The sequence below is a fragment of the Heptranchias perlo genome, chromosome 20, assembly GCF_035084215.1.
Source record: "Heptranchias perlo isolate sHepPer1 chromosome 20, sHepPer1.hap1, whole genome shotgun sequence".
In the NCBI taxonomy this organism is placed as follows: domain Eukaryota; kingdom Metazoa; phylum Chordata; class Chondrichthyes; order Hexanchiformes; family Hexanchidae; genus Heptranchias; species Heptranchias perlo.
In genome coordinates this window covers 25,075,775-25,147,863 of record NC_090344.1, presented here as the reverse complement: position 1 = coordinate 25,147,863, position 72,089 = coordinate 25,075,775, and the positions used below count along the sequence as shown (strand labels likewise).

Below are 72,089 nucleotides of genomic sequence, written 5' to 3'. Positions count from 1 at the left end.
ACACTAACTATTTCCTCCGTTCTCTTTCGCAAACATATCACTGAACAAAACTTCACAAGTCACTCAGGAAAATAATTCAGTTCAAAATCATTAGCTTCCGAAGGACCTGCGAGGACAGACTGAACAAACCTGCGTTCAGTCGTGAAGCTTGTGGTTGTGTTGTGATCCTAAGGGACAGAGACAGGCCCGCGACACAGAGCGAAGGCAGGAACTCAGAAATGTGGCCATAAATGGGCAGACAGTCAGTCACAGTCATTGATTCTGACACACGGCCCGGTAGTTGTTCAGTCAGTCGGGGAGCGAGGCCTGCAGCCAGCAAACAAAAAGCCTGGCCTGAGAATAAGGCAGAGACCCAATCAGACGGATAAACAGACAGACAGATAGACAGACAGACATCTGACTCAACGTCAAAACGCAGCGTGATCGAATCACGTTGCGGTGATATTGCTTTCTCAGTCGCTCAGTGTCCTGCCCACAGTTTTTATAGCGGGGCAGTGTTTTATGGATGGGCTGTTCATTGTTCGTAAAATAATATTGATCGCAATTTAATTTGTTACATTAAAGTGCCCTTTGTTTGTTAATTTTGATCTGCATCCTCGACAATGTGTACAGAAACAAGTAACAATGTTTAAGGGATGTGGTTTATTCAATATTCGTTCAAAAACCCTGTCAGCCGGTGTAAAAATAAGGACACACTACCCAACTCGTGGGTTCGCCCATGAAGCTAGGCTGTATGCATGGTCGGTTAGTTTAGTTGCTCAGAGCATGATGCTCATAACGCCAAGGTCGCGGGTTCGAGCCCCGTGCATGCCATAAGGTTCCTATTGAAATATTTTGGTAGCTTTTAAAAGTTTGGCAGACTTCAGAAACAAGCGAATCCACACAAAATGTCATGAGGTCAATTTTTTGGAGTAACATCCGTTCATATGTTTTCTGATCTATCTTTTTGAGGTCCAAAATGGACGGCCTCACACTTCTTTACGTTGAAATCCATTTGCCGCAGTTTTGCCCATTCACTTAATCTCGTAATATCTCTCTGTGATCTCATTCTTCCATCCACACTGCTTATAATTCTGTCTCTCTTTGTGTCATCGGCAAACTTGGATATGTGGTTCTCGATCCCGTCATCTAATATCAATGAGACCGCCGAAATTGGGGTAAATTCACATTCAGCTTCAATCTCCACATCATCTTGAGACATTTTATTTACTCCGTGTGTGTTGCGCCTTGGAAACTTCTGCACTTTGTCCTCTGGAGCTCAAATATAATTCAATTCGAACAACTGCAAAGATGTCAGAATCCAATTGGTGACTTTTCACTAAAAAGTAGTGAGATCACAGGGCTCGTCCGGGATTTTTCGCATATTCCATTAGTAAAACGCCCAAAGCGAGAATCATACCCCTCGACCAACGAGCCGCTTGTTAGAAAGCCCTTCAGCCGGTTTAAAATTTCACCATAGTCTTCAGCCGATCGGCTATCCTTTCCAACCGCTTCTGTCAACCCAATCTCGTTTTCTGTTCCTATATACAGCAATATCAAGTTGTACACGACCTATTTCCAGTCACCAATATTAGCCTCTCTTTACTAAATTCGTTTGCAATGTACGACTTGTTTTTTCAAATAATACTTTTCAGAATTAGTTGATCTGAAGCTGCATTGGCATTTGTCTCGGAGTCGTCAGAGTCTGCTGTGAGGGCGAAGAGACATAAATGTGGGGACATTAGCTCCGAATTTATCAGCTGGATTGCACCTTTATTTTTCCGACCGTCTCAGTCTTTTTTTCCTTTATGTTTCCCTGCTGGTGTTGCGGGTTCGATCAGCCTTCACCGTTCCAGGAAGCCTGAGAAGTCCATCAGGGGCCAACACAAAGAGACAAGAGACAGGGAGAGATAGAGAGATACATGTAAATAAAGTAGAGTATAAATGGGTGGTTCTGCAAAGTAGCAGAATTTTAGTTGCAGATTGTGAGAGATTCTTCCTCGTGTATTTGAATTTTGCAAGAGTACATTGGGCACCCAATTAAAAGCGCCGGCCACGCTCGAGTATCTCTCATGCTCTGAGAGAGTTAAATGAAGTGAATTAGATCCAGTTCATTCATTTGAGCATTGAATGGATCTTTAAACAATAATTCAGCGGGCAGAATTCGAACCTACGAAGCAAAACTCCATTTAATTTTGAATTTAACGCTTCAATCCCTCGGTGATCTCAGCGGCACGTGGCAGTTCTTGCATGGCTGTCGATCAGACTGCGTTGGGTTTTCACCGGAGCTCTGTCAGACTGCATTTTCTTTCAGGTCGGATTCCAAATGGACACATGTATTCACTGATCACAACACAACTGGTATTGGTGGTGCAGGGGTCGAATTCTCGTTGATCACTTGAAATACACAGGTTCGATTTACGACCAATGCGGGATATTTTTGCCTTCCAACAGCATCCACCAAAAACCGGACGAAGTGAAACTTTCTTTGCGCCTCTTTGGGCAAATCAGGTTCAGTAAATTACAGTTTCTTAGCGGGAAGCCGAGCCGGTCTGAGGCGCTTCTTTCAAGTCTCCACCTCCCCTGGAGGCGTGGGTTGGATTCTGAATTCTGGCACTTAATCGTTTACAAATATTTGTTTTCTATTTTTTGTTCCTTTGGCTGGAGGTGATTTTTCTTCGCGGTTGATTTGATTCGTCCAGAAAATCAACCCGTTTGTATTTAAGTAAACCAGCAAGAAATATAAGAACGGATTGTCCTTCACAGTCGCTGCTTCGCACTCGCTTCCAAGCAGCTCCACGACCAGCAGAGAAATCTTGGCTTCCGTTGGCCCGCTCTCTGAATACATTAATTACTTTGCTTCAATCCTCGGTATCGAGCAACAGCAAGTGAACAACAGCAGAACGGGAAACCACAGTAATCATGAATGATGCTGAGAAGAGCCCGAGCCTGTGGAAGACAGACCAGGTCATCAGAAAGGACCAGTCGCCCCGAGCTGGAGGGAACAGCGAGAGTCTGTCTGACTGACTGGGAGAAGATTTTTTTGCCTGAAAGTGAATGCGGTTTGAAGTGTTGCAGCTCGAAGGTACTCCCTGCTGGCGAGGAGAGGCAAATGCTCCAGCAAAACAGGCGTGTTCGAGCAGACACAGAAAGCCTTCAGGTTTGAGAAAGGGAAAGAGGCGTCCTGTGGCACAGCGCCAAAATGTTCAGCTGTAAACTTACGAGAGCGGCTTTGAGCTAATTGCTGCTTGATCGCTCCTTTGAGATAGAATTGAACCAACGATCTGAAGATTGATTCTTTTGAAGTGCACTGTTCGACCAGCAAAGCTATCGGAGACCGGAGAAAAATTTACCTCTCTTTGGTAATTGTTTCGTGAGAGCCTTTTGATGTTCCCAGACTCGTGGAGTCTCGTGCTCATGACCGAGGCTGACTCGGCACATGTTCATACCGCAGCGCTGTGGGAGTGTGAGCTGCTGCAAATTCTCCGCAATCTGAGCTAATAAATAGCGCATCTCCTGATGGGTCAGAATATTCCAGATTCGACCTCAATCTGGTTTAAAGGCTTCTTTCGTTTTTGTATTAGTTTGTGGCTTTCGATAGTTTGTAAAGTGATCAAATTTCATCACATGCAAAGCACAACAATCTTATTAAAGTTTTGACTGTCTCTCGGTAACCACGTCAATATCTCCTGCAGTCTGAAATAGAAAGTTAGCTGTTGATTAACGCAATGATTCAACGACAAACTGCGATTAATTTGCTTCATGCAGTTAATTTAATAGGATCTTCACTCTTGTTAGAGTTAATTCCCTGACCGCGAATCGAACCAAGCGGTGGTGTGAGCAGCGCAATCGTAAACCACCAGTCCATCGGGGAGCTTCCAAGATTGCGCACCAGACACCGTAGAACTGATAACATTTATTTCTTTTTCACTCTTTCGTGATTCATTCAGCCCTGTGTTTATTCTCAGGCCGCTTATCTCTCCCTTCCTTTCAGATTCTGACTGCGGATATTCTTGTGGTTCAATATGAATAAGATACCATATCTCACAGCCCCGGTATATTTGCCGTTTCTCTCTGCAGTTCTGTACAAAATCAAACTGTCCGCAGATACCGACAGTGTCTCTCTCTCACTCCCCACAGAAGCAGCAGGAGATGCCACTTTAAACTGCCAGTTGCTTCAAACGATGCCCGAACGAGCTGGGTTGCCTTGCAGCTTTCCCAGCAGCTGCATTGATTCGGTGCGTGAATTTTGGGAAATTGAATGATTTGCACCGGCAGCTTGTGGTAGTAATTTATCTCACTTTCTATTTCATGTACATGCCTACTTGCACTTGGTGCTGTCGTTTCCTGAACATCATCTCCTGTCGCGATAGTCGTTCGAACAGAAAGTGCCATTTTGTGCGAGCAGCTTGTCTGGCCCGAAAATGATCTGAATTACAAAGGGTCAAGTAGGAAAGGCCGCGTTGCTCTGCTTGTTCGCAGCAAAGAATTTTCAGCGTTTCCTTGTGGTCTGGTGTTTAGGATTCGGCGTTTTCATCACCATTGCAACGGTTCGATTGTTGTCTGTCTCAACATCCGCATCTTATACACTCTACCATAAGTGTACTGTAATCAATTTGCTGATTTTTTTACTGTGAGGGCGAAGAGATATAAATATGGAGGCATTAGTTCTGAATTCATCAGCTCGGTTACACCTTTGCTTCTCCTACCGTCTCAGTCTTTCTATCTTTACAGTTCTCTGCAGGTTCGATCATCCTTGGCCGTTTAATAAAGCCTGAGAAGTCCATGAGGGGAAACCACAGAGTCAAGAGACAGATTAAAGTATAGAAACAAATGTCAAGTTCTGCGAACGAGCAGAATTTAACATGGAGCTTTGGAGAGATTCCTTCAAATGTCTTGTAAGAGACCATTGAGCTCCGAATTCAACACGTCTGCGGCGCTGACATCTCTTTGAGTGAGAGAAATGCGGCTGGTTAACAGCAGTTTATATTTATTTGAGCATTGAACAAAACTATGGGAAACGGCGCTGTGAGCAGGATTATGAATCTACGGGGGAAAACCCTCTTGGATTTTAAGTCCAACGCCTTGAGCACTCGGCCATCGCAGCTGCAAGCAATTGAAATGCACAGCTGTAAATCAGAATGCGTCGGATTATCACAAAACATCTGTGACATGATGTGCTTTCAGGCAGGTTTCCAACTATACACTTGCAGACCCTTACCGTGCGGACATTGCTGTTTTAGTGATAGAATTCTCGTCTGCCAAGAAGGAAGCCTGGGTTCGACCTCTCGTCCAATTCAGGACAATTGGCATTCAACTTTCATGAGATCGCGTGAAATGTGATGCATTCGCACTCAGCTTCAATCTGCGTACCATTTTGAGACATTTTCCTTTCTCCATGTGTGTTGCGTCGAAAAACCACATTGCAAGTCCAACGCCTTAATCATTGGGTCATCGCAGCTGCGAACCACAAATCCGACACGGCTGTGGATCAAAATGCTGAATGTTGAAACAGGCGATCTGTGAGACTGTATGTTCTTGGCTTCCAGCTGAACACATGCAACCGGCTGTTGTGCGGACGTTGCTGTTTCAGCAGTAGAATTCTCGCCTGCTACTCGGGAGGCTCGAGTTCGGTTACTGATTAATGTCGGAGTATTTTTATTCTGCGTTCATGTGAATTGGGAAATATTTATATTTCTATTCATGTTCAGCATCAACCTGCACACCATCTTTAGACATTTCTTTTCTCCACGTGTGTTGCTTCGACAGAACCTTTACATTCTGTCCTCTCGGGCTCCAACATGCTCATTCCTGCCTTCCACACACTGTCAAGACGTGAAAAACCAATTACTGAACTTGCACTTAAAATGGCAACGCAGGGCTCTTCCGGGATTTGAATGCAAAACCAATCATCAAATCCCCAAATCGAGCATCATACCCCTAACCCAAAGAGCCAGCGCTATCACACAACTGCAGCCACTGCAGAATTCGGTGCTTCCTTTTACCGATCGGCCATCCTTTGAGAACTCTTCTATCCATCCAATCACGTTTTCTATTCCGATGTGCGGTAATCTCAAGTTGTACACTAACTATTTCATATCAACAATATTAGCCTCTCTTTACCACATTCGCTTTGAATGTGTGACTTGTATTATCAAGTGAGACTCTGCGGAGTTAATTGCTCTAAAGGTACATTGTTATCCATCTTAGCATCCGCAGATTATCCACTCTACCACAAGTATAACAGTGACTGCACTTCAAAAATACCTCATTGGCTGTAAAGCGCTTTGGGACGTCATGAGGTGCTGAAAAGCGTTTTATAAATACAATAATTTCTTTCTTTTATAGTGGGATAAAATTATTGACTTTTCACTGTGAGGAAAACGAGACATGAATGAATTAAGCAGAATTTCGCATAAAAAGTGTCATTAATGGGAGTAGTGGGACTGAGAAATGCTTAAACAGCCGTCAGTCACCAGCCCCGTAGGATTGGAGGTTTATGGCCAGAAACTCTGCTGTTTCCACCCTTACTTCCCTTTGCAACCAAGGATGCATCGCATCCAGACCGGGTGACATATCCACTTTAATTACAGCCAGCCTTTCTAATACCAGCTCTTTATCAATTTTTATCCCATTCAGTATCCCAACCAACCCCTGTTTTCCTGTTTTCCTGTCTTTGGCAGCATCTTCTTCCTTGGTAAAGAGAGATGCAAAGTACTCATTTAGTATCTCAGCCTTGCCCTCTGTCTCCGTGCATACATCTCCTTTTTGGTCCTTAATCTCACTTTCTGTTCCGATGTGCGGTAATCTCAAGTTGTGCACTAACTATTTCAAGTCAAAAATATTCGCCTCTCTTCATCAATTTCCTTTATGGTGCATTTTCTTGCAGTGAAAACACGCTTTGAAATCCCGGACATTGTACCCTCTTTGAGTGGTCTCCAACCACCAACTTTTCGGTTAATGCGCTAAATAATTACTGTAAACAATTTTACAACACCAAGTTATAGTCCAACAAATTTATTTTAAATTAAATTCCACAAGCTTTCGGAGGCTTCCTCCTTCGTCAGGTGGATGGTGTGGAAATGATATTTTCGAATCCTTCGCATTTGAAAAACACAGAACAATGCCTGGTGATTACTGCCCGTTGCCAAGGCAATCACAGTGAGCAGACAGAAAGGTGTCACCTAAAAGGCCACTGAATATACAAACCCCCCAAAAAAAAGAGAGAGAGAGAAGGAAGGCAGTCAATGACCCGTTATATTAAAAACAGATAATATTTGTTCGCTGGTGGGGTTACGTGTAGTGTGACATGAACCCAAGATCCCGGTTGAGGCCGTCCTCATGGGTGCGGAACTTGGCTATCAATTTCTGCTCGACGATTTTGCGTTGTCGTGTGTCTCGAAGGCCGCCTTGGAGTATGCTTACCCGAAGGTCGGTGGCTGAATGTCCATGACTGCTGAAGTGTTCCCCGACAGGGAGAGAACCCTCCTGTTTGGTGATTGTTGCGCGGTGTCCGTTCATCCGTTGTCGCAGCGTCTGCATGGTCTCGCCAATGTACCATGCTCTGGGGCATCCTTTCCTGCAACGTATGAGGTAGACAACGTTGGCCGAGTCACAGGAGTATGAACCATGCACCTGGTGGGTGGTGTCCTCTCGTGTGATGGTGGTATCTGTGTCGATGATCTGGCATGTCTTGCAGAGGTTACCGTGGCAGGGTTGTGTGGCGTCGTGGACGCTGTTCTCTTGAAAGCTAGGTAGTTTGCTGCGAACGATGGTCTGTTTGAGGTTGGGTGGCTGTTTAAAGGCGAGTAGTGGAGGTGTGGGGATGGCCATAGCGAGGTGTTTGTCCTCATTGATGACATGTTGAAGGCTGCGGAGAACATGGCGTAGTTTCTCCGCTCCGGGGAAGTACTGGACGACAAAGGGTACTCTGTTGGTTGCGTCCCGTGTTAGTCTCCTGAGGAGGTCTATGCGATTTTTTGCTGTGGCCCGTCGGAACTGTCGATCGATGAGTCGAGCGTCATATCCCGTTCTTACTAGGGCGTCTTTCAGAGTCTGTAGGTGTCCATCGCGTTCCTCCTCGTCTGAGCAGACCCTGTGTATTCGCAGGGCCTGTCCATAGGGGATGGCCTCTTTGACGTGGTTAGGGTGGAAGCTGGAAAAGTGGAGCATCGTGAGGTTGTCCGGGGGCTTGCGGTAGAGTGAGGTGCTGAGGTGCCTGTCTTTGATGGAGATTCGTGTGTCCAAGAAAGAAACTGATTCTGAGGAGTAGTCCATGGTGAGCTTGATGTTGGGATGGAACTTGTTGATGTTATCGTGTAGTCTCTTTAGTGATTCCTTGCCGTGGGTCCATAGAAAGAAAATGTCGTCGATGTGTCTGGTGTATAGTGTTGGTTGGAGGTCCTGTGCAGTGAAGAAGTCCCGCTCGAACTTGTGCATGAAAATGTTGGCGTATTGGGGTGCGGATTTGGTCCCCATTGCTGTTCCGTGTGTTTGGGTAAAGAACTGGTTATTGAAGGTGAAGACATTGTGATCCAGGATGAAGCGGATGAGTTGTAGGATGGCGTCTGGGGATTGGCTGTTGTTGGTGTTGAGTATTGATGCTGTCGCTGCGATGCCGTCATCGTGGGGGATACTGGTGTAGAGTGCCGAGACGTCCATCGTGGTGAGAAGTGTTCCTGGTTCAACAGGTCCGTGGGTACTGAGTTAGAAGCTGGTGGTTCCCTGCACGATGGGTTTCAGGATGCCCTCGATGTATCCAGAGAGGTTCTCACACAGGGTTCCGTTGCCTGATACGATAGGACGTCCGAGTTTTTTGGCTTTATGTATCATTGGGAGGCAGTAGAAGTCTCTTTTTAGGTGACACCTTTCTGTCTGCTCACTGTGATTGCCTTGGCAACGGGCAGTAATCACCAGGCATTGTTCTGTGATTTTCAAATGCGAAGGATTCGAAAATTTCATTTCGAAACCGTTCACCTGACGAAGGAGGAAGCCTCCGAAAGCTTGTGGAATTTAAAATAAATTTGTTGGACTATAACTTGGTGTTGTAAAATTGTTTACAATAAAACAATGAAGGCCGATATAAAGCAAGCATTCCGTAAGAGCAGTGGCAGGTACAAGATACCAAGGCCACAGGCACAGCCTGACATATCTGGATTCCAATGCTTCATAACCTTGAGGTGATTGGCAGTCCATGACTGTTTGAGGCGATGGAAACTTAAAGTCTGAACTTCTCCAACATGTCACTCAGATTGGTCAGTGATAAAATGGAGGAGGTTTCTTTGCCAACACGAGATGGTGTTTTCACACTCTTTTTAACGTTCTTTTTATAGCAGGAGTGCAAGGGTTTAATAATGAAGACGTTTGGACATTTAATACCAGTTTTAAAGACAACTGAAGGGATGAGCTAGAAACCCTGGATTGCCCAAAGAGCAGAATTTGGATAAAACGATGAACAAAGGTTAGAACACAGAACTGTTACTGATTAGAAGGCATGCTGGGAAGGTTGACTGAAGTTTGAAAGGTATTTCAGACTTGTGAAGGCTAACTCAGACGATGCACTTTTGCAGAGATAAGGGACTCGGTTAAATATAAGGCAGCTGGAGAACTCGGCCCTGGGAGAATGTGAGGAACTGTCAGAGAATGGAAAATTACTGGAAGCTTGCTTTTGCAGCAGCAAGCAGGGCAATAAATCATCCATTTCAGTGAGTTTGAGGAGACCGATCCGGAGTTAATAAAACCAATTTGTTGATCTGAGCACTGAGTACCCTAAAGAGTAAAGAGATAGGGAATAACAACCCTGGAGCCGTGATAACTTGGAGAAGGTTTAGTTAACTTCAGTGAAGGGGGCGTTTGTCTCGTGCATGCAGATGGGTGTCTCTGTAGACGGTGGGTGAGCTTTTCCAGGCAACTCGCCCTTTGTGCTTTGAGAGCTTTCAAAAGCTAAACGTTTATAGCAGCACCAGGTAGTTAAATGTGACAATTAGTTCTTTTGAAGATAAAGGGAAGTGAGATTTAAGGCAACTTTTCCAGATACAACTAACGTTGTTGAGAATTTTACCAGGAACAGGGGATCCAAGAAGAACGGACAGTGGCTCCGGCCAAATATTCATCACTGAGATCTCAGGAGGTACCACTATAATCCCCGTCTATCTGTGAGGTCAGAAGTGCGGGAATATAACGATAGAATCATAGAAAGGTTACAGCACGGAAGGTGGTCATTCGGCCGATCGAGTCCGTGCTAGCTCGATGCAAGACAACTCCAGCTAGTCCCACTCCCCTGCCCTTTGCCGTAGCCCTGCAATTTTTTTACTTTCAAGTACTTGTCCAGTTCACTTTTGAAGGCCATAGTTAAATCTGCCTCCACCACCCCCTCAGGCAGTGCAGTCCAGATCCTAACCACTCTCTGTGTGAAAAGGTTTTTACTCATGTCACCTTTGGTTCTTTTGCCAATTACCTTAAATCTATGCCCTGCCACAAATGGGAACAGTTTCTCTCTATCTACTCTGTCTAGACCCTTCATGATTTTGAATACCACTATCAAATCTCCTCTCAACCTTTTCTGTTCCAAGGAGAATAATCCCAGCTTCTCCAGTATATCCACGTAACTAAAGTCCCTCATCCCTGGAATCATTCCAGTAAATCTCTTCTGCACCCTCTCTAAGGCCTTCACTTCATTCCTAAAGTGGGGTGCCCAGAACTGGACACAATACTCCAGTTGTGGCAGAACCAATGTTTTATAAAGGTTCAACATAACTTCCTTACTTTTGTACTCTATGCTCCTATTATGAAGCCCAGGATCCCGTATGCTTTTTCAACCGCTTTCTCAACCTGCCCTGCCACCTTCAACGATTTGTGCCCATATACCCCGAGATCTCTCTGTTCCTGTACCCCTTTTAGAGTTGTGCCCTCTAGTTTATATTGCCTCTCCTTATTCCTCACGATTTTTATCACCTTGCATTTTCCTGTGTTAAATTTAATCTACCACGTGTCCGCCCATGCCAACAGCCTGCCTATATCCTCTTGAAGTCTATCACTATCCTCATCACTGTTCACTGCCCTTCCAAGGTTTGTGTCATCTGCAAATTTTGAAATTGTGCTCTGTACACCCAAGTCCAAGTCATAAATATATATCAAGAAAAACAGTGGACCCAGCACCGACCCCTGGGAAACACCACTGTACACCTCCCTCGAGTTCAAAAAACATCTGTCACCAATACTCTGTTTCCTGTCACTTAGCCAATTCTGTTTCCACGTTGCTGCTGCCCCCTTTATTCCACGGGCCGCAAACTTGATGATAAGCCTACCATGCGGCACTTTATCAAATGCCTTTTGGGAGTCCATATCCACCACGTCAACTGCATTGCCTCGTCTACCCTCTCTGTTACGTCATCAAACAACTCTATCAAGTTAGTTAAACACGATTTGCCTTTATCAAATCCGTACTGGCATTCCCTAATCAATCCACACTCGTCCACGTGACTGTTAATTCTGTTCCGGATTATCGTTTGTAAAAGTTTCCCTACCACCGAGGTTAAACTGACTGGCCTATTGTTGCTTGGTTTATCCTTACACTCTTTTTTGTAACATTTGCAATTCTCCAGTCCTCTTGCACCACCCCCGTATTTAGGATGTTTGGAAGATTATGGCCAGTACCTCCGCAATTTCCACCCTTAGCATTTCCTTCAGCATCCTAGGATGCATTCCAACAGGACCAGGTGACTTATCTATTTTAAGTACAGCTAGCCTTTTTAGTATCTCTGCTTTATCAATTTTTAGCCCATCCAGTATCTCAACTATACCTCCCTTTACTGAGACTATGGCAGCATCTTCTTCCTTGGTAAAGATAGATGCAAAGTACATCTGTTGGGCCGAATGGCCTGTTTCTGTGCTGTACATTGTAAGGTTACATAGAATTACAATCAGGAAGGGCTGAACAGGCTGTAGATTCAACGTAGCTCGATGTAACTCATCAAGGTTACTTCAACACCAACTCCCTCCTCTGCAACCTCAGTCAATGAGAAGGACAAGAGCAGCAATGTTGTGGGAACACAATCACATCCACGTCCCACTGCATGTCACACAGCCCTGACTAATACATGTACAACTGTTCCTTCATTATCCCTGGGTCAAAGTCTTGGAATTAGCACCATTGCCTTTCTTGGTGCAAGAGCAGAGGGACCTGCGGGTGCAAAATCACAAATCTTTGAAGGTGGCAGGGCAAGGTGATATGGTGATTAAGAAAGCATATTGGATACTTGGCTTTGTAAATAGGGGCACTGAATACAAAACAAGGAAGTCATGTGAAACTTTTACAAACCACTGATTCGGACTTAGCTGGAGTATTGTGCACAATTCTGGGACCACACTTTAGGAAGGATGTCAAGGGCTAAGAGAGGGTGGAGAGAAGATTTACTAGAATGGTACCAGGCATGTGCGACGTCAGTTATATGGAGAGAAAGGTGAAACTGGGGTTGTTCTCCTTACAGCAGAGAAGGTGAGGGAGGGATTTAATAGAGGTATTTAAAATTATGAAGGGTTTTGATGAAGCAAGTGGGGAGAAACAGTTTCCTCTGGCAAGTGGGTCGGTAACCAGAGATCAGAGATTTAAAATAATTGGCAAAAGAACTAGAGAGGAATTGAGGAAAATTATTTTCACACAGAGGGTTGTTAAGATCTGGAACGCACTTCCTGAAAGGGTGGTGGAAGCAGATTCCATGGGATCATTTAAAAGGCAATTGGACATATCATTGAAGAGGACTAATTTGCAGGGTTATGGGGAAAGAACTGGAATGTGTGTTTAATTTGGACAGGTCTTCGAAAGAGCCGGCACAGGTACGACAGCCGAATGGCCTCCTTCTGTGCTGTAAGATTCAATGAATCTATGATCACCTTCTGAATCATTGCAATTGATAATATTCAGTGTTGAGGAACCAAGGAAATTCTAACCATGATATTCGGCTTCTCCATTCCCTTATGAATATCGCAGATTATAATGTCCAGGCGGGGTGGGTCTGAATGGGGGATAGAGTGCGGAGCTTGGAATGGAAGCCCAGCAGAATGAACTTGGTCTCATCAGTTTTTGTTATTTTTCCCACCAGTTGCCCGAAGCAGGCGGTGAACCTTCTTCTCGAGAGAGGATCGTCATTTCAGTTCAGAAGGAAAAAGGGTATCAAGAAAATCGGGTGACACAGGGAATGATCGGGGACTTACAGCACATCCCTTTTAAACAGACACAGACACGGAATGATCCGTATATAAATCATAATTTCTCATACGTTGACCGTAAGATTTACTCCATTTATAATGACACCACCATAAACTTTGATACTTCGCGAGCTTACAATCTCAACACCTTCGTGGAAGGAACTGTTGCTGATTTCAGCAAACAATGCAAAACCCACCGTCTGCCGTTTCGAGAATGATGGGACTTCAATGAGACCTTCTGGGTGGACTGAATGAGAGAAACAAGACTGAAGCAAAATAACGACAACGATGGGATTCGAACCCACGCGTGCAGAGCACAATAGATTAGCAGTCCATCGCCTTAACCTCTCGGCCACCTCGTCGAATAGGCAAACTTGCGAAAGCCGTTTTATTCAAAATGAAAATACTGGCAATGTTGCCAATCTGAAAAAAAAATTGTGGATATCCTCAGCAGGTCAGGCAGAAACTTTAGATAGAGCAACAGAGTTAACGTTTCAGATTGATGACCATCACATGAGTATTCCATCACACTCCTGAATTGCGCCTTGTTGATGGCGGAACGGCTTTGCTGAGTTACTCGGCGCAAAATAACCAGCCCCTGACCTGCTCTTGTCGCCACAGTATTTATGTGACTGGTCCAGTTCAGGTTCTGGTTCACGGTAACCATCAGGATGTTGATGTTGGGGTATTCAGCGATGGTTTACTGGCAAGATTCCAGGGATGAGGAGCTTTAGTTTCATGGATAATCTGGAGAAGCTGGGATTGTTCTCCTTGGAACAGAGATGGTCGAGAGGAGGTTTGATAGAGGTATTCAAAATCATGAAGGTTCGAGACACAGTAGATAGAGAGAAACGGTTCCCATTGGCAGAAGGGTCAGGGACCAGAGGACATAGATTTAAGGTGACTGGCAAAAGAACCAAAGGTGACATGAGGAAAAGCTTTTTTACACAGCGAGTGATCAGGATCTGGAATGCACTGCCCGAGGGGGTGGTGGGGGCAGATTCAATCATGGCCTTCAAAAAGAGAACTGGATAAGTATTTGAAACGAAAGAGCGGGGTGGGGGTATAGCTGGATTGCTCTTGCAGAGAGCCGGTACGGACTCGATGTGCCGAATGGCCTCTCTCCGTGCTGCAACCTTTCTATGATTCTATTCGATGTGTAGCAGGCGATGTAAAGCGACCGGAGCGTGACGTAAATCGACCTGCTCATGTACATTCCCTGATAATAAATCCTAGTGTGATGCAAAGAAGAAATTTACAATTATGGTCATATCTTTTATCTTATGTTGATTACAAGAAATATTCGGTTACCAGGGCGCCATTGTGCACTTTGATTGAAACTTCACCTGGATCAGCCCTTACTCTCCCAACACCTCCGTGCAAGGAACAGTTTGGGTGATAATCAAGAATTTGCTGATTTGTGCAAACAGATATCAGACAGCAATGCGGAAAAACACTTCTTCGGAAAGAAGGTTTTCAGGTGAGGCTGCCAAAATAAGCAACTCGATAAATTGTAACAGAAGTGGGATTTGAACCCACACAATTCAAAAATAGAATCCAGCATCTTAAACAGCGAAGCGACTCTTCCACACACGAGGTTATTGATGTCTGATGAAAAAGGTCATGGAGCTGAAATGTTTCCTCTGGTTCTTTCTCCACAGGCGCTGCCTGACCTGCTGAGTGTTTCCAGCATTTTCTGTTTTCATTTTTGTGATTTCACAATGGCTGTTTTCCTGAAAACACCCAATTTGACCCAAGTACAAAGCTCACACTTCACTTTCCCCACGCGCTTTAAAGTCTGTCGTTTCCGAACAAAATCCCCTCCGCGCCGAACATTTAAAGGACCTTTCGCTCACGGCCAACCTCCTGTAATCGCCATTTTTTTTACCACTGCCGCTGTTCTCATTTCTCCTCATTCCTTTTCAATTGGACATTTCCACAGACCTGTTAAGGTCAAGCGGAACATTTCTGACATTACTGCACCGCGCAGATTGCCAAAAGTGCATCTTTCAGCCGTCGTTCGCACCTATGCAGCGCCGCCCGTCTCTCCCGCACATCAATTGCTCGTGGAAAAGCGCCAACGACCATGAAAACTAAACCCAGTTCTTCAGTTAACATCCCCCGTGTCACAAGATACCCCATGGAAATTTCACGGAAAAGTATGCCGCTGTCCTTCCGAATGCCTGCCCTGCTTTCTTAGTGCTTGTCTCTGGAACAGTCACGCAGATCGAAATGTATCGATTGGTTTCAAGGCACAAATGAACATTGGTGTGAACGGGACATGTGCCCCCGAGAAACAGCGGTCGATGTGGAGCAAACTTAAAGGCGTAAGAATGTGAAAGTGAATGTTACAGTTGGCAAGGCCGCAGGAAAGTCTCAATGAAATGGACGATGATTGTGGAAGGAAGAAAATGCTGGAAGAAGCGACAGGTCTGAATTTTGGATCATCCAGCAGAGACACATGAGAGAACAAAAACAGGATACAGACAAAGGTGCTGGAGGCAGAAAGAAAAAGCACGAAATAAGAGGAATGAAAAGAGAGTAACTTAGTGGAGCGCGAAGAGATACAGTAGCATAGTGGTTATGTTAAGTGGCTAATAAGCCAGAGGCCTGGACTCATAATCCGGGGTCACGAGTTCATAATCCCGCCATGACAGCTGGAGAAATTCAATTCATGAAAAATAAAAGTTGGAATTAAAATACCAGTATCAGTAATGGTGGCCATGAAACAACCGGATTGTTGTAAAAACCCATCTGGTTTACTCATGCCCTTCAGGGAAGGAAACCTGCCTTCCTTACCCAGTCTGGCCTCTATGTGACTCCAGACCCACAGCGACCAATGTGGTTCATTCCTAATTGCCCTCTAAAATGGCCTGGCAAACCACTCAGTTGTAAAATCTCGATTAACAAAAAAGTCATAATAAAACCGGACGTGCCACCAGGCACCGGACACGACAAAGGCTCAAACCAAGCCCAGTCGAGTCTGCAAAGTCCTCCTCACGAACATCTGGGGACTTGTGCCAAAATTGGGAGAGCTGTCCCACAGACTTGTCAAGCAACAGCCTGACATAGCCATACTCACAGAATCATACCTTTCAGCCAAAATCCGTAGACTCTTCCATCATCATCCCTGGGTATGTCCTGTCCCACTGGCAGGACAGACGGAGCAGACAGTGGCGGTACAGTGATATGCAGTCAGGATGGGAGTGCTCAACATTGACCGTGGACCTCATGGCATCAGGTCAAACATGGGGATGTGAAACCACCAACTGACAAGCCCTCAGCAGCTGATATCAGTCCTCCTCCATGTTGAACACCACTTGGAGGAAGCACTGAGGGTAGCTGGAAGACTTCAATGCTCATCACCAAAAGTGGCTCGGTAGCACCACTACTCGCCGAGGCCTGAAGGGCATTGCTGCAAGATTGGGCCGACTGTAGATGGTGAATGAATCAACACGAGGGAAAAACCAAATTGACCTCGGCCTCACCAATCGACGTGTCGCAAATGCATCTGTCCATGACAGTATTGGTTGGAGTGACCACTGCACAGTCCTCGTGGAGACGAAGTCCTGTCTTCGCACTGAGGATACCATCCAACGTGTTGTGTGGCACTACCACCGTGCTAAATGGGATAGATTCAGAACAGATCCAGCAGCTCAAAACTGGGCATTCCATGAGGTGCTGTGTGGCCATCCTGCAGCAGCATAATTGTATTCCAGCATAATCTGTAAATTCTTCGCCCGGCATATTCCTCACTCTGCCAACAAGCCAGGGAATCAATCCGGGTACAATGAGGAGTGTGGAAGAGCACCAGGCGTACCTAAAAATGAGGTGCCAACGTGGTGAAGCTACAACTCAGGACTAAATGCATGCTAAACATGCTATAGATTAGAGCAAAGCGAATCCACAACCAACGGATCAGATCAAAGCTCTGCAGTCCTGCCACAGCCAATCGTGAATGGTGGTGGACAATTAAACAAATAACGGGAGGAGGAGGCTCTGTGAACTCTGTAGACATCCCCATCCTTAAGTGATGGACGAGTCCAGCACGTGAGTGCAAAAGACAAGGCTGTCAGCGTTTGCAGCCAGAAGTGCCGAGTGGACGAATCCATCACGGCCTCCTCCCCATATTCATAGCAGCCAGTCATCAACCAATTCGATTCACTCCACGTGAGATCAAGAAACGGCTAAATGCACTGGATACAGCAAAGGCTGTGGGCCCCGACAACATTCCGGCGGTAGTACTGAGGTCTTGTGCTCCAGAACTAGCTGCGCCGCGAGCCAAGCTGTTTCAGTACAGCTGCAACACTGGCACCTACGCGACAATGTGGAAAATTGCCCAGGTATGTCCTGTCAACAAAAAGCAGGACAAATCCAATCTGGCCAATTACTGCCCCATCAGTCGACTCTCAATCATCAGCAAAGTGATGGAAGGTGTCGTTGACAGTGCTATCAATCGGCACTTACTCACCAATAACCTGTTCAACGATGCTCAGTTTGATTCCGCCAGGACCACTCGGCCCCAGACCTCATTACAGTCTTGGTCCAAACATGGACAAAAGAGCTGAATTCCAGAGGTGAGGTGAGAGTGACTGCCCTTGACATCAAGGCATCATTTGACCGAGTGTGACACGAAGAAGCCCTAGTAAAATTGAAGTCAATGGGAATCAGGGGAAAACTCTCCAGTGGCTTACACAAAGGAAGATGGTAGTGGTTGTTGGAGGCCAATCATCTCAGCCCCAGGTCATTGCTGCAGGAGTTCCTCAGGGCAGTGTCCTCGGCCCAACCATCTTCAGCTGCTTCACCAATGACCTTCCCACCATCATAAGGTCAGAAATGGGGATGTTCGCTGATGATTGCACAGTGTTCAGTTCCATTCGCAACCCCTCAAATAACGAAGCAGTCCGAGCCCGCATGCAGCAAGACCTGGACAACATGCAGGCTTGGGATGACAAGTGGCAAGTAACATTCGCGCCAGACAAGTGCCTGGCAATGACCATCTCCAACAAGAGAGAGTCCAGCCACCTCCCCTTGACGTTCAACGGCATTACCATCGCCGAATCCCCCACCATCAACATCCTGGGGGTCACCATTGACCAGAAAATTTACTGGACCAGCCATGTAAATGCTGTGGCGACGAGATGCTGGGTATTCTGCGGAGAGTGACTCACCTCCTGACTCCCCAAAGCCTTTCCGCCGTCTACAAGGCTAAGGTCTGGAGTATAATGGAATACTCTCCCCTTGCCTGGATGAGTGCAGCTCCAACAACACTCAAGAAGCTCGACACCATCCAGGACAAAGCAGCCCCCTTGAATGGCACCCTAGCAACCACCCTAAACATTCACTCCCTTCACCACCTGCGCAAAGTGGCTGCAGTGTGTACCATCCACGGGATACACTGCAGCAACTCGCCAAGGCTTCTTCGACAGCACCTCCTAAACCGACGACCTCTACCACCTAGAAGGACAAGAGCAGCAGGCACATGGGAACAAAACCACCTGCACGTTCCGCTCCAAGTCACACACCATCCCGACTTGGAAATATATCGCCGTTCCTTTATCGTCGCTTGGTCAAAATCCTGGAATTCCATTCCTAACAGCACTTTGGGAGAACCTTCACCACACGGACTGCAGCGGTTCAAGAAGTCGGCTCACCACCACATTCTCAAGGGGCAATTAGGGATGGGCAATAAATGCCGGCCTCGCCAGCGACGCCCACATCCAGTGAACGAAGAAAACATTAATGTGAAGACATTGGCTGCAGCAGCGGGGTTGCACTTTTTATTTTCCTACTGTCTCAATCTTTCTTTGTTAACTGGACAAATCAAATTGGGCAGGGCAGCCTTGAGGAAGAGTTTATTGAGTGTATTAGGGATGGATTTCTTGAGCAGTATGTAACTGATCCAACAAGGGGCCAAGCAACCTTGGACCTGGTCCTGTGTGATGAGCCAGGATTAATTATTAATGTCCTAGTTAAGGATCGCCTTGGAATGAGTGACCATAACATGGTGACATTCCATATCGAATTAGAGGGTGAGAAGATTGGTTCTCAAACAAGCGGACTGAGCTTGAATAAAGGAGACTATGATGGTATGAGAGCGGAATTGATTAAAGTGGACTCTGAAAATAGATTAAAGGGTAAGACGGTACATGAGCAATGGTGTTCATTCTAGGAGTTATTTTACAACTTTCAAAAAAAAAATATTCCACTGAGGAAAAAAGGGTGTAAAAGAAATGACAGCCATCCGTGGCTAAGTAAAGAAATTAAGGACAGTATCCGACTAAAAACAAGGACATATAAGGTAGCCAAACTTAGTGGGAGGATAGAAGATTGGGAAGACTTCAAAAGACAGCAAAAAGTAACTGAAGGATTGATTATGAAAGGGAAGATAGATTATGAAAATAAATTAGCAAAAAATATAAAAGCAGATAGCAAGAGTTTCTATAGTTATATAAAAAGAAAAAAAGGTGGCAAAGGAAAACGTCGGTCCCTTTCGAGGATGAGAACGGGAAATTAATGGTGGGAAACATGGAAACGTCAAAAATGCTGAACAAATATTTTGTTTCAATCTTTACGGTAGAGGACACTAAGAATATCCCAACACTAGACAAACAGGGGGCTCGAGGGGGGGAGGAGCTAAATACGATTAAAATCACTAAGGAATTGGTACTCAGTAAAATAATGGGACTGAAGGCGGATAAATCCCCTGAACTTGATGGCTTACATCCGAGGGTCTTGAGGGAAGTGGCAGTTGGGATTGTGGATGCTTTGGTAATAATTTTCCAAAATTCTCTGGACTCGGCAAAGGTCCCGGCAGATTGGAAAACTGCAAATGCAACACCCTTATTTAAAAAGGGTAGTCGGCAGAAGGCTGGAAATTATAGACCAGTTAGCCTAACATCTGTGGTGGGTTAAATTTTGGAATCTATTATTAAGGAGACAGTAGCGGAACATTTGGATCAACATAATTTAATAGGACAAAGTCAGCATGGCTTTACGACGGGGAAGTCATGTCTGACAAATTTGCTTGAGTTCTTTGAGGACATAACGTGCAGGGTGGATAAAGGGGAACCAGTGGACGTAGTGTATTTAGACTTCCAGAAGGCATTCGACAAGGTGCCACATAAAAGATTATTACTTAAGATAAAGAATCACTGGATTGGGGGTAATATTCTGGCATGGGTGGAGGATTGGTTATCCAACAGGAAGCAGAGAGTTGGGATAAACAGTTCATTCTCGGACTGGCAACCAGTAGCCAGTAGTGTTCCGCAGTGTTCGGTGCTGGGTCCCCAACTCTTTACAATCTATATTAACGATTTGGAAGAGGGGACCGAGTGTAACATATCAAAGTTTGCAGATGATACAAAGATGGGAGGGAAAGTGGAGAGGGAGGAAGACATAAAAAACCGACAGGGGGATATAGACAGGCTGGGTGAGCGGGCGGAGATTTGGCAGATGCAATACAATATTGGAAAATGTGAGGTTATGCACTTTGGCAGGAAAAATCAGAGAGCAAGTTATTATCTTAAAGGCGAGAAACTGGAAAGTACTGCAGTACAAAGGGATCTGGGGGTCCTCGTGCAAGAAAATCAAAAAGTTAGTATGCAGGTGCAGCAGGTGATCAAGAAGGCCAACGGAATGTTGGCTTTTATTGCTAGGGGGATAGAATATAAAAACAGGGAGGTATTGCTGCAGTTATATAAGGTATTGATGAGACCGCACCTGGAATACTGCATACCGTTTTGGTCTCCATACTTAAGAAAATACATACTTGCTCTCGAGGCGGTACAACGAAGGTTCACTCGGTTAATCCCGGGGATGAGGGGGTGGACATATGAGGAGAGGTTGAGTAGATTGGGACTCTACTCATTGGAGTTCAGAAGAATGAGAGGCGATCTTATTGAAACATATAAGATTGTGAAGGGGCTTGATCGGGTGGATGCGGTAAGGATGATCCCAAGGATCGGTGAAACTAGAACTCGGGGGCATAATCTTTGAATAAGGGGCTGCTTTTTCAAAACTGATATGAGGAGAAACTTCTTCACTCAGAGGGTAGTAGGTCTGGAATTTGCTGCCCCAGGAAGCTGTGGAAGCTACATCATTAAATAAATTTAAAACGGAAATCGACAGTTTCCTAGAAGTAAAGGGAATTAGGGGTTACGGGGAGCGGGCAGGAAATTGGACATGAATTTAGATTTGAGGTTAGGATCAGATCAGCCATGATCTTATTGAATGGCGGAGCAGGCTCGAGGGGCCGATTGGCCGACTCCTGCTCCTATTTCTTATTGACCTTCTCTGCTGGTGTTGCAGATTCGATCAGGCATCGCCGTTTCAGGAAGCCTGAGAAGTCCATCAGGGGACAATACAAGAGACAGAGACAGGGAGAGATAAAGAAATGCATGCAAAGAAAATAAAGAGAATACATAGAATCATACAGTCATAAAATGGTAACAACACAGAAGGAGGCGATTCGGTCCATTGAGCCCATGCCGGCTCATTGTAAGAGCGATCCAGTCCGTCCCACTCACCCGCTCCTTCACGTGTGTTGCGCCTTGGAAACTTCCACACCCTGTCCTCTGGAGCTCAAATGTTCTCTGGAAAAAAATCAATTCTCCCAACAGCAACACCGAAATGATGTCGGAAGCTAATTGCTGACTTTTCACGAAAAGCACTGAGATAGGAAAGATCGTGCGGAATTTGAAACTGAGATCTCACGTATATCATTTAACGCAAAAGCTCTAAGCGAGAATCATACCCCGAGACCCACGAACCGCTGACATTGAAATCGTACACCAGTTAAAATGTGCGCTGCCTCCCACTGCCGATCGGCCATCCTTTCAGACATCTTCTGTCCATCCAATCTCGTTTTCTATTCTGGTGCACAGCAATATCAAGTTGTACATTAACGACTTCCAGTGACCAATATTAGTCTCCCTTTACCAAATTGGTTTCGACTGTACGATTAGAATTATGAAGTAAGACGTTTCAGAATTAGTTGCTCTGAAACTACATTGCTTGGGAGGAGACTGAGAGATCCAGATGAACGGCGGAACCTTGCAGTCCATGTCCACAGATCCCATAAGGTAGTAGAACAGGTAGATAAGGTGGTTGTGAAGTCACAAAGGATACTCTCCTTTATTTGCGAGGCATAGAATAAAAGAGCAGGGAGGTTATGGAAGAAATGTATGAAACAATAGTTAGGCCACAGCCAGAATACTGCGTACAGTTGTGGTCACACATTACAGGATAGGTGTGATTGCACTAGAGAGGGCACAGAGGACATTTACGACAACGTTGCCAGAACTGGAGAATTTTAACGATGAGGATAGATTGGATAGGCTGGGGTTGTTTGCTTTGGAACTGATGAGGCTTTTGGGAGATTTAATTAAGGTGTATAAAATTATGACGGGCCTAGATAGAGTGGATAGCAAGAACCTATTTCCCTTAGCAGGGAGGTCAATAATCAGGGTACATAGATCTAAGATAATTGGTCGAAGGATTAGAGGGGAGCGGAAGATTTAATTCCCAGCCAGAAGGCGGTGGGGGTCGGGAAATCACTGCCTGAAAGGGTGGGAGAGGAGGAAACCCTCATCGCATTGAAAAATAAAAACTTCAACATGCACGTGAAGATCCGTAACCTACAAGATTAGTGACCAAACGCTGGAAAGTGAGATGAGGCTCGGTACCGATTTTTCGGTAAGCACAGGCAAGATGTGCAGAATGGCTTCCTTCAGTGGCCTAACTTTCTATGATTCGATGATATGATTGCCGTCTGTCTCGGCATCGCGATAATATGCACTCTACCATAAGTATACTTTAATCAAATTGGTGCTTTGTTTCACTGTGAGAGCGAAGAGACATAAGTGTGTAGACATTGGCTGCTGCAACTCGGTTGCACCTTCACTTTTCCTACCGTCTCAGTCCTCTTCTCCAGCCTTCTCTGCTGGTGTTGCAGGTGAGATCAGCCTTCGCCGTTCAAGGAAGCCTGAGAAGTCCATCAAGGGACACACAGAGAGACATGAGACAGAGACAGGGAAAGATAGAGATATGCATGCAAATCAAATAAAGAGTATAAATGTCAGGTTTTGCAAACTAGAAGAATTTAAGTTACAAAATTGGGAGAGATTCCTTCTCGGGTCTTGAAATCTTAGAAGAGAAGATTGGACGCCCGATTAAAAGCACCGGCCACGTTGAAGCATCTGGGAGAGAGGTAAATGTGGTCAATTAATTCCATTTAATGTATTTGAGCATTGAAGAGATCTTTGAAGAGTAGCGCTTCGAGCAGAATTCAAACCGAGGCAGGAAAACCACATCGGAGTTTTGAGACCACCGCTTCAACCTCTCGGCCATCCCAGCTGTAAACGGCATGTTCGTTCAAACAGGATTCCATTCAGAAACATGCAATTTCTGTATAAGTCAGCATTGGTGGTTCAGGGGTAGAATTCTCGCCTGCCACGCGGGAGACCCGGGTTCGATTCCCGGCCAATGCACGATTATTTTGCATTCTGCACCAAGGAGGAACTTCGGAACAGGATTGTGGTTTTAAGTCCTTCCAGCCTGTTCCGCAACTCAATGAGATCATGGCTGAGTTGTGAGCGAAGTCCCTGGACCCGCCTTCGTCCCATAGTTCTCAATACGTTTGGTTAACAAAAATCTATAAATCACGGGTTTGAAATTAACAATTGAGCTTACATCAACTGCCGTTTGTGGAAGAGATTTCCACACTTCTACCTCCCTTTGCTTGTGGAAGTGTGTCCTAACTTCACTCCCGAAAGTCCTGACTCTAATGTTTAGGCTATGCCCCCAAGTCCAAGACACCCCAACGAGCGGAAATAGTTTCTTTGTAACTACCCCATCAGTTCCTAATAATATCTTGATAATTTCGATCATATCAGCCATTAATCTACTAAATTGCAAGGAATACAACCATAGTTTGTGTAATCTCTCCTCGTAATTTAACGCTTAGAGTCCAGGTATCATTCCAGTAAATCTACACTGCACTCCCTCCAAGGACGGTATATCCTTCCTAAGGTGCGGTGCCCAGAACAGAACACAGCACTCCAGGTGTGGTCCAACCAGAGCTTTGTGTAGATGTAGCATAATGTCGATTCCCTTGTATTCTAATCCTCTAAATATACAGGCCACCATTCCATTAGCCTTTTTGATTATTTCCTGTACCTGCCCATGACATGTTATTGATCTATGTACACGGACACCTAAGTTCCTGTGGAACTTCACAGTTTCGAATTATTCACCTTTTGTAAAGAATTCTGATCTATCATTGTGAAGTCCAAAGTGGATGACCTCACACTTGCCAAAATTGAAATCCATTTGCCACGGTTTTGGCCATTCATTTATTATATTAATGTCTCTCTGGAATGTTATGCTTTCATCTGCACTGCTCACAACGCTGCTCATTTTGGAGCCATCCACAAACTTCGATATGTCGTTCTCGAACCCGTCATCTAATATTAATGAGAACGCCTGAACTGGGGGAATTCACATTCAGCATCAATCTCTTCATCATCCAGAGACATTTTATTTATTTACATGTGTTGCGCCTTGGGAAACTCAGCACTCTGTCTTCTGGAGCTAAAACATGCTCTGCATGTAATTCAATCCAACCAACAGCAAAACTGAGAAGATGTCAGAAGCCAACTGGTGTCTTTTCACTCAAAGTTGTGGAATAGCAAGGCTCATCCGGGATTTGAACGCGGAACTTCTCGGACCTTAATGAACTGAAGCCCCAAAGCGAGAATCATGCATTTGGATCAACCAGGCGCTGTTACTTGCTTTGTGCAGCCAGTGACAAGTTTCGTTGTCTTCCAAAGCCGATCGGCCATCCTTTCAGACCTCTTCTGTGCATCCAATCTCGTTTTCCATTCCGGTGTGCACTAATATCAAGCTGTACACTAACTATTTCCTGTCGCCAATATTAGTTTCCCTTTACTAAATTGATTTCGTCTGTGCGACTTTTATTATCAAGCAAGACGTTTCAGAATTAGTTGCTCTGAAACTACATTGCTTTGGAGGATACTGAGAGGTGTCGATGAAAAGAGGGACCTTGGAGTGCATGTCCACAGATTCCTGAAGGTAAGAGGACACGTAGTTAAAGTGGTTAAAAAGGCATACAGGATACTCTCCTTTATTAGCTGACGCATAGAATGTAAGAGCATGGAGGTCATGGTAGAAATTTATAAAACAATGGTTCAGCCTCAGCAAGAAAGCAACATATAGTTGTGGTCACCACATTACAGGAAAGATGTGATTGCACTAAAGATGGTACAGAGGAGATTTACGACACGGTTGCCAGAACATGATAATTTTAGCTATGAGATTAGATTGGATAGGATGAGGTTGTTTGCTTTGGAGATGAGGAGGCTGTTGGCAGATTTTATTGAGGTTTATAAAATTATGACGGGCCGAGATTGAGTGGATAGCAAGGACCTATTTCCCTTAGCAGGGAGGTCAATAATCAGGGTACATCGATCTAAGGTAATTGGTAGAAGGATTAGAGGGGAGTGGAAGATTTATTTCCCACCCAGTGGACGGTGGGGGTCGGGAAATTACTGCCCGAAAGGCTGGGAGATGCAGAAACCTTCATCGCATTGAAAAAATAAAAACTTCAATCTGCATGTTAAGATCCGTTACTAAAAGTATTAGGTATCAAACGCTGGATAGTGAGATAAGGCTAGGTATCGATTTTTTCGGCCGGCACAAGCACGATTTGCAGAATGGTTTCCTTCTGTGGCCTAACTTTCCAGGATTCGATGATATGATTGCCGTCTGTCTCGGCATCGTGATAACATACATTCTCCCATAAGTATACTTGAATCAAGTTGGGGCTTTGTTTCACTGTGAGAGCAGAGACATAAGTGTGTAATCATTTGCTACAGCAGCTGGGTTGCACCTTTATTTTCCTACCTTCTCAGTCCATTTTTTTACCCTCCTCTGCTGGTGTTGCAGGTTCGGTCAGCCTTCGCCGTTCAAGGAAGCCTGAGAAGTCCATCAGGGGTCACACAAAGAGACAAGAGACAGAGACAGGGAAAGATCGAGAGATGCATGCAAAGAAAATAAAGAATATAAATGTCAGGTTTTGAAAACTAGCGGAATTTAAGTTACAGATTGGGAAATATTGCTTCTCGGTCTTGAAATCTTGGAAGAGAAGATTGGACGCCCAAATAAAAGTACCAACCACGTTGAAGTATCTCTCATGCTGGGACAGAGGTAAATGCGGTCAATTAATTCCAATTTATGTATTTGAGCATTGAAGAGATCTTTGAACCGGAGCACTGCGAGCCGAATTCAAACCAAGGCAGGAAAACTCCATTGGGGTTTTGAGACAACAGCTTCAACCACTCGTCCATCGCAGCTGTCAACGGCATGTTCGTTCAGACAGGATTCCATTTAGAAACATGCAAATTCTACACAACCCAGCATTGGTGGTTCAGGGGTAGAATTCTCGCTTGCCACGCGGGAGACCCGGATTTGATTCCCGGCCAATGCATGATCGTTTTGCATTCTGCACCAAGGAGGAACTTCGGAACAGGAGTTTGGTCTTTGATCCTTCCAGCCTGTTCCGCAACTCAATGAGTTGTGACCGAACTCCCGGTACCCGCTTTCCTCCCATATCTCGAAATACCTTTGGTTAACAAAAATCTATAAATCACGGGTTTGAAATTAACAATTGATCTCGCATCAACTGCCGTTTGTGGAAGAGATTTCCACACTTCTACCTCCCTTTGCTTGTAGAAGTGTGTCCTAACTTCACTCCTGAAAGTCCTGACTCTAATGTTTAGGCTATGCCCCCAAGTCCTCGACACCCCAACGAGCGGAAATAGTTTCTTTGTAACTACCCCATCAGTTCCTAATAATATCGTGATAATTTCGATCACATCAGCCTTTAATCTACTAAATTGCAGTGAATACAACCATAGTTTGTGTAATCTCTCCTCTTAACTTAACGCTTCGGGCCCAGGCATCATTCTAGTAAATCTACACTGCACTCCCTCCAAGGACAGAATATCCTTCCTAAGGTGCGGTGCCCAGAACTGAACACAGTACTCCAGGTGTGGTCTAACCAGAGCTTTTTGTCGCTGTCGAATAATGTCTATTCCCTTGTATTCTCGTCCTCTAAATATATAGGCCACCATTCCATTATCCTTTTTGATTATTTCCTGTACCGGTCCATGACATGTTATTGATCTATGTACAGGGAAAACCTAAGTTCCTATGGAACGCCACAGTTTCGAATTTTTCACCTTTTGTAAAGTATTCTGATCTATCTTTGTGAAGTCCAAAGTGGATGACCTCACACTTGCCAAAATTGAAATCCATTTGCCACGGTTTTGTCCATTCATTTATTATATTAATGTCTCTCTGGAATGTTATGCTTTCATCTACACTGCTTACATCGCTTCCCATTTTGGGTCCATCGGCAAACTTCTATATGTCGTTCTCTATCCCGTTATCCAATATCAATTAGACCGCCTGACCTTGGGGAAATTCACATTCAGCATCAATCTCTTCATCATCTTGAGACATTTTATTTACTTTACATGTGTTGCCCAGGCATAGAATGTCAGAGCAGTGAGGTTGTTCTTGAAATGAATATAACACTAGTTAGGCCACAGCTGGAGTATTGCCTACAGTTGTGGTCACCACATTACAGGAAAGATGCGACTGCACGAGAAATGGTACAGATGTGATTTACGACGATGTTTAGAGGACTGGAGAATTTTAGCTATGAGAATGGATTGGACAGGCTGAGGGTGTTTTCTCTGGAACCGAGGAGGCTGAGGGGAGATTTAATTGAGGTGTACAAAATTATGACAGGCCTGGATAGAGTGGAAAGGAAGGACCTGTTTCACTTAGCAGGGAGGTCAATAGAAAGAGCGCATAGATTTAGGGTAATTGGTCGAGGATTAGAGTGGAGCAGAGGGGATTCTGTTCCACCCAGCGGGTGGTGGGGGTCTGGAACTCACTGCCTGAGAGGGTGGGAGAAGCAGAAACCCTCATCGGATTTAAAAAGCACTTCAATATGCACTTGAAGAGCCATAACCGACAAGACTACGGACCAAACGCTGGTAAGTCGGGCGATGCTGGATACCTCTTTTCCGGCCGGTACAAACACGATCGGCGGAATGGCCTCCACTGGCGTAAATTTTTCCGATTGTCTGATTCTCTGATATGATTGCCGTCTGTCTCGGCATGGTGATAACATACACTCTACCATAAGAATACTTTAATCAAATTGGTGATTTGATTCACTGTGAGAGCGACGATACATAAATGTGTAGACATTGGCTGCAGCAGCTGGGTTGCACCTTTACTTTTCCTACCGTCTCAGTCTTTCTTTAATCTTCTCTGCTGGTGTTGCAGGTTCGATCAGCCGTCGCCGTTCCATTTCACGCTCAGGCCTACCCGCACTCGGTACTGTCATGGCCTGAACACGTCTTTCGTGTTCTCACAGAAAATGCCACTTTTGCGAGCAGCTTGTCTGGACTGGACTGCACTGAGCTGGCTCACTGGGAGTATTCAATTAATGAAATCAGTACTTCAAACAGAAAAAAATCTTCACTCACTCATCCTGATACATTAGGGTCTCATTAGAAGCCTAAAAAGCCCATCAGGCAACAACACAAGAGACAGAGATAGGGAGAGAAAGAGAATATAGGCATGCAAAGAAAATATAGGTTTTCAATAGAATCATACAATCATAAAATGGTTACAGAACAGATGGAGGCTATTCGGCCCATCGAGGCCGTGCCGGGTCATTTCAAGAGCAATCCAGTTAGTCCCATTCCCCCGCTCCTTCCGGTCGCTCTATATTTTTATGCCTTCAAGTATTTATCGAATTCCTTTTTAAAACCCACGATTGAATCTGCTTCCACCATCCTTTCAGGCAGCGCATTCCAGATTATAACTCCTCGCTGGGTAAAAAAGTGTTTCCTCATGTCGCCTTTGGTTCTTTTGCCAATCACCGTAAATCTGTGTCCTCTGGTTCTCGATCCTTCCGCCAATGGGAACAGGTTCTCTTTATTTACTTTATCTGAACCCTTCATGACTTTGAACACTTCTATCAAATCTCCTCTTAACGTTCTCTGCTCGAAGGAGAACAACCCCAGCACGGGGTAAATGCGATCAATCAGCTTCAATTCATTAATTTGAGCATTAAACAGCTCTTTAAACGTTACTGTGACATTATGGTAGCGTGGCCTCGCGGTCTAAAGTGTTCCATCAAATTTCTATGGAGGCGTGGGTTTGAATCCCACTGATGCTAGAATTTCTGGCAATGTTTATTTTGATCTGTTCACAGAAAACCCGATTGTCGTGCGATGGAGCAGAGGATGTGAAAGAAGCTAAAAGTGAAATGCAGATATTATTTTCATCAAGGGGACAGGGCACGTTTCCACAGGTAAGCGTCTCTCACCTTAAGATTCTTTCCAGCAGAGTGGGACAGTTGATCAGAGTGACCAGGCTCCAGCGGCGCAATCAGTCAGTGCGTCGTCCTTGTATGACTGTACAGGGTCGGGAAATGGCGAGGTTGTTAGTTGAGTCTCACCGAGATAAACGAATCTTTTTCCTTTTGAACATTTCGAACGGAGCAAAAGGAATAATTGAGGTGTTCCAAAATGCATCAATTATTTGTCTCGCCACGTGGTTCCTCTTGTTGCAATAGCAGATGTGATATTTAGTGTTATCAGTTTACAGGAGGTAGACTGCGGAATTGGAGCCACGCACTATGATTTTGATCCATCTGTAAATTATAGGATTTAGCTTGAGCTTTAAACCAGCGCGTTAGACCGCTCAGCCACGATAATTTCCATCTTGCGATCTTCAGGAGCTACTTCTACAGCATAGAATTACTGCAAGCAAGAATTCTACCCCTGAAGCACCAATGCTTGCACGGCAGCCGGATGCATTTGTCCAGTTGGAAACCTGTCTGATGGAACATGCAGTCTGATAGAACCGGAAGTTCAGCAGATTGACTTTTGCGGTGAGCAGATGATGAGCCTCCTTCTTGAGAGTGTTTCGCCAATCCAGCTCAGAATGGATTAAGCATTATAAATTCGGGTGGGACTGGAGCCACTTGTATCAGAGGAAGTGGAGGGGGTTGTTTCCCTTCCTTGAAGAGCATTAATGATCCTGTTGAGGTTTTGATGCAAAATTTCACTTCCCAGCGCCGAAATCACCGAACCCTGAGCTAAAATTCAACGATGGTGAGATTTGGACACACAACATTTGCAGTGATTAGCAGAAGTCCCACGTGCTACCCATGGCGCCACAAATCGGCTATCGATTAGGTTATTTCACGTTCCCCATATGCTGCTTTGGAACTTTTGCTGCGGTGCAGTAAGTGGTTCAAAAGCTCAGTGGAGATTCAAAGCAGCTCCTGAGAAAGCGACACAGCGACGGTTTGTGCAATGCATCGTCCTCTCTCTCTCTCCCATTTGCTCACTCTCGCTTTCCATCTTGAGCTCTCACTCTCCCCGTTTATCTCATGAGCGCTGGAATACCAAGGGGTGGAAGTTATGTTAAAGCTGCACAGAGCTCTGGCAAGACCCCATCTGGAGGACAGCATTCAATTCTGGGCACCCCACCTCAGGAAGGATGTATGAACCTGGATATTCGAGGGGCTGAATGGCCTACTCATGTTCCTATGTTCCAATAAATGAAAGAATAATTCAAGTATGGAGACCCGAATGTATGAGGATGAGTGAGTGAAGAATGTTTTCTGTTTGAAGTGCTGATTTCATTCATTGAATGCTCCCAGTGTCCCAGCTCAGTGCAGTCCAGTCCAGACAAGCTGCTCGCAAAAGTGGCATTTTCTGTGAGAACACGAAAGACGTGTTCAGGCCATGACAGTACCGAGTGCGGATAGGCCTGCGCGTGAAATGGAAAATTGAGGTGAAATACTCCCACAAGCAGCGGATGTCTCTGTTTCCATTTCCAAAATACACGCACGCACGGGCCGAATCGATGCAGCTCCTGGGAAATCTGTGAGGCGACGCAGGGCTGCCGTGGATCATTTGAAGCAACTGGCACACACCAGATTCGGCCCGTTTCACGTGGAATCTCCTGTTTCTGAATCTTCTTTCCTTCCTGCTTCCTCTGCACCTCCAGCTGCCAGTTGAATTAGATGCTTGATGCAAACACAGCGAATACATGAAACCCATCTTGACCTGGTCAGCAGGGAGAGGGAAAGGATGGTGCTGGCCATTGAGAAGGGATGGATTTTGCACATACCGGGAAAAATAGACGCAAAGGTCTCATCTCCCTGCTTCTTTGCTTTGCGGAATATCTTAGCATTCAGAGATGATCTCACTGCCCCCCAGGCCCATGATCCCCACTCGCACTCTCCTTCCAATCTCAAACACTTTGCTTAGGTTTGAAATCGTATATGTTTTCACACTGGGATTTAATTTGCAGCAAGCGATGCTGTGATAAGCCGGGGCTATTGAAGAGATGCAGTGCAAGAAGATACATAAAAGGCTAATGATAATAATGACTGTTCTCACACTGTGAGCTACAGTTAAAGGCTGACAACATTTAAAGTCTCATGCAGCAGGTCTGGGCCCAAATCTTTCACGTGGCATCTCCTTCTGCTTCTGTCACTCCGTTTCCTCCACGGAGAGTTCATTTGGAATTCCTGTGCGGCTGCATTGCGCATTTTCCAGAACTGCTTCGAGCGCAATTCGCTCCAGTCCATCAATTGCAGATATTAGTTTGATTAAGGGGAGAGGACACATTTTCACAGGCAAGGGCTGTTCATCCTATTGTTTTGTTCTGCCAGATTAGGGCAGATGATCAAAGTAACCGGATTGGGTGAACTGTCCGTACAGGTGCCTGGTGGGCTCGTGGTTATGATTCGGCGCTTACACTGATATAATTAATTACATGAAACCAAATAAACTCTACGAACAGAGGAATATTTCTGTAAACACCATTAACCAACCTATAACATTTTGTTGCAGACTGAAAGAAACCCTAACATGGTTACCGAATGACACTCACTAGTTTAATAATGATTTGTTTTGTATTTGAAACGCTTTTCCGACTGCATTTTAGGAGACTGTTTGGAAATGTTCAGTGTGTATGAGACCAGGAGTTTGGTGCAGCCGTTGTTAAATTGAACAGGAACAGCCAATTGTCGACCTATCAACACAGGAGAAGAAACTCACCCCTGGAGGTACATCTGGAGCAAGTTCCAATATAATGAAAAAATTCTGCCCGGGATCGAATCGGGGGCTTTTTGCATGTGAGGCAAACGTAATAATCGCGATAATACAGAAACCGCAACACGGTAAGTATTTTTAAAAATGCTCAGTGTTTATCACACCAGTAACCTGGTGCAACCGCTGATCAATTTCACAGGACCGGTGCTTTGTATCAAACAGAAGTTAGCAGCAAAAAGTGTTATTAATGGTAATAGTGGGACTGAGAAATGCTTCAACAACCGGCACTCTGTAAAACAGAACTCCAATTATCGGTTGAAATAAAATCCTGAACTGACAGAGCGGAGGGCAATTAAAGATTGAATTATATCGCAATTCACTGAATCCAAACAACGTTAAAAGAAGTGAATCTCTCAGGAGTAGGATTCCTGCGCTTTTGGTGAGGAAGTGTGGTTGGCTGCTGCTTTCGTCCCCTGCACTCCCAGAAGCGCGGTGGTGGTCAGTACCGATCGCCATCCATATGGATTTCGGATCCACAAGTTTCCTGTGGAGCTGGTGGCAGAACTGCAGCATTTGACTTCAGATCCGAAGACTGAGTGTTTGAATGACGTTGGGTCGCAGCATTTTCACTGCGGCTCAGGGCTCTGCGACTGATTTTATGTCGGGACAGTGTTTGAGGGATTGGCTGTTCAGCATTTGCGCAGTAAAGCAAAATTACATTTCATACATCAATGTTTTTTTTCTGTTACTTTCTGTTTAGACCCTTTCCAGTTTTATATAGAAACAGATATCAGTATTTAAGGGATGTGCTGAGCAATGTTTGTGGAATCAGTGTAATTAAATTTGATACCCCAATGTTGTTTTTTCTGTAACTTTCTATTTACACCTTCTCCAGTTTTACATAGAAACAGGTATCAATGTTTGGAGGGTGTGGTGTGCAAAGTTTGTGTAATCAGCATAATTCAGTGTAATACAATGAATGGCTTTTTCTGTTACTTTCTATTTAGACCCTCTCCAGTTTTATATAGAAACAGGTCTCAATTTTTAAGGGCTGTGGTGTGCAATGTTTATGGAATCAGCGTAATTAAATTTGCTTATTTAGTCTATTCCGTCTCCAGCCCAAACTCTTGTCGTTAGATTTGTAACTTCACCGAGTTCAAACTGGGATAAATCCACAGTCCAGCCACTCGGCAATCATAAATTTTAATTGAACTTTACTCTGGCCCAGAGTCACCCGCTGTAATCCTGTCTTTCTCGGGCACATTTACATCATAACCACTGGTTTAAAAGAGAAAACTGCCGTCCGTTTCACTGGAAGTGCAAGAGACAACTTTGTAGACACCGGCTCGTTGGACCTTCTCATTTCAACTCATCTCATTTTCAGCAAACCAGAACGTTACTGAAATAGAGGATGGTGAATAACAGCTCGAAAATTCAATGTTGTCTATCATTGGGTGACTGAGTCTTCCAACATACAGACATACAGACATTTCGGGGCAAGGGGAGTTTGAAGTTCAGAAATAACACAGCACAGATTTTCACTCGTGCAAGCTGCACACCCTTTATTTTGGAAAAGTAAACTGATGGTAAGACCGCTGTTACATTGATCACTACAAGCTGAAGCTTTCGCTCGGTGAATTAATGGTTCAGTGCGCAAGACGTCGTGTTTCTATAGCGCAATTGGTTCCTGTTAATTAATAATGGTTGGTGGTTCAATTCCACTCACAGAGGGTGACTGTTACCTTAACATTCATTGTCTCGCATTGCCGGGTTTCTAAAGTGCTGCTATCAGCTGAGCACGGCTGATATTCCAACATTTCGCCTGCGGTCGGAGAGCAGGCACACGAACAATAAATAAAAAACCGAGATTGGCTTCAAGGTGATCAGAATTCTTCTTGACAGACCAGGTCCGAAGAGAAGACTCACGGTTTGCCGGAGAGCTGTCTCGCTGTGACGTGGATATTTCTGCAGTGAGCGAGAGGCAAACTGTTTCCCATTTTTCCGTGATGAATGTCACTCCCCTTACTTTGGAAAAGTAAAATGGTATTCACATTCCGACAGGTTTCAGTTGATTTGTGAGGGATCATTAAAGGATCCTGCAGCGCTGCCTCCGTTAACAACAGCAGTTCTGAGCCGCATCTCAGAAGCAGCAACAATCCCATCAGTTTTTTGCTGTTCCCCAGCTCCCGGAGTGAGCGAGACCGTGACAGCAGCATCATTCAGGCCGCCTGTCCGGCCCTGCCCTCTCCAATCACCGGCTGCCGATGGAAAGCAGCGAATGCAGTCTCAGACCGAGCATTATTGCCCTTCCCTGGGAAACTGGATACCACGGCCCGACCAAACGTCCCCATACACCGAGCACAGGCAGAGGAAACTCTGGGGAGTTTATATACTGATCACTCGGCCTTCCAGCAGGATTTAGCGAGAATCAGAGAGAGTGAAACTGCCATTGGGCCTCACTGAGAAAATCGGGGTCAGTAAATTAGAGATTCTGGAGTCAGGGTGAGCCAGCGGTTGAGGTCGCTGTATTCAGATCGCAGTTTCCCTGGTGTTGTGGTTTTGAATCCTCAATCTTCACAATCAGTCCTTTGCTTGTACGAAATTCTTTCTTGTGCCTTAGGCTGGAGGTGTTTATTTTTCTGCACAGTTGATTTGCTACTTCCAGAAAACCAACCCGACATCCGTCCCCGGCAGGTTTGTTTTTATTTGTTGTAAGAATGTCTAGTGTTTGGGGTCAGTAGAACACGGCCCGTGGAATCAATCCATTGTGGCATTGACCAGTTGTTCCAATTCCTTTGCCACGAGACTGATCTGGCGAAATGGAAATCCAGATGTGGCTCATTGCAATTGCGATTATTAAATAAAAATGAGTCATGGACACGGTCTTTAGGCCTATGGTCTCAATACTCATATTCGCATGTGGACTTTAAACTTTTTGTGTGTTGTTGATAAAATGGTGAAAAGCAGAGTGCGAATGTTTTTGATCGTTGTGAGTCCTTTACTTCCTCGGTAACTGAATGGTGGGAGATGTTTGTTATGAAACAGACACATATGAAGTACATCTCACTGTATATTGTGCGCGTGCAAGATGTTTTCTGCTAAAATTCGTTCATGTGACTTAAACAATGCCACCATAGCCAGACCTGCGGCTAGTCAGCAATTTCTCTTGGACAACACTGACATAGAGCATGGCCGAGTGCACTGAGTCCGGACATTGATGCTTCAGGACTGTCAGGGTGGGATTCGATTTTCGTCTCTAACAAAATTTCCATAGCAACGGAAAGAATGGCGGATGCTGTTGCATAAACATCACAGTCAAACAAACACACACTCTTTGTATCAACTCACTTGAGGTTGTACAAGAGTGGGGGGCACTAGTTCATGTACTTTAGCTGAGGCGGCAATAGTTGGGGTTGTATGATAGAGTGGAGCAGCCGTTGCCCTTCTGTATTACTAAGGTGGGAATCCAGACTACTTGTATCACAAGCACGGAACATTTTTAACCAAGTCCTAAAATACCGCCTGTAAAATGAGAACGGGTGACAATTCAACACAGGGAAAACACAGCAAACTCATTTAAGTTTAGACTGTCACTTGTTAACCAAGGTGGAAAGCCAACAAAGTGGAGCATTGTTCAGGGATGTCCTGTTCATAATAGGCTGGAAAAAGCCAATCCGGCAAATTATTACCCCATCAGTCTGCACTCAATCATCAGCAAAGTGATGGAAGGTGTCGTCGACAGTGCTGTCAAGCGGCACTTGCTCACCAATAACCTGCTCACCGATGCTCAGTTTGGGTTTCGCCAGGACCACTCGGCGACAGACCTCATTGCAGCCTTGGTCCAAACCTGGACAAAAGAGCTAAATTCCGGAGGTGAGGTGAGAGCAACTGCCCTTGACATCAAGGCACCCTTTGACCGATGTGTCTTCAAGGAGCCCTAGGAAATTTGAAGTCAACGGGAATCAGGGGGAAAACTCTCCAGTGGCTGGAACCTTACCTGGCGCCAAGTAAGATGGTAGTGGTTGTTGGAGGCAAATCATCTCAGCCCCAGGACATCACTGCAGGAGTTCCTCAGGGCGGTGTCCGACGCCCAACCATCGTCAGCTGCTTTATCAATAGCCTTTCCTCCATCATAAGGTCAGAAATGGGGATGTTCGCTGATGATTGCACAGTGTACAATTCCATTCGCAATCCCTCTACTAATGAAGCAGGACGTGCCCGCGTGCAGCAAAACCTGGACAACACTCAGCCTTGGGCTGATGAGTGGCAATAACATTCAAGTGCCAGGCAATGACCAACTCTAACAAGAGAAAACCTAACCAACTCCCCTTGACATTCAACGGCATTACCATCGCCGAATTCCCCGCCATCAACAGCCTGGGGGTCACCATTGACCAGAAACTTAACTGGACCAGCTACATAAATACTGTGGCGACAAGAGCAGGTCAGAGGATGGGTATTGTGCGGCGAGTGACTCATCTCCTGACTCCCCAAAGTCTTTCTACTATCTACAATGTACAAGTCAGGAGTGTGACGGAATACCCTTCACTAGCCTGGATGTGTGCAGCTCCAGCTTCAATCAAGAAGCTCGACATCATCCAGGACAAAGCAGCCCGCTTGATTGGCACCCCATCCACCACCCTAAACATTCACCCCCTTCACCACCAGCGCACCGTGGCTGCAGTGTGTACCATCAACAGGATGCACTGCAGCAATTCGCCAAGGCTTCATCGACAGCACCACCCAAATCCGCGACCTCTATCACCTAGAAAGTCAAGGGCATATGGCACATAGGAACAACACCACCTGCATGTTTCCCTCCAAGTCACACACCATCCTGCCTAGGAAATATATCGCCGTACCTTCATTGTCGCTGGGTCAAAATCCTGGAACTCCCTTCCCAACAGCACTGTGGGAGAACCTTCACCGCACGGACTTTAGCGGTTCAAGGAGCTGGATCACCACCACCTTCTCAAGCACAATTAGGGATGGCCAATAAATGCTGACCTTGCCAGCGACGCTCAAATCTCATAGAATCGTAGAATGTTTACAGCACGGAAGGAGGCCATTCGGCTCCGCGCAATCGTAATCCAGCTAGTCTCACTCTCCCGCCCTTTCCCTGTAGCCCTGCATTTTTTTCCTTTCAAGCAATTATCCAGTTGCCTTTGAATCTGCCTTCACCACCCCCTCGGGCAATGCATTCCAGATCCTAACCATTCGCTATTTAAAAACGTTTTTCCTCATGTCACCTTTAGTTCTTTTGCCAATCACCTGAAATCTATGTCCTCTGGTTCTCGACCCTTCTACCATTGGGAACAGTTTCTCTCTATCTATTCTGTCTGGACCCATCATGATTTTGAATTCCTCTATCAAATCTCCCCGCAACCTTCTCTGTTCCAACGAGAACAACCCCAGCTTCTCCAGTCTGTCCAAGTAACTAAATTCCCTCATCCCTGCAATCATTCGAGTAAATCTCTTCTGCACCCTCTGTAAGGCCTTCACATCTTTCCTGAACTGCGGTGCACAGAACCGGACACAATACCATAGTTGTGGCCGAAACAGTGTTTTATAAAGGTTCATCATGACTTCCATACTTTTTTACTCGATGCCTCTATTTATGAAGTCCAGGATCCCGTATACCCTTTCAACCGCATTCTCAACCTGCTCTGAAGCCTTCAACGATTTGTGCACATAAACCACCAGATCTCTCTGGGCCTATACCCATTTTGGAGTTGCGCCCTTCAGTTTATATTGCCTCTCCTGGTTCTTCCTACCGAAATGTATCATTTCGCATTTTTTGTGTTAAATTTCATCTGCCACTTGTCCGCCCATGACACAGGCCAATATTTCACCTCTTGAAGTCTGTCACCATCCTTCACACTGTTCACTACCCTTCCAAGTTTTGTGTCATCTGCAAATTTTGAAATTGTGCCCTGTACAAGCAAGTCCAAGTCATTAATATAAATCAAGAAAAGCAGTGGTCCCAGCATTGACACCTGGGGAACACCATTGTACACCTCCCTCCAGTCCAAAAAACAACCAATCACCACTACTCTCTGCTTCCTGTCCCTTATCCAATTCTGCATCCATGTTTCTACTGCCCCCTTTGACCCATGGACCTCAATCTTACTGATAAGCCTACCATGCTGCAATTTATCAAACACCTTTTGAAAGTCCATATGCACCACATCAACTGCGTTGCCTTCATCTACCCTCTCTGTTAACTCAACAAAAAACTCTATCATGTTAGTTAAACACGATTTGCCTTCAACAAACCCATGCCGGCTTTCCCTAATCAATCCACAGTCGTCCAAGCGTCTGTTAATTCTGTCCCGGATTATCGTTTCTAAAGGTTCACCCACCATTGAGGTTAAACTGACTGGCATATAGATGCTGGCTTTATCCTTACAACCTTTTTTGAACAAGGATGTAACGTTTGCAATTCTCCAGTCCTCTAGCACCACCCCCGTATCTGTGGATGTTTGTAAGATTATGGTCAGTACCTCCTGCTATTTCCACCCTTCCTTCCCTCAGCAGCCTACGATGCATCCCATCCGGACCGGGTGACTTAACTACTTTAAGTACAGCTAGCCTTCCAAGTAACTCTTCTTTATCAATGTTTAGCCCATTCAGGATCTCAACTGTATTTACCTTTACCGAGACTCTGGCAGCATCTTCTTCCTTGGTAAAGACGTATACAATGTATTCATATAATATCTCTGCCATCCTCTCTGCCTCCATGAATAGCTCTCCTTTATGGTCCCTTATCAGAGTACGGCTCCTACTGCCCGTTTAATGTTTACATGCCAGTTTATGTTGGCCGCCAGTTTATTCTCACACTCTCTCTTTGCCCGTCATTTCCTTTTTCACTTCCCCTCTGAACTTTCCATATTCAGCCTGGTGAATGAATGAATGAAAAACATGCTGGATTTCCGTCAGTCTGAAACAGAAAGTTATTGGTTGATTAATGGCGATTTGAACAACTATTCGTCTTTTTACTGAGTTTAATGAGTTTTGCGAAATTAATACAACAAACTATTTTGTAAAAGTTAATCCCCTGAATGGGACCCGGCCCCGTCTCCCAGCACTGAGAACATTTGAAGACGGCAACTATCTTCCGAGCATTTCGTATAACCGTTTGCACAGCAGAGTTTCCGTAGTGTAGTGGTTATCACGTTCGCCTCACACGCGAAAGGTCCCCGGTTCGAAACCGGGCGGAAACATTTTCAAAACGTCATCCACTAAAAATCAATAAATATGAAAACACGCAAGATTTCACTCTGTAGTGAAATATGAATAAAATACAGAACCGGTATATTTTCCTTTCTCTGTCCAGTTCTGCACACACTCAAACATTACACAGATACCGAAAATATATCTCCCTCACTTCAGTTTCCTGCCCTGCCTGTGCAGAAATCTCCTCTCAAAGCTACTCAATGCGACTGGTTTTTGTTGATTTGTGAGAGATTTTTAAAGGACCCTGAAGAGCTGCCTCGGTTAATAACTATAGTTCTAAACAGCATGGCAACCGCGGCAACAAACACATCCGTTTTTCGAAGTTCGATGTTCCCCAGCTCCCGGATTGAGTGCGGCCACGACAGCAACGACATTCAGGCCGCCTGTCCGGCCCCGCTCCCTCCAATCACAGGTTGCTGGCGGAAGGCCGCAAATACCGCCTCAGACAGCGCAATACTGCCGATCCCTGGGAAACAATATACCACCGAAGCTTTGACAACACATCGCAGGCATCATTTGTCCCGCAAACATAGATACTTGCCAGCTGTTTCAAAGTTTATTGCCTGAACAAGGATTTGATTTCTGCACACTCAAATCACCAGCCGCTTATAGAAATCTCAGAGTCTACCGACTGAGCGACCCAGGCTCAATATACGAAAAAGATCCATTGTACAAATTTATGGTAGGACTCTGAATTAACCTTCGTGAACGTCGAACTGAGTTGAAGATCCCTTTTATAAAATTCTCAGTAACGTGTTGAGGAGAATCCTTGTTTCTGTTGAACAAGAGGTAAGAAACATGGACAGTGAACTCTTGAGTTTACAATTCTTCTTGTTTGTGCCAAATGTCCTGTCATTCGTTAGCACCAATTAAAATAACCCTTTATCCAGTGGCTGAAAAGCTAAACTTGCCCCACACGGGAGTTGGAAAAGGCCTCTCGACCTTTCATGTATTAACATCTGGAAGCTGAATAATTTCACCCGTTACACAGTGACACCAGGCAGCTGATTTCCCTTCCAAATTTTCCCCACACGAAACTTCCACCCGATGAATATCCGCTTAACGAAAAGAAGAATTGTGTGTTTGGTTCTTCAGATTTAAAGATTTCGCACCGGCGCCTTTGCCATATCAGCTGACGCTAATCGCCCCCTCTCCCCCTGTAAACAAGTAAACTCGCACCTACTGTTGTAAGACGGGAGGCCAGAGGAACCCAAGTGCCCACATGGGAACACTAAGAAGCAGATGCGTGACGGAACAGACCAGTTGTACCTTGAACTCCGGTCAAAATGTTCGGATTAAATGTTCGACTGTTCTCGGTGAGGCTGAAACTCACAACCTGGGCATTTCTGAAGCTGATAAAAGTGCCGCACGCTGACCGCTTGCGCTACAAGAGCTTTGAGATATTTCTCCGATTTCTCCAAGAAGCCTCCAATCAAGATGCACTTCGATAAATATCCGCAGTGGCCTTTAAAAGCCGTGGAATCTGAAACAAAACCCCAGAAGATAAGAACTTTTAATTATATTATTATTAACTTAGGGACAATTTTTGATGGTACTTTAAGGAGGATTTGGGGAAAGTGTGAGACGAAACTGGGAAACTCTCCGTGGGATGTCGTTGATTGAAGCGATGGGCGTTATTTCATTTGAAAACCGAGGCTCGGAACTTTCTGATGGAGAAGTGTGACAGAAGATTGTGGTTCGTGACAGTTGCCGGTGAGATCGAGAGGAGAGGGAGAAAAGTCAAAGTCACAGCTGTGACAGCTCAAGTGCTCCGCTTATCTGTAATATTTAAAAAGTAAAACTACGGGGCAAACCGATTTGGTATCGCTTATCAAAAATATTAAAAGACACGGGGTCAAACGCGGATTTGTGAAGAGGGAATGGTTTTAACCCCCAAAGCGAAATCATTCCACATGAATCTGAAGTGTCTTCGGGAAAACGGCAGTGCGAACCGTTACGTTCGTGTCATGACTTGAAAGACCCACCAATTACCGACAGTATCTTTGAACGAGTTGTGTCAGCAAAACCGTGATTGAAGCCGCTTTGCGTTTGTCAAACGTGTAGGTGACGATATTGGGATTGATAAAGGTCGATTTCAATTATTTGAAATATCACTATACGTCATGACCCGAAAATCGACTGTAAAATCGAGTTTTTCCTATCAGTCCTGAATTGAAGGGAAAGGCGCACCAATCAGATCAGGGAAACGAAGAGAAGAATAGGTGAATGAAACTTGCACGATTGAAAATCCCTGTTTGTCGGAAGATTCAGTCCCCAGTGGTGGAGAGGATTGGTATTTCGAGCAGTTATTCACCAGCCTCAATTTCAGTAATTTCCCGTTGCTGACAATGAGATGAGTCGAAATGAGCAGGTCCAACGAGCCAGTCTGCAACACAGGCCAATGTCTCCGTGCAGCTCATTACCCAGTAACTGGGCTCCATTATAGCCGCTCCTGTCAGCAACACACAAAGAGAAATTGTAAATCTGAAACAGAAAGAGATAATGTATAAAACTTTATATCTACCACCGGGTTTTCCCTTTTTTCGGCTTTTAAAACAATCTGTTTCACAGTTTGTCAAACCCGAAACAGCCTCTGGGATTTGCCGATTGTAATTTCAATGGAAATTGCGACCGTCACTAATTATCGGAACAAATATACCCGCTGAGGTTTCGGGGTTGTTATTGGTTTATTTATATCAGTGAGTGACCGATTTTAAACTAGGTGAGGGTCTAAACATAAGGTAAAAGCCTGGGATAGACAAGAGATTCTTGAATGTATCAAGTTAAATTACACTGATTCCACCAACACTGCACATCACATCCCTTAAACATTGTTACCTGTTACTATATAAAACTGGTGAGGGTGGAAATGGGAAATAACCGAAAAAAACCTTAATTGTATCAAACTTATTATTATTATTATTATACAAACAATGTACAGCCTATCCCTTAAAAAAGACTCAATGTAAAACCAGTCGCCAGTCCCAGACCCGCTGTGACCGTGATGTGATTTGCATCCGATTCTGACTGACTTTGTATCAGACGCGCTCCCGTCAACAGGAAACGGATGGGGCCGGATTCATAAGAGAAAAATGAGGACCGACCTCCGCATAACCTGACCTCATAATTTAACCATTTTAGCCCCGGTGTCATTCTGGTGAATCTGCGCTGCACCCTCTGCAAGGCCAATATTTCATTCCTGAGAGGTGGTGCCCAGAACTGAATGCAATACTTTAAATGGGGTCTCAGCAGGGATTTCTATCTGGAACATACTTCCCCCCTTTGAATACCGGTTTCCCTGAAATAAAGGCCATGAGACATTTAAATTCATTTTTCTAACATTCCACTGGCTTTTAGCGATTTCTGTACTTGGACCCCTAAATCTCTCTGCCCCTCCACAGTTCCTAGATTCTCACCATTTAGAAAATACTCTGATCTATCTTACTTCAGTCGAAAGTAGATGAGCTAACACTTGCCCATTTTGAAAGTTTGAACAGACTGGGGCTCTTCTGTATAGAAATGAGAATGCTGAGGGGTGACCTGATATCGGACTTTAAGATTATGCAAGGGTTTGATAGGTTCGACGTAGATAAGGTGTTTGTACTTGTGAATGCGGGGACTCCAAATCATTGGGGCCATGATTATAACGTAGTCACTATTTAATTCAATATGGCATTCAAGAGGAACACATTCACCCAGCGAGTGGTTAGAATGTGCAATTCGCTCCCACAAGGAGTCGTTTAGGCGAATAGCATGGATTCGTTGACGGCGAAGCTAGATAAACACATGGAGGAGAAAGGAATATAAGGGTCTGCACATACGGTTAGATGAGGAGGGGTTGGCGGAGGCTTGTCTGCAGCATAAACACCGGCATAAGCTAGTTGGGCCGAATTGCCTGTTTCCGTGATATACATTCTTCGTAATTCTCTGTATCTCCATCTGCCACAATTTTGCCAACTCACTTAATCTTTCAGTTTCCCTATGCTTCCATTTACAATATTCACTGTGACACCTAACTTGGTGTCAGCGACAAACATGGATATAAGAACATAAGAACATAAGAAATAGGAGCAGGAGTAGGCCAATCGGCCCCTCCAGCCTGCTCCGCCATTCAATAAGATCATGGCTGATCTGATCCTAACCTCACATCTAAATTCATGTCCAATTTCCTGCCCGCTCACCGTAACCCCTAATTCCCTTTACTTCTAGGAAACTGTCTATTTCTGCTTTAAATTTATTTAATGATGTAGCTTCCACAGCTTCCTGGGGCAGCAAATTCCACAGACCTACTACCCTCTGAGTGAAGAAGTTTCTCCTCCTCTCAGTTTTGAAAGAGCAGCCCCTTATTCAAAGATTATGCCCCCTAGTTCTAGTTTCACTCATCCTTGGGAACATCCTTACTGCATCCACCCGATCAAGCCCCTTGACAATCTTATATGTTTCAATAAGATCGCCTCTCATTCTTCTGAACTCCAATGAGTAGAGTCCCAATCTACTCAACCTCTCCTCATATGTCCACCCCCTCATCCCCGGGATTAACCGAGTGAACCTTATTTGTACCGCCTCGAGAGCAAGTATGTCTTTTCTTAAGTATGGACACCAAAACTGTATGCAGTATTCCAGGTGCGGTCTCAACAATACCTTATATAACTGCAGCAATACCTACCTGTTTTTATATTCAATCCCCCTAGCAATTAAAGCCAACATTCCGTTGGCCTTCTTGATCACCTGCTGCACCTGCATACTAACTTTTTGACTTTCTTGCACGAGGACTCCCAGATCTCTTTGTACTGCAGTACTTTCCAGTTTCTCGCCATTAAGATAATAACTTGCTTTCTGATTTTTTTCTGCCAAAGTGCATAACCTCACATTTTCCAATATTGCATTGCATCTACCAAATCTCCGCCCACTCACCCAGCCTGTCGATATCCCCTTGTAGGTTTTTTATGTCCTCCTCACTCTCTACTTTCCCTCCCATCTTTGTATCATCTGCAAACTTTGATACGTTACACTCGGTCCCCTCCTCCAAATCGCCAGAATATGCGGCAGTCTATTCCATCGTCTACGTCATTTATACACCGGGTCTCTTCCTCCCACCTTCGAACCAACTGCCAACAAGTTTCGATAGGTTGCTTTAAATTCTACGTGCTCCCATTTATGTTAACAGTATCTTCTGTGGTACCTCATCGAATCCTTCTGGAATTCAATATTATATAACATCCATAGACACTCCATTATCTACCACGTTAGATATATCTTCCAAAAGTTCAACTAGCTTTGTTGGACTTGACTTACCCTTTATAAATCCATGCTGGTTCTCTCTGATTACTTCATATTTATCCAAGTGCTCAGGCATTCCTTCCTTAATAACGAATACTGGTGACGTCCCCACCACGGACTTCAGACTAATGGGTCTATAATTTCCAACTTCATCTCTGCTACCCATCCTAAATAATGGAGTGACATTGACAATGTTTCAATCAAAGGACCAATTCCTGAATCAAGAGAGTTTGAACGATCATGACTAAAGCATGTACAATTTCCTCGCCTATTCCCCTTCGTCCCCTCGGGTGGTAACGATCAGGTCCTGGAGATTTGTCTATCTTTAATCTAATTATTTTCTCCATTGCCATTATTTTACTTGTACTGAATCCCCATGATTTATTTACAGTTGTCCTCGTGTCTCTGGTATGTTATCCTCATCCTTTTCTGTGAAGTAAATATTTAGCAATTCTGCTATTTCCTGATATTCAATTACAATATCACCTCCATCTGTCTTTAAAGGGCCCACATTACTCTTAGTCACCCTTCTTTCTCTTCATGTACTGGTAAAAATCTTGATTGTTGTCCTCATTTTCCCTCACAGGTTTTTCTCCTTTTCCCTGATTGTTCCTCTTCCGGATTTTAGTTTCAGCACCGCAAGAAATAATACTTTGCAATAAAGTTCGGCTCATTAGTTCTTTACTGTCAGAGAGAGAATTGTCTGATCCCCTAATTTATTTAATGTAACAAACACAAGCACACATAATCATCGGTGTATCAATGCACTGATGGATACACAAAGATAAACACACCAAAAAATGCAGGAAGTATCGGGATGCACAGGTAAACGGACAAGCGAAATCGACAAAATCAAACGGTCTGAACCCCGAACAGACAATAACGTGTCGCTGATAGATGTTATTGAGAGGAGGTGTGAACAGGTTGTCACCAATTGGCGCTGTGGCTTAGCTGGTTAAAGCATCTGTCTAGTAAACAGGGGATCCTGGGTTCAACTCCCAGCAGTGCCTTATGCAACTTATTATTTTCACCTAATTTGTGGAATTAAGCGACAAAATAACACTGTGGTGTTTGGATTTGTTCAGGTTTCAGGCGGGAACAGATATCAAGATGACTGCTCAAAAACGCACTTTCATTGTTCAGACAGACCTCTCATAGAATGTGTCTGTAACACGTTCTTGTTTCTGGTCTCGTTGGGGTCGGGGTGTAATTCACGATTTGAAGTTTAAACCCGGAAGTAGTCCTAATTCTGACCGAGACTTGTGATCTTGACCAGCGGTGCAAACTTTTGCAAACTGGAAAATGAAAGTTCCCAAATCACTCCACCTGAATCCCCGGGCCCTGACGAAATATATCCCAGGCTGTTAATAGAAGCAAGGAAGGAAATAGCGGAGGCTCTGACCATCGTTTTCCAATCCTCGCTGGTTACAGGTGTGATGCCGAAGGATTGGAGGACTGCTAAAGATGTACCGTTGTTTAAAAGGGAGAAAGGTGTAGATCGAGTAATTACTGGCCAGTCAGAATAACCTCGGTCAGGCTGAAGGTATTCCATTAAATCTACACTGTACTTCCTCCACAGCCAATACTGGGAGGAGGGGACTCTTGACTGACAAGTCTCAGCGACACCAGGAGAGCAAACTCACGCTCTCTCTTATTCCTGGGATGTGCTACTTTTGAAAAAAAAAGGTGAGTATCTCTATACCTTTAAACTCTCTGTCTCTGCACAGCATTGAAAGTGTATTGTAGGACGGTGTGAGTGTCTTTATACCTTGAAACTCTCTGTTTCACTGAACAGCATTGACAGTGGATTGGAGGACGGTGTGAGTGTCTTTCTACCTTTAAACTCTCTGTTTCACTGCACAGCATTGACTGTATATTGTAGGACGGTATGAATGGGATGAGGGTCTGTGGGGCGAAGTGTAGCCGATTGGGAGCAGCGCCCATTTGCGGGCTGAGTATTGCACGCTTGATTTTGTCTCTCCCTTCTATCTTTCTTTCTCTCTTTCTTCCTTTCACCTCCCTCTCTCCCATTCTTTCTTTCACTCTCATTTCATTCCTCTTATTTCGTGCTTTTTCTTTCTGCGCCAGCACCTTTGTCTGTATCCTGTTTTTGTTCTCTCATGTGTCTCTGTTGGATGATCCAAAATTCAGACCCGCCGCTGCCTCCAGCTTTTTCTTCCTTCCACAATCATGGTCTATTTCATTGAGACTTTCCTGCGGCCTTGCGTACTCGAACACTCACTTTCACATTCTTACACCTTTAAGTTTGCACTGCATCGACCGCTGTTTCTCGGGGGCACATGTCCCGTTCGCATCAATGTTCATTTGTGCCTTGAAACCAGTCGATACATTTCGATCTGCTCCAGAGACAAGCTCAAAGAAAGCAGGGCTGGCATTCGGAAGGACAGCGCATACTTTTCCGTGAAATTTCCATGGGGTATCTTGTGACACGGGGGATGTTAACTGAAGAACTGGATTTTGTTTCCATGGTCGTTCGCGCTTTTCCCCGAGCAGTTGATTTGCGGTGGAGACGGGCGGCGCGACATAGCTGCGAAAGACGGATGAAAGCTGCACTTTTAGCAATCTGGACGGTGCAGGAAAGTCGGAAATGTTCCGCTTGATCGTAATAGGTCTGTGGAAATGTCCGATTGTAAAGGAATGAGGTGAAATGAAAAGAGCGGCAATGGTGAAAAAGTGTCGATTACAGGAGATTGGCCGTGAGCGAAAGGTCCTTTGAATGTTCGTCGCGGAGGTGATTTTGTTCGGAAACAGTCGAATTTAAGCGCGTTGGGAAAGTGAAGTGCGAGCTTTGTCCTTGGGTCAAATTGGGTGTTTTCAGGAAAACGGCCATTGTGAAATCACAAGAATGAAAACAGAAAATGCTGAAAACGCTGAGCAGGTCAGGCAGCACCTGTGGAGAAAGAACCAGAGGTAATGTTTCAGCTTGATGACTTTTGTCATCCGAACTGAATGGTTTGCCGTGTGTGTGAGTAGCTTTGTTGTCTAAGATGCTGACTTCCATTTCTGAATTATTTAGGTGCGAATCGCACTGCTGCCAAAATTTGTAGAGCTTTTCATTTTGGCCGCCGCACCAAAAACCCTTCATTGGTAAGAAGTGCTTTTCCGCATTGCTGCTTTACAGGTGTTTGAACAATTCAGCAAAGTCTGGATTACCACCCAACTGTATCTTACACGGAGGTGTTGGGACTGTAAGGGGTGATCGAGGTGAAGTTTCAACCAATGTGCACAATGGCGGCCTGGTGAACCGAGTACCTCTTATAGTCAGTATAATATAAAAGATATGGACCATAATTATGAATTTCTTCTTTGCATCACACTAAGATTTATTATCAGAGAATGTACATGAGCAGGTCGATTTACGTCACGCTCCGGTCGCTTTGCATCGCCTCCGACAAATAGAATAGAATCAAAGAAAGGTCACAGCACGAAAAGAGGCCATTCGGCACATCGAGTCCGTGCCGGCTCTCTGCAAGTACAATCCAGATAGACCCACTCCCCCACCCTTTCCCTGTTGCCCTGTATTTTCTTTCGTTTCAAATACTTATCCAGTTCCTTATTGAAGACAATTATTGAATCTGCCCCCACCACCCCCTAGGGCGATGTATTCCAGACCCTAAACACTCGCTGTGTAGAAAAGTTTTTCTTCATGCCACCTTTGGTTCTTTTGCCAAACACCTTAAATCTATGTTATCTGGTCCTTGAACCTTCCACCAATAGGAACAGTTTATCTCTTTCTACTCTGTCTGGATCCTTCATCACTTTGAATACCTCTATTAAATCTCCTCGTAACCGTCTCTGTTCCAAGCAGAACAACCCCAGCTTCTCCAATCTATCCATGAAACTTATGCCCCTCATCCCTGGAATCTTTACAGTAAATCTCTTCTGTGGGGATTCGGTATTAACATCGCCGAATCCCCCACCATTAACATACTATTGGTTACCATTAACCAGAAACTTAACTGGACCAGCCACATGAACACTATGGTTACAAAAGCAGTTCAGAGGCTGGATATTATGCGGCGAGTGAATCACCTTCTAATTTCCAAAAGCCGTTCAACCATCTATAAGGCGCAAGTTGAGTGAGTTGGAATAATCATGTGATGGCCATCGACCTGAAACGTTAACTCTGTTTCTATATTTAAAGATTCTGCCTGACCTGCTGAGGATATACACATTTACAGTTTTGATTTCAGGTTGGCAACATAGCCAGTATTTTAATTTTGAATAAAGGGGCTTTCGCATATTTTTGCGTGCGACGAGGTGACCGAGAGGTTAAGGCGATGGACTGTTAATCCATTGTGCTGTGCACGTGTGGGTTTGAGTCCCATCCTCGTCGTTATTGTGTTTAAGTTTTGTTTCTCTCCTTCAATCCACACAGAAGGTCTGGTCAAAGTCCCATCCTTCTCGAAACGGCAGACAGAGGGTTTTGCATTATTTGCTGAAATCAGCAACAGTTCCTTCCAGGAAGGTGTTGAGATTGTAAGGTCGCGAAGTATCAGATTGTACAGTGGTGTCATTGTAAAAAGAGTAAATCTTATGTTCAACCTAAGAGAAACGTATGTACCATCATGATGATTTATGTCCGGATCATTCAGTGTCTGTGTCTGTTAAAAAGGGATGTGCTGTAAGTCCCGGATCATTCCGTGTCTGTGTCTGTTAAAAAGGGACGTCATGAAAGTTCCGGATTATTCCGTGTCTGTGTCTGTTTAAAAGGGATGTGCAAAAAGCCCCGGATCATTCTGTGTGCGTTTTACCCGATTTTCTTGATACCTTTTTCCTTCTGAACTGAAATGACGATCCTCTCTCGAGAAGAAGGTTCACCGCCTGCTTCGGGCAACTGGTTGGATAAGTAACAAAAACTGATGAGGCCACGTTCATTCTGCTGGACTTCCATTCCAATCTCCGCACTCAATCCCCCATTCAGACCCACCCCCGCCTGGACATTATAAGCTGCGATATTCATAAGGGAATGGAGAAGCCGAATATCACGGTTATAATTTTCTTGGTTGCTCAACGCTGAATAGCATCAATTACAATGATTCAGAAGGTAATCATCGAATCATAGAATCTTACATCACAGAAGGAGGCCATTCGGCCGTCGTGCCAGTGTCGGCTTTTTCGAAGACCTGTCCAAATTAGACCCACACCCCAGATTGTTCCCAATAATCATGCAAATTAGTCCTCTTCAATTATGTCCAATTGCCTTTTGAATGATCCCATGGAATCTGCTTCCACCACCCTTTCAGTAAGTGCGTTCCTGATCTTAACAAACCCTCTGTGTGAAAAAAATTCTCCTCAATTCCCCTCTAGTTCTTTTCCCAATTATTTTAAATCTGTGATCTCTGGTTACCGACCCACTTGCCAGACGGAAACAGTTTCTCCCTACTTGCTCTTTCAAAACCCCTCACTATTTTGAATATCTCTATTAGGTCTCCCGTTAACCATCTCTGCTGTAAGGAGAACAATCCCAGCTTCACCAATCTCTCCATATAACTGAAGTCCCTCATCACTGGTATCATCCAGGTCAACCTGCTCTGAATCCTCTTCAATGCCTTTTTATCCTAAAGTGCAGTGCCCAGACCTGTACAATATACTTCAGCTGAGGCCTAACCACTGATTTGTAAGGATTAGTATGATTTCCTTTTTTGTATTCAATGCCCCTATTTACAAAGCCAAGTATCCCATACGCTTTCTTAACCGCCTTATCAACTTGCCCTGTTTTATGAATATGAACTCCCAGGTCCCTCTGCTCTTGGAACCCCCCATAAATTGTTCCATTTCGATTATACTGCCTCTCCATGTTCTTCATCCAAAAGTGCATCACTTCACACTGATCGGCGTTAAATCTGTCACGTGACTGACCGTTTCACCAGTCAATCTGTGTCCTCCTGAAGTCTGCTGTGATCTTCGTCACTATTTACTCCGTTGCCAAGTTTTGTATCATCCGCAAACTTTGAAATTGTACTCCCTATTCCCACATCCAAGTCATTTAAATATAACATGAAAAGCAATAGTCCTGATGCCGACCGCTGGGGGATTCCACTGCATATTTCTCCCCAGTCAGAAAAACATCCGTTCACTACTAACCTCTGCCTCCTATCCCTCAGCCTATTACTTGCCCACGTTACCACCGACCCTTTAATCCCACGTGCTTCTAGTTTTCGAATATGTCTGTTATGTATTAATTTCTAAAATGTGTCCTGAAAATAACTGTAACCCAGTAATTTTATTGTTAAACAATGAGAATACAGATATTAAGACCGAGTGATCGATCGGGTTCATTCCCATTACCCGAAGGTGACGGGACCCGAGGAGGGGAAATCCCATCTGGGTTTATATTTTCCGCAAACGGAGACGGAAAATAGCAAAACTCATTCCGTCGAAATCCAACAATTGGTCGAAGATCCGACAGCCTTTTCCCATCCGGGGTTTCCAGACCTGGCCGTTGAAGGAAGCTTGATAAGTCCATTAGGGAGCAACACCGAAAGTGAAGAAACGCAGAGACAGAGAGATAAATGAAAAGAAAAATAGTTTAAATCTCCAATTCTGTGATTGAACAGAATTTAAGCTGCAGCTTAAAGGAAATTCTTCGCATGTCGTGAAATCTTAGAGTTGTATGTGAGGCTGGATTATAACTTTATTTCTGAGAGAAGTAAACACTGCCTGGTAACTACAGCTCTTATTGATTTAACCATTTTACAGTGGCGGTGTGAAGTGATTTCGAATCTCAGTGAATTTCAAGACCATGCTTGACCCACTCGTTTGGTCACCCACAGGTAGCACGCGGTTGGAGACTGCGCAGGCTCATCACAGGAACTCTGCCAGACTGCATGTTCCAGACTTGTATCCAACGCTACACGTGCAGCCTGCAGCCGTGTTTGCATTGGTGGTTCAGGGTCGAACCCTCGCCTGCCGACGGCGAATCCAGGGGTTTGGTTCCAGGCCAATGCAGCTTCGTTTACCTTTTGTATCTGTACCCATGAGATCGCCTGAATTGGGATAAATTCATGTGCCGGCTTCAATCTGTACAACTTCTTGAAAGATTATCTTCATTTCGTCCACGTGTCTTTCGTGGACAAACCCTCTGCATTCTGCCCTCTGGTGTTCAAACATGCTCGGCTGGAGATAAGTCAAACCTGCCTTTTGCATCGCTGATAAGATGTGAGAAGCCAATTGGTGATTTTTGAGCAAAAACGGGGACACATCAGGGGTCATCCGGGATTTGAGCCAGTAAAACTCCCTGAGCGAGAATCAGATCCAAAGATCAACTGGCAACAGAGCCGTGCAGCCACTGTAAAATTTCGCTGCCACGCAGCCGATCCGCCATCCTTTCAGAACACCATGGCCATTCAAACTCGCTTTCTTGTACGATATACCGTGTGGAGCAATTTCAGGTTCTACACTAATTATTTCAAATCAACAATATTAGTCTCTCTTTATCAAAATCGTTTTGAATCTACGACTTTTATTATCAAGTAACACTTTACAGAATGAATTACTCTGAAACTACATTGTCGTCTGTCTCGGCACCGTCATAGTTTACACTCCACCATAAGTACACTTTACTCAAATTGCTGCTTTCATTCACTATGAGAGCGAACAGCCATGAATGTGGATACATTAGCTATGAATTTATCAGCTGGGTTGTACCTTTCCTTTTCCTACTGTCTCAGTCTTTTTTTTTCTTTACCCTTCTCTGCTATTGTTGCCGGTTAGATCAGCCATCGCCGATCAAGGAAGCCTGAGAAGTCCATCGGGGACAACACAGAGAGACAAGAGACAGAGACAGGGAGAGAAAGAGAGATGCATGCAAAGAAAATAAAGAGTATAAATGTCAGGTTTTGCAAACTACCAGAATTTAAGTTACAGACTCGGAGAGATTCCTTCTCTGGTCTTGAAATCTTGCAAGAGAAGATCTGACACTAATTAAAAGCACCCGCCACGCTGGAGAATCTCTCATTCTGGGAGAGAGAGAAATGCGGTCAATTAACTCCAATTAATCTATTTCAGCACTGAAAGGATCTTTAAACAGTCGCTCTGCGAGCAGAATTCAAACCTGGGCAGGAAAACCTCAATTGAATTTTGAGTCCAACGCTTTAAACACTCGGCCACCGCAGCTGTAAACGGCATGTTCATTCAGATCGGATTCCAAATGGACACATGCTGCTGTTACAAACGCGCGCATTGATGGTGCTTGGGGTCGAATTCTTACTTGTTACGCTGGAGACCTTGGTTCGATTCCCAATACAATGCAGGATCATTCTGCAACAATGAGGAGCAAAAGTATACTATTTCGCCCCTCGAGCCTTATACGCAATTCAGTGAGATCCTGGTTGATATGTAACCTAACTGCATATTATCGCCTTTGCCCCATGTCCCTTAATGCCTTTGGTTAACAAACATCTATCAATTTCAGTTTTAAAATTAACAATTGAGCTCGCATCAACTGCAGTTTGCGGAAGAGAATTCCAAACTTCTCCCTCCCTTTGCTTGCAGAGGTGTTTCCCAACTTCACTCCTGAAAGTCCTGACCCTAATTAGAGTCCGAGACACGCTAACGGGCGGAAATCTTTTTTTTTTCGATTTACCCCATCAGTTCCCCTTAATATTTTGAAATGTTCGATCAAATCAGCACTTAATCTACTGAATTCGAGGCAAACCCGAGTTTATGTAATCTCTCCGCGTAATTTAAACTGTGGAGTCCAGGCAACATTCTAGTAAATCGACGCTGCACTCCCTTCATAGCCAATATATCCTTCCTAAGGTGCGTTGCCCAGAACTGAAGGCAATACTCCAGGTGTGGTCCAACCAGAGCTTTGTATAACTGTATCATAATGCCTATCGCCTTGAATCTAGTCCTCTGGATATAAAGACCAACATTCCATTAACCTTTTTGATTATTTTTTGGACCTGTCCATGACATTTTAATGATGTATGTTCATGGACCCCTAATTCTTTTTGGACCTCCACTGTTTCGAGCTTTTAACCATTTAGAAAGTACTCTGATTTATCCTTTTAGGTCCAAAGTGGATGACCTCACACTTGACGAAATTCATATCGATTTGCCACAATTTTGCACATTCATTTATTATATTAATGCCTCTCTGTAATTTTATGCTTTCATCTGCACTGCTTACAATGCTGCCCATCTTGGTGTCATCGGCAAACTTGGATATGTGGCTTTCTATCCCGTCATCTAATATCCGCCTGAATTGGGAAAAATCCAAATTCAGTTTCAATCTCCTCATCACCTTGAGACATTTTATTTGCTTCATGTGTATTGGGTCGACGAAACTTCGGCATTCAGTCCACTGGAGCTCAAACATCCTCTGGATATAATTCAGTTCCACCAACAGCAAAACTGAAAAGATGTGAGAAGCCAATTGGTGACTTTTCACTGAAAGGAGAAACACATGCGGGCTCGTCCGGGATTTGAACCCGGGACCTCTCGCATATCACTCAATAAAACTCCCTAAGCGAGAATCAGACCCCTAGACCAACGAGCCGCTGTTACTTTAGTTGTGCAGCCAGTGTAAAAGTTGGTTGCGTCTCACAGCCGATCGCCCATCCTTTCAGACCACTTCTGTCCATCCAATCTCGTTTTCGATTCGGGTGGACAGCAATATCAAGTTGTGCACCAACTATTTCCATTCACCAATATTAGTCTCCCTTTACCAAATTGCTTTCAAGTGCACGACTTGAGTTATCAAGTAAGACGTTTCAGAATTAGTTGCTCTTAAAGTACATTGCTTGTGAGGATACTCAGAGTCGTGTCGATTTATGGCACGCTCTGTTCCCTTTGCATTGCAACCGACACATAGAATTGAATCATAGAAAGCTTACAGCACGGAAAGAGGCCATTCGCGTCATCGAGTCCGTGCGAGATCTCTGCAAGAGCAATCCAGCTAGAACCACTCCCCTGCCTTTCCCCGAAGCCCTGCATTTTTTTTTCCTTTCAAGTACTTATCCAGCTCCCCTTTGAAGGCCATGATTGAATCTGCCTCCATCACACCCTCGGGCAGTGCATTGAGATCCGAACCTCTCGCTGTGTAAAAAAGTTTTTCCTCATGTCACCTTGGGTTATTTTGCCAATCACTTTAAATCGATGTCCTCTGGTTCTTGACCCTTCCGCCAATGGGAACAGTTTCTCTCCATCTTCCATGCCGAGATCCTTCATGATTTTGAATACCTCTATCAAATCTCTACAAAACCGTCTCTGTTCCAAGGAGAACAACCTCAGATTCTCCGGTCGATCCACGTGAGTAAAGTCCCTTATCCCTGGAATTCTGACAGTATTTTTTTTCTGCACCCCCTCGAAGGCCTTCACATCTTTCCTGAAGTGCGGTGTCCAGAACCCCACACAAAATTTCAGTCGTGCTCGAACCAGTGTGTTATAAAGTTTCATCCTGACTTCTATACTTTTGTACTTTTGCACTCTATACATCTATTTCTGAAGCCCAGGATCCCGTATGCTTTTTAACCGCTTTCTCAACCTGTCCTGCCACATTCAACGATTTGTACACATAAACACCTCTTTGTTCCTCTACCGCTTTTACATTTGTGCCCTGGAGTTTATTTTGCCTCTCCTCGTTTTTCCGACCGAAATGTATCATTTCGCATTTTTTTTTGCGTTAAATTTCATCTGCCCGGTCTCCGCCCATGCCACCAGCCTGTCTATATCCTTTGAAGTTCATCACTATCCTTATCATTGTTTACTACCCTTCCAAGGTTTGTTTCATCTGCAAATTTTGAAATTGTGCTCTGTGCACTCGAGTCCAAGTCATTAATATATATCAAGAAAAGCAGTGGTTCCAGCACTGATCCCTGGGGAACGCCACTGTACACCTCTCGCCAGTTCGAAAAACAACAGTTCACCAGTAATCTGTTTCCTTCTGTTCGTCAATTCTGCATTTATGTTGTTTCTGCCCCGTTTATTCCATGGGCCGCAATCTTGATGAGAAGCCTACCATGCGGCACTTTAGCAAACACCTTTTGAAAGTCCTTATACACCACATCAACTAAATTGCCCTCATCTATCCTCTCTGTTACCTCATCAAAAAACTCTAACAGGTCAGTTAACCACGATTTGCCTTTAACAAATCCGTGCTGCCTTTCCCTAATCAATCCACCCTCGTCCAAGTGGCTGTTAATTCTGTCCCGGGTTATCGATTCTAAACGTTTCCCCACCACTGAGGTTAAACTGACTGGCCTATAATTGCTGGGATCAGCCGTACACCCTTTTTTGGACAAGGGTGTAACCTTTGCAATTTTCCAGTCCTCTGGCACCACCCACATATCTAAGGATGTTGGTAGATTATGGGCAGCACCTCTGCAATTTCCACCCTTACTTCCCTCAGCAACTGAGCATGCATCCCATCCGGACCGGGTGGCTTATCTACTTTAAGTACAGATGCCGTTCAAGTACCTCTTCCTTATCAATTTTTAGACCATCCAGTATCTCAACGATAACTTCCTTTGCTGAGACTCTGGCAGCAGCTTCTTGGTAAAGATAGATGCAAAGTACTCATTTGGTACCCAGGCCATCCCCTCTGCCTCCATGAGTAGACCTCCTTTTTCGTGCCGAATCGGCCTCACCCCTCCTCTGACTACCCGTTTACTGTTTGCATGCCTGTCGAAGTCTTTTGGATTCCCTTTTATGTTGGCCGTCAGTCTATAGTCATATTTCTCTTTGCCTCTCATTTCCTTTTTCACTTCTCCTCTGAACTCCCTAAATTCGGCCTGGTGAATTAACGCATAAAGAAAGTCAGCATTTCTTTCAGCCGGAAACAGAAAGTTACTGGTTGATCAATGGCGATTTGAACAAGTATTCGTCTTTTTTACAGAGTTGAATAAGTTTTGCGAAATTAATACAGTGAACTAATACAGTAAAGTTGAATTCCTGATCGGGAACCGCCTCAGACGGCGCATTACTGCCCATCCCTGGGAAACAAGATACTATCGAAACTTTGACAACACATCTCAGGTCCCCCTACAAAGTCACAGCTTGCCAGCTGTTCCGAAATTTGGAGCCTGGACAGGGAGTTAAACGCTGGACCTTCAGCTCACTGCCCACTTTAAAAGTCTGATATTCTACCGACTGAGCTACCCAGGCTCGATACTACATAAGCTCCCATCGTACATATTCATGGGAGATCTCTGAATTATCGCTGCAGTCGTCGAACGAGGGGGAGGTCCGTTTGATAAAATTCTCAGCAACGTGTTGAGGAGAATCCTTGTTTCTGTTGAACAAGAGGTAAGAAACATGAACAGTGAACTCGTGAGTTTACAATTCTTCTTGTTTGTGCCAAATGTCGTGTCATTCCTTAGCAGCAATTAAAATAGCACTTTATCCAGCGGCTCAAAAGCTGAACTTGTCCCACACGGGAGTTGAAAAAGGCCTCTCGACCTTTCAGTGGATTAACATCTGTAAGCTGAATAATTTCACCCGTGACACAGTGAAACCAGGCAGCATATTTCTCTTCCAAATTTTCCCAACACGAAACTTCCAACCGATGAATATCGGTTTAAAGAAAAGAAGAATTGTGTGTTTGGTTCTTTAGATTTAAAGATCTTGTACCGGCCCCTTTGCCATATGAGCTGCCGCTAAAAGCCCCCTCTCCCCCTATGAACAAGTAAACTAGCACTTGCTATTGAAAGACGGTAGGCCAGAGGAACCCAAATTCCCACATGGGAAAACTAAGAAGTCGATTGTTGACCTCCATACGTTTGTCCCACAAGAGCGTATTGTAAAAACGACTGGTTGTTAACAAGTTGCGTTATGGAAGATACCATTTCTACCTTGAACTCCGATCAAAATGTTCGGAGTAAAAGGTTTGATTGTTTTAGAAGACGCTCGAACTCACAACCTGGTCATTTCTGGAGCCCATACTGCTATAAATAAGTAACGCACGCTTAACATTTGTGGAACACGAGAGCAGCGAACAACCGACAGCATCAGCGCTCCTGCCAAACAGCTTTATTTTCGGTCTCTCAATTATTATGATGTGGAGATGCCGGTGATGGACTGGGGTTGACAATTGTAAACAATTTTACAACACCAAGTTATCGTCCAACAAATTTATTTTAAATTCCAAATTTAAAATAAATTTGTTGGACTATAACTTGGTGTTGTAAAATTGTTCTCAATTATCACTTCGAGATCTTTCTCAAACACAAGCCTCCAATCAGGATGCGCTTCGTTAAATAACAATTCCTAAATCAAGAGAGTTTTGATCGATCATGACTAAAGCATGTACAATTTCCTCACCTGTTCCTTTTTATCCCCTGGGGTGGAAACCATCAGGTCCTGGAGATTTGTCTATCGTTCGCCTCCTCATTTTCTCCATTGCCATCATTTTACTTGTACTGAATCCCCTTGATTTATTAACAGTTTTCCTCGTGTCTCTGGTATGTTAGCCTCATCCATTTCTGTGACGACCGATGCAAAGTAAAAATTTAGCAACTCTGCCATTTCCTGATTTTCAATTACAATATCACCTCCATCTGTCTTCAAGCAGCCCACATTACTCTCAGCCGCCCTTCTTTCTCTTAATATGCTCGTAAAAACCTTGAGAGTTGTCCTCATTTCCCCTCATAAGTTTGTCTCCTTTTCCCTTTTTGCTCCTCTTACGATTTTTTTAGTTTCAGCACCACAATAAACAACACTCCGCTGTAAAGTTCGGCTCAATAGTTCTCCAATGTCAGAGCGAGAATTGTCTGAAGCTCTGATTTATTCAATGTCACAAATACAATCACACATAATCATCCATGTATCAACGCACTGAAGGATACACAAAGATAAACTCAGCGAGAAATGCAGTCAGTGTCGGGATGCACAGGTCAACGGACAAGCGAAATGGACAGAGACAAAACGGCCTGAACCCCCAACATTGAAGTGTCGCTGATAGATATTTGTGAAAGGAGTTGGGGCATAATCTCATCAATTGGCGCTGTGGCTTAGTTGGTTAAAGCATCTGTCCAATAAACAGGAGATCCTGGGTTCAACTCCCAACAGTGCCTTGTGCAGCTCGTTATTTTACCTAATTTTTGGAATAAAGCGACAAAATAACAATGTGGTGTTCGTATTTGTTGAGGTTTCAGGAGGAAACGGATAACAGAATGACTGTTCAAAAACGCCCTTTCATTCCACAGACAGACCTCTCAGAGAATGTGTCTGTAACACGTTAATTTGAGGACACGTTCTTGTTTCTAGGCTCGTTGGGATCGGGGTATAATTCACGATTTGAGGTTCAAAGCCGGAAGACATCCTAATTTGGACCAAGACTTGTGATCTTGACCTGCGGGACAAACGTTTGCAAAGAGGAAAAAGAAGTCCTCAAATCGCTCGACCTGAATCTGCAGGCCCAGATGAAATATATCCCAGGATGTTAACAGAAGCAAGGAAGGAAATAGCGGAGGCTCTGACCATCATTTTCCAATCCACCCAGGCAAAAGGTGTCGTGCAGGAGGATTTGAGGATTGCTAACGTTGTACCATTGTTGAAAAAGGGAGACAGGGATAGATCGAGTAAATACAGGCCAGTCGGCCTAAACTCGAGCTGAAGTATGAATCGTCATTTAGAAAGGCACGGATTAATCAAGGACAGTCAGCGTGGATTTGTTAAGGGATGGTCGTTTGAATTGAATTATTTGAGGAGGTATCAAGGAGGATCGATGAGGGTATCGCGATTGATGGAGTCAACATGGATTTTAACGAGGCTTTTGACAAAGTCCTACAGGGCAGATTTGTCAAAAATGTAAAAGCCCATTTGATCCAAGGGACATTGGCAAGTTGAATCCAAAATTGGCTGAGCAGCAGGAAGCAAGCGGTTGTGGTCGACGGGTGCTTTTGTGACTGGAAGGCTGTTTCGAGTGGGGTTCCATGCGGATTCGTACTAGGTCCCTGCTTTTCATGGTACAGATCATTGATTTAGACTTAAATGTAGGGGGCATGATGAAGAAATTTGCAGATGATACAAAAATTGTTCCTGTGGCTGAGAGTGAGGAGGAAAGCTGTCGACTGCAGGAAGATATCCATAGAGCAGACAGGTGGAAAGAGAAGTGGCAAATGCAATTCAATCTGAAGAAATGTGAGGTAATGCATTTAGTGGGGGGGGGGGGGGGCAAAAAGGCAAGGGAGTATATAACAAATATTGTAATTAATTTGCCATTTACACGCCCATTCTGCAAATTTACTAATGTCTTCCTTTATTATTCGCATTTTTCTTTGTATTAACGACAGCTCGCAATTAGCTGTCGTCCCTAAATTTTGAAATTGTACTTCCGATTCCCGTGTCCAAATCATGAATATAAATTTTGAACAATCGTGGTCCCAGCACCGATAAATTGTGAACAACAGTGGTCCCACCACTGATAAAGTGTTAATAACAGTGGTCCCATCACTGATATATTGTGAACAACAGATGTGCCAGCATCGATAAATTGTGAACAACCGTGGTCCCAGCACCGATAAATTGTGAACAGCAGTGGTCCCAGCACCGATAAATTGTGAACAACTGTCGTCCCAGGAATTTTGATCTTGAACTGCAGTTGAAACTTTTGCACAAAAGAAAATAACGTCCCCAAATCGTCCCACGTGAATCTCAAATGCTTTGGGAAGAAGTTCAATAGAAACAATCAGGACTTTAAAGGCACCTCAACGACCTGAACTTTCGTTGAATGAATTGTGTTCGCCATTGCATTCGACCGTGAAATCGCTCTTGACTTTCATCTCACTGAAGCAGAGTGTGGCCGCTTTGTATCTGTGAGCATGTCGGTGGCGTGTTTAGCTTTGATATTGATCGCTTCCAATTTGTAAAATTTCATCAATCGTCAGGAAAAATAAACCAAGAATCGAATTGTCCCTCTAAGTAATGAACTGAAGGGATTGGTGATCCAAGCAGATCTGGAAAATGCGTGGTGCAATCGGTCAGGAGTTCCAAATCCACCCTCCAGCCACTCGGCAATTATATTGAATGAACTTTACCATGGCCCAGTGTCGCCGCACTGAAATCGAGTATTTCTCCGGCATGTTTTTCTTCATAGTTGCTGGTTTAAGAGTGAAGACTGGCTGGTTGGAATTTAACTCCAACAAGCTTTAATCATTCACTTTTCACTGACTGTAGACAGTTTTTATATTGGTCGCTGCAATCTCAAAGTTTAGCCCAGTGAATTATTGGTTTAGCAGGTGATCTCTTCACCTGTTCTCGGCGGTGTTATCCGTTAGCGTGAAAGTTTGATTGTTCGAGCCCTTATTTTATTTTTCCTCAGGATTCATCGCCTCAAAGTTCCAGGGTTTCAACGCATGTTTTGGAATCAAGAAAATGTACCGGAATCATTGCCAGCTGAGCAGGGCTGATATTCTACCATTTACCCTGCGGTCGGGAATCAGGCACATGAATCATATAAAGGAATGGAACATTGGCTTCACGGTAATTACAATTCTCCTTGACAGACAAGCCCCCGAAAGGCCCGAAGGGAGGCCGCATTCGCAGCAGGAGAGCTGGTTCGCTGTGACATGGAGATTTCTGTAGTGAGTGAGACCAGACTGTTCCTATGTTCAGAGAATAAATTTCACACCCTTTATTTTGGAAAAGCAAAACGGTGGGGATTTTTGTCATAGCCCGATGCCTTTCGTGTTGTATCAGATGTTCCTCGTTGCGTTACTTTCATCTTGATCGGAGAACCAGTTCGGGCGTTCCTGTGATAAACAGCGACAATTGCCAGTTAATGTTAAATTTAACAACGACTCCAATGCGTTTTTAATCCCACTCTTAAGATGCAGTCTACAAAATGAAAAAAAAATCATCACATTCAAAGCATAAAAATCTTATTAAAGTTTTGACTGTCTCTCGGTAACCACGTCAACATCGCCTTCAGTCTGAAATATTAAGTTATCGATTGATTCATGGTGATTAAATCAGGGACTCAACTGCGAACATGATTTAATTAGCTTCATGTAATTAATTTAATAAGTTCATAACTCTTTTTAAAGTTAATTCCCTGACTGGGAATCGAACCTCGCGGCGGTGAGAGTACCGAATTCTCACCACCAGGCCATTGGGGAGCTCCCAAGATTGCGCACGAGACAAAGTGGAACTGATGACATTTTTTTTTCTTTCGCTCTTTCATGATTCATTCAGCTCTGTGTTTATTCTCAGGCCTCTTATCTCTCCTTTTCAGCTTCAGATTGCGGATATTCCTGTGGCTAAATATCAATAATATAGAACATCTCACAGCCCCGATATATTTGCTGTTTCTCTGTGCAGTTCTGTGCAAAATCAAACTGCACGCAAATACCGACAGTGCCTCTCTCTCACTCCCCACAGAAGCAGGAGGAGATGCCACTTTAAACTGTCAGTTGCTTCAAACGATTCACGATGGACCTGCGTGGCCTTGCAGTTTTCCAAGGAGCTGTATTCAGTGCGTGAATGTTGGAAATGGAAACATGTCCATCAGCAGCTTGTGGTCGTATTTTACCTGACTTTCCATTTCATGTACATGCCTACTTGCACTTGGTGATGTCATTGCCTGAACATCACCTCTGTCGCGATATTATTTCGAACAGAAAATGGCATTTTGTGCGAGCAGTTTGTCTGGCAGGAAAATGACCTGAATTAAAAAGGGCCAAGTCGGAAAGGCCGCGTTGCTCTGCTTGTTCGCAGCAAAGAATTTTCAGCGTTTCCTTGGGGTTTAGTGTTTAGGATTCGGCGCTTTCATCACCACGGCAAAGGTTCGATTGTCGGTCTCAACATCCGCATATTATACACTCTACCATAAGTGTACTGTACTCAAATTGCTGATTTTTTCATTGTGAGGGGAAGAAACATAAATGTGTGGGCATTAATTTCGAATTCATCAGCTGGGTTGCACCTTTTCTTTTCCTACCGTCTCAGTCTTTCCATCTTTACCCTTCTCTGCTGGTGTTGCAGGTTCCATCATTCTTCGCTGTTCACGATGCCTGAGATGTCCATCAGGAGAAAACAGGCAAAGTCAAGAGACAGAGAAAGGGAGAGATTTAAACATAGAAATAAATTGTGTAAATGTCAAGTTCTGCGAACGAGCAGAACTTCGAATGGAGCTTGGGAGAGATTCCTTCACGTGTCTTGCAATTTTGCAAGAGATCATTGGGCTCCGAGTTAAAAGCGTCGTTGGCGATGGAGCACCTCTCTGAGGGAGCGAACAAGGTCCGTTCGTTCAAGTTCACATTAATTTGAACACTGAACAAACTTTAAAAAGTAGCGCTGCGAACAGGATTCGAACCTGTGCAGGGAAACCCCATTGGATTTCAAGTCCAACGCCTTAACCACTCGGCCATCGCAGCTGCAAACATCGATGATGCACAGCTATAAATCAGAATGCGTAGGGTTATCACACGAGATCTGTGACACTTTGTTCTCTCAGACAGGTTTCCAACTGGAAACTTACAGCTTGTTAATGTGCTGACTTTGCTGTCTCGGTGATGGAATTCTCATTTATCACGTGAGAAACCGGGGTTCGATTTCCGGTTCGTTTACGATTATTTTCATTCTCCATTCATACGATCGCGTGAATTGTGCGACATTCGCCCTCAGCTTCAATCTGCGCACCATTTGAGACATTTTCCATTCTCCACGTGTGTTGCGTCGAAGCTGGGTTGGAAAATCACATTGCAAGTCCTACTTCGTAATCATTGGATCATCGCAGCTGCAAGTGACAAATCCGACACGGCAGCAGAAGAGAATGAAGAAGGTTATGACAGGAGAACTCTGAGACTGTATGTTCTTTTAGACAGGTTTCGAACTGAGCGTAGACCGCCGGCTGCTGTGCGGACTTTGTTATTTCAGTGATAAAATTCTTGCTTTCTGCGCGGGAGGCCCGGGTTCGATCACCACCCAATAGAGGAGCATTTTTCATTCTCTATTCATGAGGTCATGTGAATTCGGATACGTTTACATTAAGCTTCAATTTGAACACCATCTTGTGACATTTTCCTTTCTCCATGTGTGTTGTCGTCGACAGAACCTCTGCATTCTGTCCTCCATGCACTGGAATGAAGACAATCCTGCCGACTACACCGCTGACAAGACGTGAGAAGCCAATTAGTGATTTTGAACTATAAATGGTAACACCGCAGGGCTCGTCCGGGATCTCTCACATAACAATCAGCAAATCCCCAAAGCGAGATATCATACCCGAAGACCAAAGAGCCACTGATAACAGAGGGGTGCAACCAATGCAGAATTCTGTGCCACCCACAGCCGATCGGCCACCATTCTCTACATCCTATCACTTTTTCTATTCCGATGTACGGCAATGTGAAGACGCACATTAACTATTTCATAGCAACAATATTAGCATCTCTTGACCACATTCGTTTCGAATGTGCGAGTTGTAATATCAAGTGAGACTTTGCAGAATTAATTGCTCTAAAGCTACATTGTTGTCTGTCTCGGCATCCGCAGATTATCCACTCTCCCACAAGTATAACAGTGACCACACTTCAAAAATACTTAATTGGCTGTAAAGCGCTTTGGGACATCTTGATGTCGTGAAAAGCGCTTTGTAAATACAAGACTTTGTTTTTATACTGGACTAAAAGTACTGATGATTTCACTATGAGGACGAAGAGACATCAATATGTGGACATTGGCTACGAATTCATCATCTGGGTTGGTCCTTTACTTTTCCTCCCGTCTCAGTCTTTCGATCTTTACCGTTCTCTGCTGGTGTCGCAGGTTCGATGAGCTTTGGCCGTTCAAGGAAGCCTGAGAAGTCCATCAGGGGAAAACAGAGAGGGACAGAGACAGGGAGAGACAGAGAGATAAAAGTATGGAAAAAAAAGCCTGAATATCAAGTTAGCAGAATTTGAAATGAAGCTTGAGAGAGATGGAATCATGCACTCATAGAATCGTTGCTGCACAGAAGGAGGCCATTCGGCCCATTAAGCCTGCCCCGGCTCTCTTTAAGAGCAATCCAGTTAGTCCCATTCCCCCGTTCTTTCCCTAAAGACCCGCAAATAATTTTCCTTCAAATACTTATCCAATTCCTTTTAGAAAGTCACGATTAAATCTGCTTCCACCACCCTTTCAGGAGATGCATTCCAGATTATAACTACTCGCTGATTTAAAACGTTTTTCCTCATGTCGCCTTTGGTTCTTTTGTCAACCACCGTAAATCTGTATCCTCTGGTTCTCGACCCTTCCTCCAACGGGAGCAGTTTCTCTTTATTTACTTTATCTAAACCCATCACGATTTTGAACACTTCTATCAAATCTCCTCTCAACCTTCCTGCCCTAAGGAGAACAACCCCAGCTTCTGCAGTCTATCCACGTAACTGAAGTCCCTCATCCCTGAAACCATTCCAGTAAATCTTTTCTGTATCCTCTCTGTGGCCTTCACATTCTTCCTAAAGTGCGGTGCCCAGAATTGGACACAATATTCCAGTTGTGGATTATTGTGAAGTTTCCTTCACGCACCTTCAAATTTTGCAAGAGACCATTGGGCTCCCAATTAAAAGGCTCTGCCGCGGTGGAGGATCTCTCTGAGAGAAGGAAATGCGGCCCGTTATCTCCAGTTCATATTTATTTGAGCATTGAACAAAACTTGAAACAATAGCGCCGCGAGCAGCATTCCAATGTTTCACCGAAAGACCCCGTCGAGTTTTAGATCTGACGCCTGAACCACTCGGCCATCACAAGCAGCGAGTGCTAGTAATGCACGGCTGTAAATCAGAATGCGCAAGGTACTCAGAGGAGATTTGTGAAATTATATGTTGTTTTAAACAGGTTTCCAACTGGACCCGGAGAGCCCGATACCATGCAAACGTTGCTGTTTCACTGGTAGAATTTGCACTTACCACGCGAGGGAACAGGGTTCGTATTCCCGACAAATTAAGGAGCATTTTTATTCTGCACCTCTGAGATCGCCTGAATTGGGATAAATTCACTTTCAGTTTCAATCTGCAAACCGCCGTGAGACATTTTACTCTCTCCGTGTGTGTTGCGTCGACAAACCGGATGCATTGCGGCCTCTGGACCTCAAATATGCTCGAGAATTAAATCAATGCTGCTTTCTGCAACGCTGAAAAGACGTGAGAAAGAAATAAGTGAATCTTCATTGGAAATAGTGAAACAGGAGGGTTCTGGGATTTGAACTGGGGACCTCTCACAAATCAAACAGTGAAACGCCCAAAATGAAAACCATAATCCGAGAACAAGGAGCCGTCAGTCACACAACCGGACAACCAGTCGGAAATGTCCCTGCTTCCCTCAACCGATCGCCCATTCATTCAGACCGCTTCTGGCCATCGAATCATAGAATGGTTACAGCACAGAAGGAGGCAATTCGGCTCATCGAGCCTGTGGCGGCTTTTGTGAGAGCAATCCAATTAGTCCCATTCCCCGGCCCTTTCCCGGTGCTCTGTACTTTTCCCCTTCAAATTCCTTTTTTAAGTCACGATTGAATCTGCTTCCACCACCCTTTCAAGCAGCGCATTCCAGATCAGAACTATTCGCTGCGTAATTCAGTTTTTCCTCATATCGCCTTTGGTTCTTTTGCAATCACCTCAAATCTGTGTCCTCTGGTTCCCGACCATTCCGCCAATTAAAACAGCTTCTCTTTATTTACTTTATCGAAACCCTTCATGACTTTGAACACTTCTTTCAAATCTCCTCTGAACCTTCTCTGCTCCAAGGCGAACAACCCCAGCACGAGGCAAATGCGGTCAATCAGCTTGAATTAATTTGTTTGATCATTAAACAGACCTTTAAATACTGGCCCTGTTTTGTGGAAGTCTGAGCTAATGGTTTAAATCGCTGGTTTCAATGTCTGGGGAGTTTCTCGATTCGAATTTTACCATTATCAGAATTTCTGCAAATATCCATTTTGACCTATTCACAGAAAACCCGATTACAGTGCGATGGAGCAGAGGATGTGAAAGAAACTGAACGTGGAAGTGCAGATATTATTTTCATCTCGGGGACAGGTCACGTTTCCACAGGTAAGGATATCTCAACTTAAGGTTCTTTCCAGCACAGTGGGACAGGTGATCAGAGTGACCAGGCTCTAACGGCGCAATCGGTCCTTATATGAGATACAGGCTCGGGAAATGCCGGGGTTTTAATTCGAGTCTCACCTAGATCAAACAATCCTTTTCCTTGTGAACATTTCGACCGGAGTTGAAGGTACAATTGGTGTGTTCCAAAATTCATTTAATTATCTGAATTGCCAAGTGGTTCCTCCGGACTACGCGGTTGCAAGAGCAGATGAGATGTTTAGTATTACCTGTTTACAGGAGGGAGGCTGCGGTTTTGTAGACACAAACTATGATTTTGATCCATCTTCAAATCGTGGGATTTAACTGGAGCTTTAAACCAGCACCAGAGGCCGCTCAGCCAGGATACTTTCCATCCTACACTTCAGGAGCTAGTTTTACAGGAATTGAATTACTACAAACAAGAATTCTACCCCTGAAGCATCAATGCTCACACGGCAGCAGGATGCATGTGTCCAGTTAGAAACCTGTCTGAAGGAACATGCAGTCTGACAGAGCCGGAAATCCAGCAGATTGACTTTCGGTCTGAACAGATGATGAGTCTCCTTCTTGAGAGAGTTTCGCCAATCCAGCTCAGAGTGGTTTAAGAATCATGAATTCGGATGTGACTGGAGCCATTTGTGTAAGATGAAGTGTCGGGGGCAGTTTCACATCCTTGACGGACAGTAGTTATGGTTTTGCTGCAAAATTTCACTTCCCAGATCCCGAACTGAAATCCAACGCCGTTGCAACTCGAATCCACAACCTTTGAATGGCTTATCAAACAAAACAAGTAGAAGTCCAACACACTAGTCATTGCACCACAGGGTCAGTTGCCAAAAAAACCCGAATAAATAGAAAGACGCGTTTCTCCGGTCCAGGGGCAAAGTGAGAATGGATGTTATTCAAAAAACTGTCACCTCGAATCTGTCTTTATATATGTTTTGTAAATCTTCGATTTTAAAAGTTACAAAAAGCCGCAATAAATGAAGTAAATTATAAGAATCGAATCCGTGATTAAGGCGTTACAACCCACTCGAAACAATTGAGTTAACCGGCCGTACTGACGGTCCATTAGACATTTTAATTAATTTCTGTACCTCTACGCTAGTTGGTCGCGCTTTCTGTACTTGGACCCCGAAATCTCTCTGCTGCTCCACAGTTCCCAGTTTCTCACCAAATAGAAAACATTCTGATTTACCTTTCTTAGATTTAAATTGGATGACCTCGCTCTCCCCCACATTGAACTATATTTGCCGCAGTTTTGCCCACTCACTGAATCGATCAATTCCCACTTTTCAACTTCCTGCTTCAATCTTCATGAATTATTGCGTCACCAGAAGGCTGCGTGTTCAAATCACGGGGTAACCGTTACTTTTCGAGCTGATCAGATTCTGGATCGTTTCGGAATGAATATTTTATCTGCTTTTTCTCAATAAACAGAACCTTGCTCTAAAGTCTGCTTCCCTGGCTCTCAAATTTCAGGAAGGCGTCTCATTCCGCCCTCGACTTTTTATTTTGACCTGCGTTTGAAACTTTTGCAAAGAGGGAAAAAAAGACCCCAAATCGCTCCACGTGAATCTCAAACGCTTTCGGAAGAAGTTCAGTGCAAACAATCAGGAATTTAAAGGCACCTCAATGACCTGCACTTTCTTGGAATGAGTTTTGTTCGCCATTGCATTCGACCGTGAAATCGCTCCCGGCTTTCATCTCACTGAAGTGAAGAGTGTGACCGCGTTCCATCTGTCAGAGTGGAAGTGACGTGTTTGGGGTCGGTATGGGTCGTTTACAACTTTTGAAATCTCACCAAGCACCAGAGAAAAAGAAACTTAGAATCAAATTGTCCCTGTCAGTGATGAATTGAAGTGAATATCGCTCCAAGCAGATCTGGACAACTCGCAGCGCAGCCGCACAGGAGTTCCAAATCCACCTTCTCGCCACTCGGCAATCGCATGAACTGAACTTTACTCTGACCCCGTGTCACCGCGCTGAAATCGAGTATTTCTCGGCCACACTTTTTCTTAACATCATGGTTACTGGTTTAAGAGTGAAAACTGCCGTCCGCTTCACTGTAAGTGCAAGAGACAACTTTGTAGACACCGAGTCATGTCACAGACCTGCTCGTCGGACCTGCTCATTTCATCTCATCTCATTTTCAGCAAACCTGAATATTACTGGAATGGAGAATGGCGAATCACAGCTCGAGAAATCAATCCTCTCGACCACGAGGGGACGGAGTCTTCCAACATACAGGTGTTTAATGGCAAGGTGAGTTTAATGTTCAGGAATAATAGAGCACAGATTTTCACTCGTGCAAGCTTCACACACTTTATTTTGGAAAAGTAAACTGATAGTCGAGAGAGGTTATATTAATCGCTGCAACCTGAATTTTTAGCTCGTTCAATCAGTGGTTCAGTAATAAACGTGTGCTGTCTCTGTGGCGCAATCGGTTAGCGCGTTCGGCTGTTAACCGAAAGGTTGGTGGTTCGAGCCCACACAGAGACGGTCGGGTGTCTTTTATCTTCATGGTCTCGCATTTCCTGGTTTCTGATATTTGTTTTGGCTGCAAAACAAATGCCCGCTTTCGATGGCCAGCTGAGCACGGCCGATCTTCCACCATTTCACCTGTGATTGGCTTCGCCGAAATCTGAATTCTTCTTGACAGACAAGGTCCGAAGGTTGCAGGAGAGCCGCTTCACTCTGACATGGATATTTCTGCAGTGAGCGACACCAGACTGTGTCCACAATGAATGTCACTCCCTTTTATTTTGGAAACGCAAAATTTTATTCACATTCCGATGGGTTTCAATTGATTTGTGAGAGATCATGAAAGGATCCTGCAGCGCTGCCTCGGATAATAACAACAGTTCTAAGCCGCATTTCAGTCGCGGCAACAAATCCTTACATCTGAGTATCTGCACCCTTAAATCCGAGGATCTGCACCCTTAAATCCAAGTATTTGCACCCTTGCACCGGTGTATCTGCACCCTCACACCGGAGTATCTGCACCCTGACACCGGAGTATCTGCACCCTCACACCGGAGTATCTGCGCCTTTACAACCATTAACTCATCAATTGTCCCCAATCATCTTTATCAGCGTCAGGAGACCTAAACAAAACCCAACAGAGAAGAAATTGGCTTTATGATTCTTCACTAATGTACGGACACATTTTTATTTCCGGTGCTTCAAGGGATACGTGGGGAAAGTGGCCGCTGATACTCAGAAACTACTGCTTGTTGCTTTTTTTTCTAGCAGGCTCGTTGGTCTCGGGGTATTATTCTCGCTTCGGGTTTGTTGTTTGAAATATGTGAGAAATCCCAGATGAGCCCTCATTTTTCCCCCTGACTTTTGATCTTGACCTGCTGTTCAAACTGGCAGGATGTTTGGAGGTATCTCAATGATCTCACGATCTCTGAATGCATTCTGCTTGCAATTGGAATTGACCTTGAAACCGCTCTCGGATTTCATCTCACTGAAGCTGAATGTGGCCGCTTTTTATCTGTCAGCGTGGAGGTGACGAGGTTGTGGTTTATCACCGCGGGCACACCTGTCCGGACATTGGTATTCAGAATGTACAAAATGCTGTCTCAAATACTCTGTTGTCATCCAGGGAGCTCTAGTTTTGCATGCCCAACCTTTCCCCGAGTAAGAATGTGTCCAGTCTGTACACGAACTATCTCCTCACTCAAAGCCTCCCATTGCTCATTTACTGTTTTACCTGCCAATCTTTGATTCCAATCCACCTGGACCCGATCCCTTTTCAACTCGCTGAAATTCGATCTTCCAAGTTGAGTATTTTCATACTTGATTTTTCCTTGCATTTTCCATAACTACACTAAACCTGCTGCAAATGCTCCCCCATTGAATCATGCTCCACTTGCCCCACTTCTTCCCCCTAAATAAATCCAATACTGCTTCTTTCCTCGTTGGGCTGAAAACATACGGATTAAGAAAGTTCTCTTGGACACATTTCAGGAATTGCTCGCCCTCTTTGACTTTGACACTGCTATTTCCCAGTCTATATTCGGATAAATGAAGTTCCCTTTTATCACGACTCTAAAATTATTGCATCTTTCTGCAATTTGCCTGTCCATTTGCTCCTCTATCTCCTTCCCACTATTTGGTCCCCCTATCGAATGCATCCAGCAGCGTAATAGCTCCTCAATTGTTCCTTAATTCTAAACAAATAGATTCTGTCTTTGAACCCTTAAGCATGTCAACCCTTTCTACCGCTGTCACAGTATTTTTGATCAATACTGCCTGCTCCCCTCCAGCCCCGCCCCCCTCCTTTTTTCCCCTGCCTTTCCTGAATACGTTGTAGCCTGGAATATCGAAGTGGCCACTCCTCCGCTTGTTTGAGCCAGGTCTCCATTATTGACACTATAACATAATCCCATGTTACCACTTGTGTCTGCAGCTCACCAACCTTATTTACCAAGGATGTTAAACACAACATCAGGGCATAAAGGTCGGACAAGTTCCAATGCCCAATTAAATGTTCTATACACTAATGTACGTAGCATAAGAAATAAAACAAGTGAATTAGAAGCGTAAATTAAGCTTATAGTGCATGACGTAGTGCTCATCACTGAGACCTGACGACAAACTGGGCATGACTGAGATAAATATTTCAAGTTATCAGCCGTTTGGAAAGGATAGGGACATTGGAAAAGGCGGTGGAGTAGCGATATTGATGAGGGATACTATTACTGCATTGGAAAGAAGAGATATCAGTAAAGGTGAGCACGCAGTAGAAAGGCTTTGCGTAGAAATGAGTAACAGAATAGAATACAAGACTTTGGTGGGAGTTGTTTATAGACTTCCGGATAGCGGTGAAAAAGTAACAGGATACACAAAAGCGGACAGGTTGTTAGGGGTCTGGAACTCACTGTCTGAAAGGGTGGTCGAGGCAGAAAACCTCAACTCATTTAAAAAGTACTTGGATGTGCATTTGAAGTGCCGTAATCTACAGGGCTATGGACCAAGTGTTGGAAAGTAGGATTAAGTTGGATAGCTCTTTTTCGGCCGGCACAGACACGATAGGCCGAATGGCTTCCTTCTGTTCTGTAATTTTCTATGATTCGATGATTCCGTGTGTGGGAAGGGATTCACTCAGTCATCACACGTGCTGAGACACCAGGGAGTTCAAAAGTGACTGCAGGAGTTGGATTCTGCT

The 72,089-nt window shown here is 44.4% G+C and overlaps 10 non-coding genes across 10 annotated transcripts; 7 read left to right on the top strand and 3 right to left on the bottom strand.

Annotated features, from left to right (window-relative positions):
* Positions 1-13,465: 13,465 nt before the first annotated feature.
* Positions 13,466-13,547, bottom strand: trnas-gcu (transfer RNA serine (anticodon GCU)). The gene has a single exon. It is a non-coding gene; the product is annotated as a tRNA-Ser (tRNA).
* Positions 13,548-23,604: 10,057 nt separating this feature from the next.
* On the top strand, positions 23,605-23,675 carry trnag-gcc (transfer RNA glycine (anticodon GCC)). Its single transcript has one exon. It is a non-coding gene; the product is annotated as a tRNA-Gly (tRNA).
* Positions 23,676-26,621: 2,946 nt separating this feature from the next.
* Positions 26,622-26,692, top strand: trnag-gcc (transfer RNA glycine (anticodon GCC)). Its single transcript has one exon. It is a non-coding gene; the product is annotated as a tRNA-Gly (tRNA).
* Positions 26,693-39,513: 12,821 nt separating this feature from the next.
* On the top strand, positions 39,514-39,586 carry trnav-cac (transfer RNA valine (anticodon CAC)). The gene has a single exon. It is a non-coding gene; the product is annotated as a tRNA-Val (tRNA).
* A 6,229-nt stretch (positions 39,587-45,815) lies between these two features.
* On the top strand, positions 45,816-45,889 carry trnat-agu (transfer RNA threonine (anticodon AGU)). Its single transcript has one exon. It is a non-coding gene; the product is annotated as a tRNA-Thr (tRNA).
* Positions 45,890-49,154: 3,265 nt separating this feature from the next.
* On the top strand, positions 49,155-49,236 carry trnan-guu (transfer RNA asparagine (anticodon GUU)). Its single transcript has one exon. It is a non-coding gene; the product is annotated as a tRNA-Asn (tRNA).
* Positions 49,237-54,316: 5,080 nt separating this feature from the next.
* trnap-agg (transfer RNA proline (anticodon AGG)) lies at positions 54,317-54,405 on the bottom strand. The gene is given in 2 exon segments: positions 54,317-54,352; positions 54,370-54,405. It is a non-coding gene; the product is annotated as a tRNA-Pro (tRNA).
* Positions 54,406-58,844: 4,439 nt separating this feature from the next.
* Positions 58,845-58,918, top strand: trnai-aau (transfer RNA isoleucine (anticodon AAU)). The gene has a single exon. It is a non-coding gene; the product is annotated as a tRNA-Ile (tRNA).
* A 4,220-nt stretch (positions 58,919-63,138) lies between these two features.
* trnas-uga (transfer RNA serine (anticodon UGA)) lies at positions 63,139-63,220 on the bottom strand. The gene has a single exon. It is a non-coding gene; the product is annotated as a tRNA-Ser (tRNA).
* Positions 63,221-69,341: 6,121 nt separating this feature from the next.
* On the top strand, positions 69,342-69,415 carry trnan-guu (transfer RNA asparagine (anticodon GUU)). Its single transcript has one exon. It is a non-coding gene; the product is annotated as a tRNA-Asn (tRNA).
* The last annotated feature ends 2,674 nt before the right edge of the window (positions 69,416-72,089 follow it).